The 62,447-nt window shown below is 36.8% G+C and overlaps 2 protein-coding genes and 2 long non-coding RNA genes across 7 annotated transcripts; 2 read left to right on the top strand and 2 right to left on the bottom strand.

The window, feature by feature from the left end:
* The first annotated feature begins 2,519 nt into the window (after positions 1–2,519).
* Positions 2,520–8,420, top strand: LOC113634050. The gene is made up of 4 exons (XR_003438428.2): positions 2,520–2,926; positions 5,233–5,368; positions 5,632–5,750; positions 8,258–8,420. It is a non-coding gene; the product is annotated as an uncharacterized LOC113634050 (long non-coding RNA).
* LOC113634049 (T-cell surface antigen CD2-like) lies at positions 4,499–15,866 on the bottom strand. 3 transcript variants are annotated; one of them, XM_027132730.2, is made up of 8 exons: positions 11,937–12,148; positions 11,649–11,792; positions 10,144–10,334; positions 6,259–6,320; positions 5,874–6,146; positions 5,495–5,725; positions 5,204–5,365; positions 4,499–4,835 (listed from the first exon to the last, which is right to left on the bottom strand). In XM_027132730.2, the coding sequence occupies exons 3-8, from the start codon at positions 10,215–10,217 to the stop codon at positions 4,702–4,704; spliced, it is 936 nt and encodes a 311-aa protein (XP_026988531.1). In that variant the 5' UTR covers positions 10,218–10,334; positions 11,649–11,792; positions 11,937–12,148; the 3' UTR covers positions 4,499–4,701. The 3 variants fall into 3 exon arrangements, with proteins under 3 accessions (XP_026988531.1, XP_026988534.2, XP_026988532.2); XM_027132733.2 differs by lacking the exons at positions 4,499–4,835; positions 5,204–5,365; positions 5,495–5,725; positions 5,874–6,146; positions 6,259–6,320 and adding exons at positions 12,339–12,617; positions 12,927–13,027; positions 13,851–14,029; positions 15,852–15,866 and having other exon boundaries at positions 9,292–10,334; positions 11,937–12,164; XM_027132731.2 differs by lacking the exons at positions 4,499–4,835; positions 5,204–5,365; positions 5,495–5,725; positions 5,874–6,146; positions 6,259–6,320 and adding exons at positions 12,339–12,617; positions 12,927–13,027; positions 13,851–14,056 and having other exon boundaries at positions 9,292–10,334; positions 11,937–12,164.
* A 3,704-nt stretch (positions 15,867–19,570) lies between these two features.
* Positions 19,571–25,530, top strand: si:ch211-132g1.1 (T-cell surface antigen CD2). 2 transcript variants are annotated; one of them, XM_027132805.2, is made up of 6 exons: positions 19,571–19,722; positions 20,112–20,399; positions 20,598–20,825; positions 20,970–21,113; positions 23,598–23,888; positions 24,986–25,530. In XM_027132805.2, exons 1-5 carry the CDS (start codon positions 19,659–19,661, stop codon positions 23,867–23,869), a joined length of 996 nt encoding a protein of 331 aa, XP_026988606.1. In that variant the 5' UTR covers positions 19,571–19,658; the 3' UTR covers positions 23,870–23,888; positions 24,986–25,530. The 2 variants fall into 2 exon arrangements, with proteins under 2 accessions (XP_026988606.1, XP_026988604.1); XM_027132803.2 differs by having other exon boundaries at positions 23,598–25,530.
* Positions 25,531–29,457: 3,927 nt separating this feature from the next.
* On the bottom strand, positions 29,458–32,300 carry LOC125145359. Its single transcript, XR_007143736.1, has 3 exons — positions 32,243–32,300; positions 31,976–32,139; positions 29,458–30,580 (listed from the first exon to the last, which is right to left on the bottom strand). It is a non-coding gene; the product is annotated as an uncharacterized LOC125145359 (long non-coding RNA).
* Positions 32,301–62,447: the final 30,147 nt, after the last annotated feature.

Below are 62,447 nucleotides of genomic sequence, written 5' to 3'. Positions count from 1 at the left end.
TTATCTCTTTCCCCTTTTTGCACAATCTCTCTCTCTCTTTTGTTCAGTCTATTCACCCCCCTCTTTCATTTACTCTCTGTATCTCTTATGTTCTTTCTCCATCACTTTCCCACTCTCTTGCACAGTTCACTTTATTCATCTTTTTCCACTTTCTGTTGTTCACTCTCTTCATCTCGCTCTCTATTTAATTCACTCTCTTAATCAATTTCACTCTTTCTTGCACAATCTCTCTTTCTTTTGTTTATTCTTTTCCCATTCTCTCTCTCTCTCTCTCTCTCTCTCTCTCTCTCTCTCTCTCTCTCTCTCTCTCTCTCTCTCTCTCTCTCTCTCTCTCATGCGCATGAAGCGTGGGAAGTGTGTCACAGTGTGGTTGTGTGTGGCATATGTATATAGGCTATATCGTTGTATATATCACTAGAATAGTGGTTTTCTTCTAGGCGAGGGCTGTTTCGGACTTAATTGATAAGTTTAATCTAGTTGTAGAGCATGGGATCATACTTAGAAATGAGCAAACAATTGTTTTCCTTTTAGTTAGTTTGGCAAAAAAAAAACCTTGTCTAATTTACCCCATTAATTGTAGTTAATTAAAAGTACTAGAGAGAGAATTGTCTAGACATGGACAGATTGTGTCAGCTACGGTATTAAACCGATCCCTTCAGGATGCAAATCTCCAAAGCCGAAACATGTAGTCTCCTTCAGAAGGCAGTTATACAGTACATGATTCTGAAAAACATTCAGGAAGAGCTAAATATTACGATAAAGTTCAAAGTAGACAATTTTGAATATTTGTAACATCCGAGACAATTAAATGTTTGCATTGTGGACAGAAGGGACAGGTCGTGCGCAACTGCCCAGAGAGGACAACCACAGGGAATAAGGGGACCACTGAGAAGCCAAGAACAGCAAGACAGTCAGTACAAATGGGAGCAGTGTTTTGTGTTTTGAGACAGCAGGTCAGGCTAAGGCTGAAATTCAGGAAGACGCAGTGGTTCAGGTTAGAGCTGCAAATACAGAATTCTATAGCAACTGAGGTCAGAGCGGAAACTGAGAGATGAGTGTTGATGGCTTACCGCTACCAGTTATAATAAATTATGACGTTAGTCAGTCCAGTGTAGACATGCAACAATTTGAAAAAGAAATCCACGCACTGTGCGACGATAGTATCAGGGTGCAGCAAGATGGCACTTTGTTTAAAATGCCAAGACCAAAAGAAAATCAGAACGAGACACAAAATCTGGAAAAATCAATAAAAATGTCTGCAAAATCGTTTGGAAAGGAAAGTTGCACTGAAGGTCAGAGAAAAACGGCTATACTCTAGAGCAGGTCCGCAGGTTTCTTGAAACAACAAAAGTCAAAAAAGACCTAATTGTAAATGATTACTTTCCAAATCGGCTGCTATTTATATAATCAGCAAAATATTTGATGAGACAAAGAGGAGTGGATGGACTTTATGGTCCGAAGTCACGTGATGGCAATGACATTGCGAAATAATAAGCACACTAAGTGTGATATACCAGGGTTTAAATTTTTTTTATTCCTTATGTCTACTAATATTTTCAAGAGCATCTTTGGAATGGCACATTTAAATCTTGGTGCAAGTGATATGAAAAAGGGAGTATTTTTTTTAAATTTTTTTTTTATGAAACCATAGAAACTAAGGGTATTGGCATTGCTTTTGTTCAGGAAACACACTTGAACAAAGACATGCAGGAGTAGCAATTCTGTTCTCAAATATTTTTAGTGCAAAATATGAAAAAACAAATGTAGTTCTGCTCAATGTTTATGCACCAGTTCTACCAAGAGAAATGTGTATTTTTAAAAAATTTTTTTAATTAGCTAATGAGTTCTCAGGATGTGCTTAATCAGATTTTTTAATAATGGTTCGAGACTTTAATTGTACTGTAGAAAACATTGATAGAAATGATCTCAAGCTTCATATCCATTCAAGAAAACTAATTATTATTATTATTATTGAAACTTATGAATTAGCGGATGTCTGGCAATCCTCATGGGAACATAGTAAAGATAGCTACATGTCATTAGCTAGCCTATTTAGTTTTTACTGTTTTACTGCATGTAGCATGTCCCCAGTGGGTTTTTCTGATCATTCCTTGTTTACTGGCATGTTTTTATAAACTGAATAAACAAAAAAGTGCATATTGGCATTAAAATGCTTTTTAAACTGAATGCTTTTTAGCAAATCATGGCCATTGGAGAAAGAACATTTTAGCTTGTTTAGGATGTTAGGAAATTCAAATCCAGCAATTCTGTAATCAGTACACCCATAATGTGACCAAAGACCTCAATTGATCAATCAATGCTAGAGATTCGCTCCAGGCTTTGTGTGAATCCACAGGAGATTGAGGCCACATTCAGGCACACAAAAACAAAAAAGGTTTATTGGACGATCTGCTGGGTAGTAGAGCACAGGAGGCTTTGATTGGGTTAAAGTTTCAATGCACAACAGAAATGGACAAATCCTCCAAGTTCTCCTTCAGCTTGGAAAAGATGAGCAGCTAGAGCAGGTTCATCCATTTTCTTCACAGCACTGATGGACAGGAGTGGACATCAGTGGACTTCTTTTCAGAACTCTGTGTATGTGTCTGTGTACATCAGAGTCCTGTCAGTCAAACAACAATTCTCAGTGAACTAACACAAGTTTCACAGGAAACAACTGAGGAAATACATCACCAACTGACTTCACAAGAGCTGGAGGCAGCACTGCAAGAAATGATGAATGGAAAGTCTCCAGGCATCGATGGTCTTCTAGCGGAGTTTTATAAGGCATTCTGGTCCATTCTAGGAGAGGATCTTCTAACTGTGATCAATGACAGCATGACCAGCGGGACATTCCCTGTAAGCTGCAGGAGGGCGGTGCTGACTCTTCTACCAAAAAAGGGGATCTGTGCAATGGAACTGGAGACCAGTAAGTCTGCTGTGTACTGATTATAAACTCTTGTCAAAGGCAAATAGACTAAGAAAAGTAATTAACCAAGTGGTGCATAATTATAATCATACTGTGTTCCTAGCAGATTATTTATGCATGATATTTGATTTATTTGAAACTGTTTGGACATCTCTAGTTCACTAGCCATAGAGTATGGTCTGATTTCTCTAGACCAAGAAAAGGCATTTGATCAGGTGGTGCACCAACACCTGTGGAATGTTCTTCTGGCTTTTGGGTTCTCTCGAGGTTTCATTGCCATGATCAAGGTGCTTAATTGAGATAACTGTGGCTTAAGTGCCCCCTTTTCTGTAAAATGTGAAATAAGGCAAGGCTGTGCGATGTCTGGAATGCTGTACTCTTTGGCATTTGAACCTATGCTATGTAAACTAAGAAAACAGTTACAGTAACAGGTGTGAAGCTAGCTGTAAATATTTTACCCTTACACCTCTTAGCGATGACATCATGGTGTCAATAGATGGAAACTGATGAACAAAAGCTTGAAAACCTTGTGTATTGTTTCAGAAAAAAATCAGCTTCAGAATAAAATGGGCAAAAAGCATCAGATGGGATGTGGGAGAACCAAGTTTACCTGGTGGTCTTAACTGAACTAGAGATGGCATCAAGTATCTAGGAGTCTTCCTAGGGTAAGACTTGACTGTTAACAAAAATTGAGAAGGAATAATGGAAAGAAACTGAAGGAAGTATAGATGAAAAATCGAAAATAGAGATGGCTTTGACCATGAGTCATATAGAGGGCAAACAATTACTATTAATAACTTGGTAGCATCAGTTCTATGGCATCATCTTGTGGCTCTAGAACCTCCAGTAGGTATTTTACAAAAGTTACAAAGCGTTATACTAAAGACGTCTTTTGATGAAACCAGTTTTAAATGGTGCACAAATAGTTTTCTTTACCAATGAACGTCTTACTGGATAAGAAAATGATCAAGGTTCAAAACCTAGTAGAACTGGCGTGGAGCAAAATAGACAATTTTTTTGTCTATTCTTTCTTTTTTGTTCTCTCTCCTTGTTTACTCAATTCATCTTTTTCCCCCTCTCTCTCGTTAACACTCTTCACTTATCTTTACTCTCCATCTCTTTCTGTCTCTCTTACAAAGTCTCTCTTTCTCTTTCTTTGTTCACTCTATTTATCTTTTCTCACCCCTCTGACTTTCACCTCTCTCTCTCATTTCCTACACCAAACCATTGCATCAACCACTTCAGCTACTGCTTACTTTTCACCCCACTTCATAACAGGACATGAAACCAGACAGTTTGCTTAAAAAAGTTATGTGGAAGGATTATTGTGCTCATTTTATAAAAGAAAAACTTTCTAAGATTTCCACAGGCATGCATTTTAAAAACGGGCTAATAATTAATTAGTGTAAAATAATACACAGGTAAATTATTTTGCACATAAATTTCACAGATTTACTTTCGTTGTTGACTCTATAGCCTAAAATATGTTAAAGTAATGAAGCCTGTGTCTGTTAACTGAAATGTGTTTTTTTTTGCGATCTACATAAATAATACAGCCATAAAAGCGTCAAAGTCTTCAAACAGTTTTTATTTAACAACAGATGACAAGTAAAGTCAAAAAATGTAAGTACAGTTCAGTTTCTAGTCATGTGAACAATAAATAAAATTCAAGGAGTAACTCCATACACACATCTATACAATAAGGACTGGATATCACACCTGACTTTTATTTACTAATCCATCTTCTGGTATCTGGGTCTAGATTTTGTCTTAAATTAGACTTGAGCTACTTCTCTGGCAGAAACATTATCATAGATTTCCACAGCTGCAGACTGACCTTGTGTTGTTTGGTCCACATTTTGATCACTAGGAGATTGAACGGTGTTGATGTACAGTACATTTTGTTTATCTGGGAAAAGTCACAGGATTTATCATTACAAATATTTATCCTTTGTTAAATAATATGGTAATGCAATTATAAAAAAGAAAAAAAAATCATTTGTGCAACAGTAGCTCTTCTGTGGGATTGGACCAGACGGGCTAGCCTTCACTCTCTACATGCATCTATGAGCTTTGGGCACTCTTGACACTGTCACTAGTTTACTGGTTGTAATTCTTTGGACAATGATTGTCAGCTACTACATTTTACTGCATTTTAGAGCAATTTACTGAAGTCTTTATCAATAAATACATCGTTACTGGTTTACTAGGTCAAAGACTGAGAATAAAATCAGTCTAAAGAATGCCTACTAATCATTTAAGAAAAAGTGAACATACCTCGCATTTGTCTCGCTCTGCATTTACAGAAACAGCAGACAACAGTCACCATCACAATCACAAACAGTGCAAAAGATCCTCCAGCAGCTAAGATGTTGTCCATAAACCAACGGTCAAAGCTAAACAACGTATCACTTGAATTTTTCGCATTGGACTTTAAACCTGGTAAAAAAATCAACCATTATCTTTCGTCAACGAGGTTCTGATCATATTCACAGATCATGCCAAGAGATTAATATTTAAGTTCCTTATAGAACGTGCTTGAAATAAAAGTTCATGAAAAATACTTACATGATGCTTCTACTGAATCACTTGTATTATTATGAACTGGATTGTGGGCAGTACATGTATACCTTGTAACATTGTCTGCCTCAACATTTGTTAAAACTTTTGCATTCATCTTGAAATCTTCCCCATTTTTCTCCCAGGTGAAAGATAGATCTTTACTGTCTTCAACATCACATATGAAGTCAATCTTCCCATCATGACATGTAACATTCAATCTTGGCTTTGGGACTTTTGCTGTTAAATAAGGACAGACAGCGTCGTGAGTATATTAGAGGCTGTATTCTGTATTTTTAATAGGAACTATTGAGAATTGTTTTCAAATTAAATACTGTTACATGTAGATATGAGTGAAAAATAGCATATTTAATTCCAAATGTCTTACCATAAACACAGACGGTTTGTGTGTATGAGTTTAAGTTCTTGCCTTGTCCATCAAAAACCTCAACAGTGTATGATCCAGCATAATTCAGATCTGGTAACTTTAAGAAGTTATTTTCCACGGTCCCTGGTCCGTGTTGTTTCCTATTCCTTTTGGGGACTAACACTCGATTGTCTTTTTTAATAGTGAATCGATCATCATCCTTTAGCGATCTGTCAGTCAGTTTAAAGCTGAGACTCTGTCCTTGTAATTTATTAATGTCACATGTGCTACAGTCTGCGGATAAAAATTGTACAGACATTTTAATTCATGAATAAAATACAATTGACATTAAATTGAAATTCAGTTCAAATGGCAAAAAAACACTACTTGGAAAGCAAAGACTTACGTGATAATGTAAAGAAACAAAGGAACAGGACAGCAACACTGCCATCGGTGTACATCTTTCTTCTGAAAAAGATTTCAAATGGATGAAAGAGTTTCAGGTTTCTGTTTCGAGCTAGAGGTCTACTAATGCAAACGGCATGACAGGAAGTGTAACTTAAACGTAACATGGCAGAACGTCTCCACCTTTAGACGAGCTTTGCTTTCGGTAAAAGTAGATGATATGGAAACGATAGGGAGATACTTCTGTGTCTGAATGTGTCACTTGTGTGTACAGTAGTTGAAAAGGTAGCTTAAATATCTGAGAAGTGTGAAACAGTAGCATACCCAAAGGTGCTTCCTTTCTACAAAGAAACTTACGTATAAATGGATTTTACTTCATGAGGGTAACACCTAAAGATACTGAAATATACAGTAGAGTCTAATTTTTTTTTTAATATATATAGAACTCTGAGTTATTTTTTCTTGACTTCTTTACCAGCCCTACTTTACTTGCCTACTGTATTGCTCATGTATGTGTTTATACTCTTATACGTCTGCTGCATTTTACTGCTTATCAGAAATTGTTGTCCAGCCTTAAATGATTGCAGATGCGACATTACTCATGTAGAGGGCGATTATCAATCTTTATATCATTGTAAATTTTTTGCTGATTTTTCATTATGACATCCGTGATCAATATTCAAAGTATACCAAAAAAACACAGACTTTTTTGTCTTCGATCAGACTTATTTGTTCAGCACATCTCGATTCTTGATTTGATTGACATCTAGAGAAATTGGTGCCAATTCAACAGCTTTTATCACGTTCCTCAAACCATTTCTGACGATGTTTTGGCAGCTTTTTTTGTAGATACTCTGGTCAGTTATTTAGCTATCACAATTAGGCTCTTGTGAAAATCACTCATATATTTATGCTTGCTCGTTTTTCAAACTTTAAGAACTGAATGTTGAACTTTACAGAACTTTACAGAATACACCATAATAAGATAATCAATGTTATTCACTTAACCTGTCAGTGGTTTTTATGTTATGGCTGATCGGTGTATGTGAGCAGGATTACCTCCACCAACAAGAAATGGTTGTTCTACCTTCAATAATTGCAGGTGTGGCGTTGCTCCTCTATAGGGCGCTGATTAGTCTCGTTAAAGCCGTGCGTTGTTTTGTAAATGTATATATCTCAGCTCAGTGACTAATAACTTTGTTAAGTTGTAATAATAATGTAACATAGCAGCCTTGCTTTCCTGATGTTGTAATTACAGGGAATTTTCTATAAAGTTTACAGGCATAACAATTCTTCAAACCCAGGAGACTCCACCAGCCTTAAAGTCCACCATTGACCCACTGGGTTTCTGTCATGGTTATTATAGTTAATATATAAAATTAGAGAACAATATTATTCTAAATTGTCTTGCTCACTATATTGACTTTCACCATAATTTAATTATTACTTCAGTAATTCTACACATTCCAAAACTGGAGATTTGGCTAATTACACTAAAACCTCTCATGTGTTTACCAGTCTAATAGTTATGATCATAGATTTGAAGCATAGCTTACTGAATTAGATACAAATTAAAGTATGTGTTAAGGGGTTAAGTGAAACAGATCTTTTTATTTGTAGAACTGTGAGTGGTTCTTGAAAAACTGACCACAGCAGGCTGCTCAAAATATTTTTAGTACCAGATAAGCTGTAGTAACACACACACACACACACACACACCCACACACACACACACACACACACACACACAAAGAGAGAGAGAGACTGGCATATTACAGATTAAAACACTGATTAAATCCCTGATACGATCAGTAGATACTCCTGTAGTAATCTGCAGTTTCTGTGCTCGTCGTACTCAACATAAACTTCATTTAAGATTTCTACTTGAATTTAATTATTAAAGTATTTACATTTAACTGTACTTTATGTGCTAAAAGAAAACCTACTGACTTGTACATTAATTTGATAATAAGTTTATAGGAACCCCTCTGATCTCACAGGATCCCACATGGTCCTGACACATCAACACCATGGTGCAGAAGGAGGCCTGGCAGCATCTTTACCATTTCAGATGCTTAAAAGACTTTAAACTGGTCTCCAAAGTGCTAATGACCTTCTACACCTGCATCATTGAGAGCATCCTGATGGGAAGCATCACAGAATAGTTTGGGAACAGCATCAATCAGGACTGATGAGTTCTCCAGAGGGTGGTGCAATCAGCTGAGTGTACTGAGCGTCCGCACCGAGCTCCCTGAGCTGGAGTCTATCTACTGTAAATCAAGCAGTGCTGGACTGAGGAAGATCGCGAAAGACCTCAGACATACCAAAAGGAAGCACTTTTGTTCCCTGAAGTCAAATGCTGAGAAAATGAAGAGGAGCATCTTCACACAGGTCATATGGGCTAGGACAACACTTGGATCTTGGACTTATGTCATACCCACTACCTCAGCTGGACATTTCAGTCTGAATTGCACTACAATGAACATTTGCACTTTATAGCAGCAATAAATCATTATAGATTCATACTCATTATATTTATACCAACACAGCATGTATTTAGATGCTACTTCTTTATATTTTGGCTATTTATTTTTACAGCAAATCCCACTGTCTCTCGATATCCCCCTATATTTTTATACATATTCGTGCTATATTATTGTATCTTATTTTTATTTCTTGTCTTCTGTCAATGCCATTATTTGAATTTTTATCTATTTTAATTATTTAACTACCGTTTGTACTTAACTTTTGGAATTTGGAACTTGACTGCGGACGACGAAACTTTCACTTTTATTAAACATGGTCAAAGCTTTCCTCAAATTAGATTGTGATTCTTTGTCAACTAACCTATGTTCATTCGATCTACCAGACAGAATATAATGTGTAAAAATCCCAGATCAGCAGTGTCTGAAATCCCCACACAGGCCATCTGGCATCAGAAGCCATGCCTCGGCCACAGTCATGGACATCAGTCATGTTGTTGTCTTAATGTATAACTGTATGATGGAGCTTTGTCCTGAATAAAGTAGATATTATGTTGTATAATGCACTGAGAAGAGTGTATACTGTGTTGCTTGAAGTTTTACATGTCAGTCATAGTTAGGGGTCTGTACTGATAAAAACGGTCCTGTGTTTGAAACCTTTATTTAACTTATACACAAATACACACAACTTTATATCTACAAAGGAACAGAGATGTCAAAAGAGCAGAATATGATGAGAACATAATAAGAATATAAAAGTAAGAAAAAAGAGTCAAAATGTCAACTCAATGTTTTCATCTTAATGTGTGTCTGTTTTTGCTGTTTGTAATACCCAGTGTAATCAGTGTAAACAGTGTTACTTTTCTGCTGATTTTTTTTTTCTTTGACAGCCACAATCTATGATTTAGCCTTAAAAACACCATCTGTGACACAAAAATGTTCATCCACAGCTGCAATTTTTTACCATTTTGGCACGAAAACCACAGACCTGGTAACATTGACTGCAGGTTTCTCACAGGATTATAGGCGCTAATATTTTGTCATCGACACTTGTAAGTGGCTGCGTGAATTTTATGTATTTCAACATATAAGACAAAATGGAGTTTCCACAGAAGAGTGGACTAATTCTGCTGTATTTTTTGGGGGCGAAACAGAGATGAAATTGCAAACTGTACTGAAAACTAGAATTGCACTGGCACTTCCTTACAAAGTAAAGCATAGAAATCAAATGAACAGAATACACAAGATTATGAGAGAAAATATGAAAAATACTGTTAAATATCTCAAACATTAGAAGCATCTGCTTTTTAAAATAAATAATGGTAAGCATCTGCTGTATAATGATGCTATTCTACATAGTAAACACACATCACATCACAGGAGTATTGCTTAAGATAAATTACCCAGAGGTGTGAATGTGTTTGCGTGCATGTGATGAACTGGAGTCCAACCGAGGGTGTGTTCCTGCCTCATCCATCTTCCCATGGGCCTATGGATTACAGCGGCAAACTGATGAGTATAGAGCCGTTACAGAACATAGGCGATCAAGAGCTCTCGGTTGGAAGTGGGTCCGTTAAGACGTGTTGATCTGGAACTGGGAAAGATACAAGATTTATTTATTATTTAGATACATTATTTATTTATTATTTAGATACAAGATTCTTTTATAAAAAGCAACCTTTTCCTACTCACTAATACAGTCCCAGCCATCTACAGTATAGGTGACTGTTAACCAACATCTGATTCAATGGCCTTCATATTTTTTGCTTCTGACTTTTTATTTTGATAATTACCAATAAATCATCATTGGTAGCATGGTCCAATTATTAAAAAAAAATCTTACTTACGCAGAAATTAGTTAATGATGCTAGCTAGCTAACACTGATAGTACAGGCACCTGAAAATCTCATGAAACCTAATTACTAAGTACAGCAAAGGCACTCTTGACCATTCTCATAAATCAGCATAAGCCATTTTCCTTATTAATATTAGAACTTTGAGAAGGATTACATGTATAACATATTACATACTGTATATAACACCAGTAGGCTATGGCATACAGATATTTGAACAGAAAAACCAGAAGTGATTTTCTTGACCTTTTTCCATCAACAAGCTGTTTTCACCTGCAGAACTGTATCACACTGGAAGCTTCATATTATTCTGTGTAAACTCTTGCATGCATGATGATCTGCAACAACGACCATGCCACAGTCAACGTCCCCAAGATCAGTATTCTCATGCTGGATGTGAACATTAACTAAAAGTTCTTGACCTGTATAATGTTGTACAATGAACTCTGCAACATTATCTTGGTCTTCTGATTGGATAAATAATCAGTAGTTCAACATAATATATGCTTAATATTTAATGCCACTACATTTGAATTGTTTGACTTTTGACTTTTAATTGTTTTGATTTACGGTATTTGGGTTAATATATTAATATATTTCTACATAGCTCAACAAGGATAAATCCATTATTAATTAAAAAAGCATAGACTATCAGTGACAGGAATGTCATGACAATCCTCGCTGATGCTGACTCTATTTGAACTCGACTGACCACCAGAGGTAATGTGGGTGGAGCTTTGTGCACACGGGTGAGAATAGCTGTTTAAAAGATTAAAGATTTTCGAATGTAAACGTAAATGCAAAGAGACCTAATCCAAATTTGGATGAAGCTCCTTTTAAAAAGGATGTTGTGAAGAGACATTGACATTGACATGACAGTTTTACTCTTAAAACAGCCCTTTTGCAAAAACTGTAAAGAGAAATCTGATTTAATACTTAAAGACTTGCATGACTTAAACAGAAGAGCTGGAAATATTTTTCTAAATATTTACTATATTTTCTAATATTTAGAAAATTTTCACTGATCATTTCACAAAATATAAGAGTGAATTTACCTCGATGATGTTTATCTTTGCGGCTCCATGAACGGCAGGAAAATGTCACGAGCACAATAATCAATAGCAGGACGAGAGTTCCTCCACCAGCTAAGATGCTCACCATGATCCGAAGGTCAAATCCAAAGAGTGTTACCTTGTTACCTGAGCAACATTACAATCATTATATATAATATATTTATTATATTCCATCAATAAGATTGTATAGCAAACTCACTGATTTTAGTAGAATCAAATCAAGAGATAAGTATTTACGTTCCACAATGAAAGTTCATAAAAAATACTTACATGATGCTTCCACTGAATCACTTGTATTGTTATCAACTGGATTCTGGGCAGTACATGAATAATTTGATTTGTCCGACTCAACATTTCTTAAAACTTTTGCATTTGTCTTGAAATCTTCCCCATTTTTTTCCCAGGAGAAAGATAGATCTTTACTGTCTTCAACATCACATATTATGTCAATCTTCCCATCCTGACATGTAATATTCACTCTTGGCTTTGGGACTTTTGCTGGTAAATAAGGACAGACATCATGAGTATATTAGAGGCTGTATTCTGTATTTTTAATATTGAGAACTATTGAGAATTGTTTTCAAATTAAATACTATTACATGTAGATATGTTGTAAGATATCAACTTCTGTTATGAGTAAAAAAAAAGCATGTTTAATTCCAAATGTCTTACCATAAACACAGACGGATTGTGTGTATGAGTTTAAGTTCCTGCCTTGTCCATCAAAAACCTCAACAGTGTATGATCCAGAACTATTCAGTTTCACATCTGGGAACTTCATGAAGCTATTGTCCATGATCCCTGGTCCATCTTGTTTCCTATTCCTTTTGGGGACTAACACTTGATTGTCTTTTTTAATAGTGAATCGATCATTATCCTTAAGTGAACTGTCAGTCAGTTTAAAGCTGAGGGTCTCACCTTCTAATGTATTAATGTCACATGTGCTACAGTCTGCAGATAAAAAAGTCATTTTAAAGGCATAATAAAATATAAAAAATAAATAAAAAACAATATGAAATTCTGATGAATGGTTTCCAAAAACCATTAGTACAGTTTGAAACAATAATCACAACCTCAGGGACAAACCTACATGAAAATATTCAGTTTATATAATATTATTGAAGTGTCAGATTTAATTACTTAACATTCTAACATCTAGAAATAAAAATAAATCTAGAAATTAGAGCACAAAGAGCAGTGTGATAAAATGACATTAAAAACATTACAGTGATTATTGAAACACAGAAAATCTTAACTTACCCGTTAATGAAAACAGAGTCAGGAAACACAGGGATAAAGCTGTGACAGTGACGTTGGTGTTCATCTTGATTTTAAAGAGATCCAGTGACAAATGCGTTATTCTGAAATTAAAAAAAACAAATGGTGCCACTTGCTCTCGAAATTAATCTTATTAACATGTCAAGTCAAGAAGCTTTTATTGTCATTACAACCATATATAGCTGTTGCAGTACACAGTGAAATGAGACAACGTTTCTCCAGGATCTTGGTGCTACATAAAACAAAGACAGGGCTAAGGACTTAGTAAGTAGTCCTAGCCACATAAAGTGCAACTGTGCAACCTGGTGCAAACAGTGCAGGACAAAACAAACAAGACAGACAAGACGGTGCAGGACAAAAGACAGTGTTGACAAAAAGTTACAAGACAATACAAAAGGTACAAAAAATACAATACACAAAGGGCCATAAAATATACTGTATATAATTTTACAAGGGAAAAAAAAAAAAAAAAAAAGTCATCATAGCCATAAAGCACCTCCTAGTGGTGCTTTACACTTTATTTATTTATTTATTTATTTATTTATTTATTTATTTATTTATCAAATTGCTCACTACAAGATTAGTAAAATCCATGGCTTGAGCCAAAAAAAACATGTATAGCTTGCATACGAAATTATTCTGCACATGAAAAGAAATACATCTAAAAAGCAGTACGTGTGTTTTCCACGTCACGTGTAAGTGCAGTACATCACCTACCTTTCCATTAGTAAATACGTAATGCTGGCTGAATATGTTTAGAGATTAATCTGTGAAATGTCCTCAAAAACAATCACGCAAGATTGCATCAAAATAGCAACCTGACAACACAGAACACTTCATTTCGACAATAAAACAGAGGTGTGAATGTGACTGTTAATTCTGTTTAGTCTCGACGTCATTACCTACCTTTCGGTACTGATGCTTGGGCTTCTCTTCTATGTTTACAGCTTTAGGTCATTTCACCTCCACCCACTGCATCATCTCAGTGTTTTCTGCTTTTATTGTTAGATCCGTTATATTTTACTAGATTTTTTTTATTAGAATTTTTCATGCTGGAAAATGCATCACTGATCCTGTAGGATACTCTGCAAGCAGAAGCGGTTTTAGTTATGATTCATTCCAGGGATTCGATTCCTTTCACCTACAAGATTCCTTTAGATTCTTTTACTGACTCGCTTGCACCAGTAGTCGGCGCCATTGGTTTTCTTTTTTTTAAATATTATGAATACGTTGTTTTACTCAGTCAGGGCGTTTATTTAAAATGAAATAAAATAAAAATACAAGTTTTCAAAAGAAAAGTTTTATTATTATTATTATTATTATTATTATTATTATTATTATTATTATTATTATTATTATTATTATTATTATTATTTATTAAAATTGGCATGTCCAATCCACAAAGTGACAATTATATATAAACAACATCAACAACAACAGCCATCAGTCATAGACCTTGTACTAGTGCAACATCCTAATCATGTTGCATCCTGATCATGATGCATTTATGCAAAAAATTAAAAATGTTATATTGTTGTTATATCCATAAAACATCCACATCTGTATGCACTTAATATTTGGGTGATACATTATAGGTGATACGTTTTAGCAGAGAGCCTTCTGTAGTCTTGTTCAGGCTCAAAGTTATCCATTCACTATGTCCAAACATTGATATGCTCTTTCACATCCCACACTCTAAACTGAAATTAAGTGTCATGCACAGATATAAAAATTATCCTAAGTGCTAGATTCTCTTCATAGAGTATCTCCTGTCCTGAATGAATGACAGGCCTTGTTTTTTTTGTTTCCTTCACCATTGACAAACTCGTTCACAAACTCGTATTGATCCACATGTCCCAGGTCATACAAAATAAGTCCACTCTCATTCATCCATCCGTCCAACCAATGACATGTTCCTTCACAGCCCACACTCTACTGCAGTCAGGAAAAAACATCATGTGTTTTACATGAGTTGGACTTAATATAGTGAGAAAGATGATACAGTGTGTTCACTTCAAATATCTGTCTAAAAACAGATACTACCTAATTAATTAGCTTTAGTCTGTTTTGTGATCTAAAACTCTTGCTTTTTGCCTGGTTGCATCTGGTGTAGATAAATGTCATTGGTTTATTGTAGGGCTTAGGGCCCCAACAATTATTCAATCTCAGGGGCCCCAACTTTCCTTACAGTCCACCTCTGACTGGCATAATTAGAGTTATTTAGGCGGTATGTGCTTGTACAGGTATACTAAGAACACTGTATGCATGGTCTACATAATTATACATTATTATATTTTGTATATATATATTGCACATATGTATATGCTCAGTAATTGCAGAAGGAAGCTTAATATTTTGTTGATTTTTGTATGTATGAGGGACATATGGAGCACATTTTGCTCTTTGGCAAGATTATCTGTTTTGTATATATTTCTCCAATTTAAAAAATAAAGAAAAAGAAAACAGCACCGTATTTCTGTGTTAAATATATAAATACCTTTTCACCAGATGATATTTACTATCTTTTACTTTTACCCAAGTGCACTATTACTTTTCAAGTCAATGTTTTTGAAACTTATTCTTTTCCAAAACTGATGATTAGGCTACTAAAAACGTTAGACTTTAAATCTGAAATTCCATCTAATCTATAATTAAATTATATATCATTGATTATATATATATATATATATATATATATATATATATATATATATATATATATATATATATATATATATATACACACACACACACACATGTATATATCCTGATATTTTTTTCTTTTTTTTTCGAGTTGGTCACACTTTTCAGATAGCAAACAAATTTTAATTTTAGTCAAAGATAACAAATAAACACAACATGCAGTTTTTAAATGAAGGCTTGAAAACAAAATCCAATCCCACATACCCCTGTGTGAAAATTCCCAAGAGCAGAGTGACGACTCATCCAAGAGGCCACAAAAGACCCCACAACAACATCCAAAGAACTGCAGTTCAGTCAGTGTTCATGACTCCACCATGGCAGAGTTCTGCTGAGCAAAAAGAACATAAAGGCTTGTCTCAGATTTGCCAGAAAACACACCAACAAGTCCACCTCTGAATCGCTAAAGAAAAGCAAAATGGAAACTTTCCACAAGATGACCACAAGAGGGCGCCAACGATGTGTTTTTTGCAGCAGAGAATTTGATTTCTATCGGAGAATTTGATTTCTACGTGTTCATGCCCGAGTGCTATAGACCCTATAATAAAACATATTCATTAAAACATAATTTCACTAACATTCTTTCAGTTCCTCAACATGACGCCCCTGTTACTGACTGGCATTTTTCTTCTTCTTCTTATTATTTTTTTAATATTTCATACAAACTCTACACATCACGACAACTCTACACAAAATCTCAAAAATCACAACCGTTCATCAGTTTCAGAGAAACTGAAACCAATTTCCTCCACCAACAACCACGTGACACATAAAGTCACAGAGATCACAAATTTTCTTCATTCTGAGATTTAACGTGAACCAACTGAAGCACTTGCCCTGTCACCTACTGTACAGTAAATAACTGATCAGATATAAATAATCAGGTGTTCCTAATAAAGTTCACGGAGAGTTTATTTATTACTGACATGCTACACTGAGAAGAGTACATGCTGTGTTGATGGATAATTTAAGTGACGGTAGATGGTTTGTATCACAGAAGAAAACGTCTCAAAATGGTCTGTACAAATAATAAGCATTACTAAGAATACATTTTAATTAAAACATATGATGAGTCCTATACAATGATGTTGATATATTAAATGACTAAAATACTAAAATCATGGATCTATCAGATTTAAGAAGGAAATTTGGGACACCAGTTTATTTTTCTGGTTACCTAGACAATGAATGCTGTTTCTATCTATCTATCTATCTATCTATCTATCTATCTATCTATCTATCTATCTATCTATCTATCTATATATATATCTATCTATCTATAAATCTATCTATCAATATATATATATTTCTATATGTCTATATATATATCTATATATATATATATATATATATCCAGGGCTCTTAAGTTTTGAAGACAGGAAAGCGTGACATCTTCACCCCCCCCCCCCCCCACCCGACACAACAATAGGCCCACCCTTTTTACCACCTTCTCCGTGCCTGCAACCTGCAACCTGGCCTTTTTAGGGGCTTTTTTCTCATTGCGAATGAGAGAATGCTTTGTTGCCTTTTAGTTGACATCCTTGAAAGACAGATGCAATGATTAATGCATCCATGGCCAGGATATCAAATATGACAACATTTTAAAAGTGACCTATAACATCGACGATGCAATATACTTTAATTTATTTAGTGCCAATAAAATGATTGAGCCTATTTGGAGAGAGATTAATGTGACAAAATGTCAGTCATCATGTGATAACGAAAATATGACTAGGCCTAGACCAGTGGTTCTTGTTTGCCGTGTGGCCCCCCTTGAATATAGTGCATCCCTACTTGCCCCCCATGGAATTTATGACATAAAACATTCCAAAACTTAATATTTGAATTAAACAAAACATATTAAATTATACAATGTAGTGCTGATGGTTAGTTTATAGAATGTCATTATGTTATAGAATGTCATAAAACACTGACCTAGACTACTTGTTCTGAGCAGGTGTCAGTGAAAAGGCTGTAAAACTGTTGGCTAAGTTACAGACACTCATGAAAAACTCATGCTGATTATCTGGGAAACGTCTCTAGCAGCAGTCACAATGTCATTGTTTGTGTCAAACAAGTTGTGAATTTGTTGTAACATTAAAACAGGAGATCATGACTTCCTCTGTGCTCAAAGTGATGCTTGCAGCTCCAGTGGTTTTCTCTGTGGGTGAACAAGGATGATGCTGAACAATTCCAGGATTTGCTTTTTTTTCATTGGTTGTTGCATTAAATGTTACCCTGGTACAATAGTGCTATTCTCTGATTGGCAGCCTTTCTGTAGCCTTTTTTTTTTTTTTTTTTGATTGGCTGATAAGTAGCAAACTCTTCTAAGAACTCCAGGGGAGACGCGCTTGGTTCCTGCATAGTTCCATAGAGACAGCGGTGTGGACAGATACATTTTGTTTGCTGCGGCATATTAAATATATGATAAACAGTAAAATTTTCTGCGTGAGGAATACGATTTGTGGAGGGAGAGTCCGAACAGAAGACAAAAGACCGAAATAAGTGACCGTCGCTCTCAATGCATGACACTTGAGAGCCCTCTATCTATGTATCTATCTATGTATCTATGTATCTATGTATCTATGTATCTATGTATCTATCTATCTATCTATCTATCTATCTATCTATCTATCTATCTATCTATCTATCTATAGTTAAGTCGTGTGTCTAACATTAATACTGTAGTTGTTCATGATTCAGTTTTATTTGTATAACACTTTTAACAATTAACAGGTTTACAGAAAAAAAAATGAATAAAAATGAAAAAGTTTATGACCAAATTAATCTAGGTTTATGTTACGGTAATAGGCAGTCCACTAAGTCAGCAGTTCCTAGGAAAAAGAAAAACTCTCTTAGAGGAAATGAAGAGGAAACCTTAAGAGGATCTAGACTCAAAATAGAGTATAAATTACAAAATCACTTCCTTACTTTTATAAATATTAGTTTGGTTGTGACGATGTAGTTAATTTTATTTTTAGTGCTATACAGTAAAAGTGTTAGGAAGCAGCAGCATAAGTGAACAGACTAAACCTCTGGGGAACTCTTTGGCTTGGTTTTATATTATTTGTCTTCAAAAGAGAATTTGGGTCAGGTAACTTAAAGGGTTAATAAATATTCCGATCGGATGATCCACTGTGGTGAATCCAAACCTGTATCAGCCGAAAGACAAGAACAACAACAATTCAAAGGGTTAATGTTTTAGTAGTGCTGCTTCACCTTACCATTCTTGACTAGCTTCAAACTTGACACACTTCTCTGTTTATACACTCAGTGTTAATCTTCAACTTTCATTTATTTATTTATTTATTTATTTATTTATTTATTTATTTATTTATTTATTTGTTTGTTTGTTTATTTATTTGCTTATTTATTTTTTTGCAACAAGCTATGTTGTCAATCAATGTACTCATCAGACGAGAAGATAAAAAATAATTAAAAAAAATAAATTAAATTTAAAAAAAATCTTGAAAGAAAGAACCCTTTCTGATTGACGTTAGCACATAATTTGAGATAATGTTTTGCCGAGTCTGAACCTTGAGCCTGATCATGAATCCCCTCTAGACCTTTGCTTCATTGAAGAAATGATTTGTTTTGTCAGTGTGATAACAACCACATTGGCTGTGTTTTGATGACCAGTTATTGATTAATCATTTCTGACCTCTCACATTCGGTAATTTAATACCAATCTAACACAACATATTTCCTAATGAGAGTGCCATTTTGCTTTGCAAATGAAGAAACGTTTTTATTTTTTCTTTGTTTCCATGTCGTATACATTTATTTGTAAGCTGAAGCAACCTTAAAGCTTCAACTCACAGTTACTCTTGCAACACATTGACATTTTTATGCCTATTTGTTACATAAGGCAGGTTTATTGGAGACATTTTTCTAAGTTCTAAAACTGTGACAAAAATACATAACCTGTGCCTGTCTCTGTATTAACACACCCACAGCTTGACAGGAAATAGAAACCGTTTCCTCCATTTGTCAGTGAAATATTTTAGACGAACAATGAATACCAAAGGCAGTGTTGTAGTCTTATTTCTCTGTTTTCTGTCTATATTTCCCTTAACAAGTAAGTCAAGATTTTCTGTTTTAATAATCAATTTAATGTTTTACAGTAGTTCATTGCCTCACCTGATGGTATTTGTGCTCTAATTTAGGACTACAGTATTTTTAGTTTAGCAAATTTTTATTGTGACACTTACTGAATTGTTTTTATCAGTTATTAAGCATTAGTGATATTTAAGTTATGTAATTTCATCATAAACTGTGATTGAGATTTAAATTGTGTGTTTTATTGGTTCCATAAGATACTAAGGGTTTCTAGTTAATAGAAGTAATCAGAAATATTTTTGTGTTTGCCTTGTTTAAGATATTAAACAATACTGTATATTGGGTTTGTCAGTTTGAAGTGAATTTTTTATTATGTCTTTAAAATGTCTATACAATTTTTATCTGCAGACTGCAGCACATGTGACATTAATATATATGAAGGACAGAGTGTCAGCTTTGAACTGGCTCAACCACTTTTGCCTGATTACCGATTCACTATTAAAAAAAGCAAAACAGTGTTAGTCTCCAAAAGGACTAGGATCCAAGAAGGAAAAGGGAAAGTGGTAAATGACTCCTTAAAGTTAGAGTTCCATGAACTGAAACTGAATGTGTCTGATAAGGAATCATACACTGTTGAGGTTTTTGATGCACAAGGCAAGAACAAAAAATCATACACAAAAACCGTCTGTGTTTATGGTAAGACATTTGGAATTAAAAATGCTTTTTTTTTACTCTACTCATAACGGAAGTTGATTTCTTATAACATATCTACATGTAACAGTATTTAATTTGAACACAATTCAATAGTTTCCTATTAAAAATACTTAAATATGATTTCAAATACAGAATACAGCCTCTAATGTACTCATGATTCTGTCTGTCCTTATTTACCAGCAAAAGTCCCAAAGCCAAGGGTGAATGTTACATGTCAGGATGGGAAGATTACCTTTATATGTGATGTTGAATACAATAAAGAGCTATCTTTCACCTGGAAAAAAAATGGGAATGATTTGAAGAATGAAGCAAAAGATTTATCAAATGTTGAGGCGGACAATTCGAAGTATACATGTACTGCCAAGAATCCAGTTGATAACAATACAAGTGATTCAGTAGAAGCATCATGTAAGTAATTTTCATGAACTTTCATTGTGGAACGTAAATACTTATCTCTTGATTTGATTCTACAAAAATCAGTGAGTCTGCTATACGATCTTATTGATGGAATACAATAAATATATTATATATAATGAATGTAATGTTGCTCAGGTTACCAGATCACACTCTTTGGCTTTGACCTTTGGATCATGGTGAGCATCTTAGCTGGTGGAGGAACTCTCGTCCTGCTATTGATTATTGTGCTGGTGACACTTTCCTGCCGTTCCTGTAAACGCAAAGAGAAACATCAGCGAGGTAAATTCACTCTTAGTTTTTGTTAATTGATCAGTGATTTTAGTGATCAGTGAACAATTTCCAGTTATTCTCTTCAGGTATTCTAAAGCAAGCTTTCAAATATTACATTTGGATTTCTCTTTAGCTTTTTAGCTGTATCGAGAATAAAACTCTGTTGTGTCTCTTCCAAACATCGTGTTTTAAAGCTTCATCCATACTTTTTAATATTAGGTCTCTAGCAGCTACGTAGGTGAAATACAACAACATTACTCTTTGAACCCACACACAGTTCTCACCTGTGTACACAAAGCTCCGTCCCCAATGACTATGGTGGCCAGTGGAGTTCAAGTATGAGTTAGCATTAGCAAGGATTGTCAAGATGTCCCTGTCAATCATAAGTTTTTTATTTAGTAAAATAATTATTTTTATTTTATTATTTAGAATTAGAATTGTTTAGTTTAGTAAAAAAAATACCTATACACCTGCTTTTTTGTGTAATTATCAATTATTCCCATATATTATTGTGGTAGCTTAGTGGTTAAGGCTTTGGATCACTGACTGATTGATTGGTTGACTGATTGCTTGTTGATTGATTGGTTGATTGTTTGGTTGTGAGTTCGAATAGCAGGTCCACCAATCTGCCCCTCTTGGGCCCCTGAGCAAGGCCCTTAACCCTCAAAGTTGCTCTTGATAAGGGCGTATGCCATAAAAATGTAAAATGTTATTCAATCAGAAGATAACTTAGCAGCAATGCACTGTGTAAAATTACAAATACAGGACAAGAACTTTAGTTAATATTTGTGTGTTTTGTGTGTTTTCTGAGGTGCTTGTAAAGAGTGGTCTGCCCATTCCCCTCTGATCTCTCTCATCTACATGGCATTAACAACCTCAACCTAACAGTCATTATACTGATTAAAAGCCGTTGTAGCTACCGGCTTTCAACAGCTACGATGAGAAATGCTCTGATGACATTTGAAATCATATATTTTATACATATACATATAAAAACTATTAGTGACTAGTTATAGACACACTAGAATCATAGCAATATATAGATATAGAGATATGGAGATTTTCTGCAGTCAGAGGTAAGAAAACCAGAAGATTTAGAAGATAAGCTTTTTATTTTCTCCTGTCACTAATGTGATAATTTTTCAGGGATCTCTAATTTTTCAAATCTCTAACCATTAGCATGTTACACTTAGCAATTTAACTATACAATTACAAAAAACAATCACAATCTTATTTAGTATATCCCTTCCCTTCTGGGTTGTGCCGCTTCTAAAATGTTTCTAAATTGTTTTTGGACATGATTAAGCAAACGCAGCACACAGGCATTGATTTTATCTGACATTGCAGAACTGTGAGATAGGAACTTCTGCTTCTTGTACACTATGCTACCGATCTGATATTCTAGACTGTGTAAACATACTGAGAAGCATAAACGACAGTCTAGTCTACTCTAGTCCTTTTTTCACAGTCTATAGTCTAGTTTTGTCTTTCTTCATAGACCACATGAAATGATTCAGTCGGCTATATTTGCCTCATGGGCCTTGACGTATGGACACGTGGAACATAAAATGACTAACAGGAGGACAGTGTTAAGTCAGAACTGTAACATAATTTTTCAAACAGGTCTTCAGCCACATAATTTACTTTGCATTAAGGCCATGTCGTAAGCTTCTACTACTATTATAAATTATAATTATTTCAGCACATTTTACAAATGTACCAGGTTCCAACAACAATAACTACAGTACTGTACAACTTGTATCTTTTGTCAGACAAAATGTTGCTGTCCTACTTTATACCAAACACTCTGTACTACTTTTTGGAAGCATTTCCTCTAAAAAAGAAGGTTACTTGTTTTTTCTTTCTTTTTTTTAAATATCAGATCAGCAGGTGTTTGAAGAATGTGAGGGTTGCCAAAGCAAACAGTTTTAAGTGTTGATGTAAAAACTGTGCTAGTTTCCATTTTCATGCCGAACATGTAAAACATTCAGATTTGTATTACTCAAAAAAAAAAAAAAAAAAAAAAAGATTACTGCTTGGAAATTCTTGCACAATTTTGAGCCTAAATTATTATATTTAATATTAAAAAATTACTGTAATGTATAAAAGTAATAGACATATTATGATCTGTTTTTCGTAGATACACAGGAAAACATAAAAATCCTGTTAACGGTGTATACACTGGTGTAGTTCATCTTATACTGTGCATTCAAATCATATTTATAATTTATAGTGTGGACACCATACATGGTAAAGTTAAGTAATTATATAGACACATAATTAGTTATCTAGGTTAAAGGATCTAGATTAAATTAGACAGTATGTAGACTTATGTGGCATGTATAACTTCCATATCTATATTACTGTGACTTTATTCATTCATGAAGGATGTATATGTTTTGTAATAATAATAATAATAATAATAATAATAATAATAATAATAATAATAATAATAATAATAATAATAATAATAAATCCTGTATTATTTCCCAGATGAAGAAGAGTTCAGACTGAACTACCTCAGCTCTAGTCAACCTCCTCAAAAAGGAAAGCAAACAGCAAGAGGTCAGCCGGCGCCTCCGGAGCCTATCAACAACGGTTTTGCAGATGACGAATCTCAAGCCCCATGTCAGGCTGTACCACGACCCAGGAACCAGCAACGGGGTCGACCTCCACCGCCTCCAATTGATGATGGTGAGGAACCCCCTCCACCATTACCCCAACCAAGGAAAAAGGCACACGTCAAAAAGCAAGCTCCAATGTGATGAAGAAGCGAGTACACCGGTCAGTGAAATAATCAAATGAAGCTGATATCTGTACAGTATGTATGTATGAATGAGAGGACATGCATACATACATGCATAATTGTATTTTATAGAATATTGTTAGTGCATTTACATGTATAAATATTTAAATTAGAAATCTGTCTATCCGGTACTTTTTAGTGAATAAAAAAAACCCTTTGTAAGATAATGAAGAAAAAAACTCAACAACAAAAAAAAAAAAAAAAAAAAAAAAAAAAAGAAAAGAAATCCTTACTAGTAATGAGAAAGTTTATAGTAAGATAAAGATTTTTCTAGAAGGATTTGGCACTTCTAAATAGAAAATAGTCCTGAGTCTGAATAGTCCTGAAGATTTATGTGTAATTCTTGATTTAACACGAACATAAAGCAAGCAAAACTAAAAATAAACTCAAAATCACTTTTTTTTAATTTAAGAAACCACAAGCCTTTGTGTTGTCCTCACACTGCAGTGCCTAAAGAAACCACCCCATGATGTTGTTTTTTTAACAGCTTGACTATTCTGCTGCTTTCCTTTTAAAGTACTCAAAACCACAGTCCATGAAATGCAAGTAGACAAAATGCTGCAAGAGTTTCAAGAGTGTCAATACAGAGCAACTTTCACGTCACTCCTTCAGACTCAATGATTGGCTATTTCATTTTAGAGCTTATTTAAAAATTTGATTTAGTTTACAGAATGCATATAAAGCAGTCAGTAGATTTGTACCTCCATACATGGCTAGTTAACTTTATTCCAATTTGGTTTAAACTTTTAAGGTCAAACGTTTGCTTTGTTGCCACACGCGGGCTTTGTTGCTTGCTCAAGTAAAAACCTCCGAAGCAGCTTTCTGTCACTCTGTAACTAATGTGTATATAACTTACTGTAAATGATCGATATCCAGCCGAAGAATATCTTTAATCGTTTTCAAAGTGAACTTAATATCATTAGCATTTTAATATCATTGTTCAGTCTTCGTTTTTTTTTCTTTTTATTTATAATGTTATATTTCTTTATTTTCCTTAATTGTTTTTTTTTATTGTTTTTGTTTGATATGCTTTTTTTTTATTAATATGTTTATATACAACCCTCATATTTTACAGAGATCGTCTAATTTTTGTGGATTTACTCATCTTACTTGAACCGAGCTGTTTCCTGATTCATTAACTGTTTCATTATGGAACAAATGACTGATAGTGAGTTGACAGATTTTTACAGAAATGCAACTAACATGTTTACTTGGTTTTTGCACGTCCCACATGCTACATCTTTCTTAAAAGCATAAAGCACCAAAAACCATTGCTTGACGCCTACTCAGCCGTTCTCATCATTGCCTGCATATTTCCTGTGTGTAGAAGCTATATGAAAATGAAGGAGGATTTTTTTAAGCAGCAGTAGTGATATCTCCTTAAAGCCATATTTACTGACTGTTAGAGCGTTGTATGTTGTGGTTGTGTATTTCTAAATTTTCTGCTTTTATTTTGTTATGTTGTACATTGATTCTGAATGATATACTGTATAACTTTGTTTCCCTGTAGTTATCATAGCTCAGTGAGTCGTTTTTATTAAAAGTTATAGAACAACTGTATAGGCCATCATCGCCCATACCTGGTAATTATAAATAAATTAAAAAATAGCGTGAAATCTATGTTGTGGCACGTCTTTCATTTAATTGATTTAAAATTCTTTTCTTGTAATGTGTTGCATGCTAAAAGGAAGAAAGCTTCAGCTGGTACAGATGAAATGTCCACACTCTTATCGAGAATAGTGTCTACTTTAAGCTCCTGGATAACTGCATCGACTATACTATAACATCCTGCTGGTTTATTTAAAGCTTTTGCTTATCTCTGATGTATTTCCTGAAATATCACCTTTCCTATGCGCTTCTTTCTGCTGAAACAGGCTGACCGATCACTCCATGCTGACGATCACTCGTCTACGTATTTTATTCTTAGTTAAAAAAAGATGTGAAAAGTGAGAAATTGGATGACAAAAAAAACCCATCAAGTGTCTGGTAAGGTGTTGTGCCACCAAAAAAAAATCACAACAGCAGCCATGTGCTTTATATATACAGTAGAGTCCACAAGTCACTGGAACTGTACTGAAGACATTATTCTAAAGTTAAAAAAAAGGAAAGTTTTTGAATTTAAACAACTTTGTATTGATTAGGAGTAATATATCACATTAATGGGCAAATAATCCTCCACAGCATGCTTTATCTAATAATTTGTCACAAATCTGTAGTTCATTCATTACAGGTTTTGGAAAGCATTTTGAGATTTTGTATCCAGATTGATTGAAGTGCTATATCTTCTTCTTCTTCTTCTTCTTCTTCTTCTTCTTCTTCTTCTTATTATTATTATTATTATTATTATTAGTAGTAGTAGTAGTAGTAGTACAGTAGTAGGAGGAGGAGTAGCAGGAGGAAATGCTCTAATGGTTTGGTTATGTGGTAACAGCTAATAAATTATCATAAATAAAAAGTAATCATTCTTCATAGTTTATTTTATTCAATGGAAACGATTTCATTTGAAACGTCAGATATATCATTTTGGTCTAGTTTGTATCAGGTTCAATTGTAGTGTCAGCAAACTGTATTTAAAAAGAGTATTTATTTGAAGGTTCTTTTTTACTTTGACAAAGAACTTCCGTTGGCCACCCACACAGGATGTGCTTAACACTAGCATGAATTTCAATGATACAAAACAAGCGAGGCTTTACGTCGATTTTTTCCATTACTTCATCATGTCATGTAAATTAACTGATGTCTGTATTGCTATACCTTTGGCACACCTGTATCTGAGTTTTATCAGCTATTTAATTGATTTATATGTCACTATAGGTGTTCAGTCTCCCACCACTACCTACAGTAACCCACCACTACCTACAGCAAAAAGACAAACTCAACTTTTTACACAGCTCCACGCTGGATTCAAAACACACCACTTCTGGGCTTGAAAACAGTGATAATTTGGAACAAATAAAGACAAATAATCCATAATAAATGCCTGGCCAAAACCTTTAGTACAACATTTTTGTCTGGAAAACCCACCACTTTTTGTGTCTATTAAACCCAACTGTTTTCAGTCAGTGCCTTGCTCAAGGGCACCTCAGTCATGGCCAGCCCAAGACTAGAACCCACAACCTTAGGGTTACGAGTCAGACTCTCTAACCATTAGGCCTTCCCTATCAAAAGGTCTAAGACTAAAGCCACAAATTTGCATATTTTTAAGCATGATCCAATAGTTAAGCAGTAATGAATAATGATCCATAATTGATGGCCAATGGACTTCTTGTTGGTGTACTGTAATGGATATTTATAGGAGTTTTTGTATGCACAAAATGTTTACGAAGTTTTTCAGTCTGTCCATTTAACTGTTTGCCCTGCTAAAAAACCAGCATTGCTGGTGCAGCATAAGGTATGTTTTGCATCCTGGGACCAGCTTGGGATGGTGGTATGCTGGTCCAGCATTAGGTGCTGGTTGCTGGTGTGCTGGCCGACCAGCCTGGGATGCTGGTGTGCTGGCCAACCAGCCTGGGATGCTGGTGTGTATAATCCCAGCAAGACCACAACAAAACCCATTTGTTACATATCACATTTCTTAGTGCATATTCATAGTTAAATAAAGACCAAGACAATTTTCTAGAGAATTGCAATTTACTTTTTAATAAAGAAAAACATTCTGGATATTCCTATCATTTACATGGCTTTCTCTCTCTCTCTCTCTCTCTCTCTCTCTCTCTCTCTCTATCTCTCTCTCTCTCTCTCTCTCTATATATATATATATATATATATATATATATATATATATATATATATATATATATAAATATATATATATTAGGGGTGGAGCCGAACCAGAATACGGTATACGCAAAGGCACAAATAGCGTGTTTTTTACGAATACTTATTTCGAACAAATACTTAAAAAAATATTTGTATTCGGGAACAAGAAAAACTTTATATCAAAAAGCTGCGTTTTCTCATGAGACCGCAGTGCAGCCCGCATGAGCGAGTGAGTGACGTTCAGGAGTCGGGGGGTGGGGGGTAAAAGAGGTAACTGACACAGGCTGCTCACACAGCAACAGAGATGGCTCGGCAGAGCGAAAAAAGACTTCACTGCATCACTATTTTTGTTGAATAGATTTTTGTACCTTATCTGGGTTCCGGAGGCAGTTTAAACCTTTCGGGAAGCGGAGTTTGATCGGGAGTTTATTTCATTACGCTGCATTATTGACGTCTGCAGTCGGGTGCTCTTATGTTCGCTCTGTTTACGTACAGTAGCTCTGTTAGCTCGGTAATTTAGACAATAGGCTGTTGACAGAGTAACGTTAACGTTCGGTTAAAAAGGATAAACAATGCTTGTGTAGTTGTGTCGAATTGTATGCACTTGTGGGAGTTATATGGTACATTTAAGTTACTCTGTCTTTTGCAGGCAGCGAGATGTAGGCTATAGGCTACATCTTGAAAAGATGAACAGAGTGTGGCTGCTGCTGAGCCATCTATTGGTCCTCCACCAGCCAAAAAAAACTTGCTCAAGTTCTGTGTGGAAGCATTTATCTTCTTCCAAGTGAAATATAGTTAAGTTATGGTTAACATAAAACATTTAAAAAAAATTCAAAACATAAAAAAAAAAAAAAAAAAAAAAAAAAAAGAATTAAAAACATCCTCCAACAAGGACGGGTGGTGGTGGGGTTCATAATGTTCACAATGGTATTTATTAGTTGTTGGTTTAACCATGGATGAGGTAATGGCTGTTATGTTATTTTCTTTTCAATGACGTTCCTTGTTACATGTTCTAAAAATATCAACCAATATTGCATATACATAATTATTATAATGAATATAATTAAAGAATACTTACACTATTACATATTTTGAATTTTACTCGAATACAAATACAAATACTTCTACCATCATTTAAATACAAATACAGATACAAATACCGGCTGCTTTGCACACCCCTAATATATATATATATATACACACACACACACACTCACACACACATGTGTATAAGTTTGTTTAAAATATTTATTGGACAAGGACATTTGCCATCACACTGTAATATACACACATGCACAAATAACGTTACACAATATAACCTTTACAACACATATTTTTGGTCTTAGCTTCACCAGTGTGAAAGTTGGCCCCCCACCCAACGCAAAACGTCAGCAAAATAGTCTTGTTTGTTTGTGCTACGTTTGTGCTGGTTTGTGCTGAAAATGTTTTCGTTTGTGCTGCTTTGTTTTTTTTTAGATATTAAAAGAATAATTATAGTAAAATCTAGGTCACTCACCCCCCCCCCCCACCTGCTCCAAATGTAACCAAAATAGTCTCATTCATTTGTGCTTCAGTTGTGCTGGTTTGTGCTGCTAAAAGTTTCGTTTGTGCTGTTTTTGTTTTTATAATATTAAACACTGAATTATTGGCCGATGACGCCATCAGCCCCCCCCCATGCTCCATATTTACCCAAAATAGTCTCATTCGTTTGTGCTTCGTTTGTGCTGGTTTGTGCTGCTAAAAGTTTCATTTGTGCTGTTTCTGTTTATTAAATAATAAACACTGAATTATTGGCCGATGACGTCATCAGCCCCCCCACCTCCAAATTCAACAAAATGGCTTCATTCGTTTGTGCTTTGTTTGTGCTGTTTTGTGCTGACACAAATGACGTCATCGGCTATAATAAAATGTTTAATGACGTCATCATCCCGTTTTTGTTGAATTTGGCAGGTGGGGGGCCGAGTGACCTTAGAATGACCACCTAATAAAATGTTTACTATTTAATAAACCGAAGCAGCACAAACGAAACTTTTAGCAGCACAAACGGAGCACAAACGAATGAGACTATTTTGGGCAGTGGTGTCAAAAGTATTTACATTCATTACTCAGTTAGAAGTATAGATAATAGGGTTTAAAATACTTCTGTAGAAGTTGAAGTATCACCTCAAGCTTTTTACTCAAGTAAAAGTACCGGTTTCAAAACTACTTTAAGTATAAAAGTAAAAGTTAAGTATTTAAGTATAAAAGGAAAAGTAATGCAAGGATAAAATGGCATTAAGGACAAACGCTTAGGCTGTGCCACAGGGGCCTATTGTGCACTACCCCACCTCCTCAAAAAACATATTTCTAAAGACCATAATGACTATAATGTTATATTAATATGATAATGTTGAAAAATTTGGGATGCACTAGGTTACCTGTTTCAGCCACATACTGTATATGCCCACTGAAAAAGAACGCATTTTAGTACAATGCAAATACATTAAAAAACTATGTATGTGTACTACTGAGCTGTGTTTCATGGAGCGGAAGATATGACTAGTTGGCTATAAGTATTGCAATGATGCAAAAAGTCAAACTTCATAGGCATGTCATCAATAACTTTTATTGAAACAAACACATTGGACTTAAACAACAGTAATCAACATCCAAAGCGTTACTAATAGGCTTTGTTCATCCACAAAAGCAGCTGGTTCTCAAAGTTCTTTGAACCAATGCATGCTCTTCTTGGCCTGAAGATCAGCCTTGTAACACTTAACAGTCTTTCACAGTCTGCTGAGGCTGGCAGAGCCGTATTAAGCTTAAGTGATAGCTGGCACACAGCTGGGAAGGACTTCAGTGCCTCTACTGTGTCTCCTGGGCACCCCAGGTACGCATCCATCTGCTTGGTCATTTCAAGAAGGCTGGTCTTCTTCACAGAGGAAAAGAAGTTTATTAGAATAAAGAAATTCATACAGATTTAAAACAACATGAGGATGAGAAAATGATGACATAATTTTTCTTTTTGGGTGAGCTATCCCTTTAAAGCTGTTTTAGGACCACAAGCAGCTGATGGCATGACTGAAAATTAGCAGTAAAATCATTTTAAACAGCATTTGGCTAATAGTTGGGCCTATTACCTCTTTAAAAGGACCCATAGGGCCCCATACAGGCACGTGCACTCTCATACACAGCCAGGATCATGACTATCTTTAGTACATAGCTTCAACCAGCTGTAGATTATAGCTTTGCACAATTAACTTACAAATATTGCATATAGTAACATCAGATAACATTTGGTTAAAGTTGAATTTCAAATCTCACACTGAGCCACCAAACTAGTTTGCAATGTTGAATCATAGCCTACTGGTAGAAGCAAACCATTGGCATGTACCCAAGTTTGCCATAGCAAACATCGCAAATTTATCATTATTAGTACGTTACTAGGTCACTACAATATTGTCAATATTCGACTGATAATAACAAAAACTATAGCTTTGCACAATTAACTTACAAATATAGCAATTATTTAAGCTCAGATAACATTTGGCTAAAGTCGAATTTCAAATTTGTTAATAATTGACTGATAACAAAATTTCAGCTTACCGCAATATGCTTTTTTAAATTAGACGGCAAGTTCATGAAAGCCATTAGCTTGTGGTATTTGAGTGCGTGTAGCTTACAGCGCATGCGCAATGACTTATTTGTCCATCTTGGTCATTGAGACATTGAGTTCGAGTTTTGAGCCTTTGCCACGGACATCTTCGTACTTGGCTCCGTCTGCTATGTCAAGCCGAAATGAAAACAAGCCGAAATGAAATAGGAGTAACAAGGCTATTTTTAAAAAGTAAGGAGTAGAAAGTACAGTTAATTGCGTGAAAATGTAAGGAGTAGAAAGTAAAAGCATGCTAAAAAATAATTACTCTATTAAAGTATAGATATTCAAAAGATAGATTTCTGATTAAGTAAAGTAACGAAGTATTTGTACTTCGTTACTTCGTTACTTGACACCTCTGATTTTGGGTAAATTTGGTGCATGTGGGGGGGGGGGCTGATGACATCATTGGCCAATAATTCAGTGTTTAATATTTAATAAACTGAAACAGCACAAACGAAGCTTTTAGCAGCACAAACCAACACAAATGAATGAGAGTATTTTGGTTAAATTTGGAGCAGTTGGGGGGGGGGGGGGCTGAGTGGCCTAGATTTTATTATTCTATTTTATTTATTATTATCCTAGAATTATTCTTTTAATATCTAAAAAAAAACCCAAACACAAGAAATACAGCACAAACGGAGCACAAACAAACAAGACTATTTTGCTGACGTTTTGCGTTGGGTCGGGGCCAACTTCACACTGGTCTTAGCTTTGCTCTCTCTTTTAGGAAGTAACAAGTACAGTAGTATGAGGTGGCGATGATCATGTTAATTTAAGAGGTGCTACCCGGAGTCGTTTGCCTTTAAACTCCTGCTCTATGTCTTCTTTATTCTCTGAAAAATTATAGAAACAAAATAAGAAACAAAATATATCACTCATTTGTTTATATTGTGCAGTGAACAAGTTACGAAACAGACAACTGCTTAAGTTACATACCTTTAAGCATCAGTATTTGTGCCCTGAAGAAGTCTTGCTTCCATCATACCCACCTGAGTTTGGTCAAACATGTCATAGTTAAAGTCCTTAATTTCGCTAGTTGAAACAACTGCAGTGCAGCCGTCATCCAGGTACAGTACCTCACGTATGAAAACATTCTGATTCCCAGTGATAAGCAGATTCGTCGTGTAGAAGCGGAAGCTTTTTATTTACCCCAAAACAAAATCCTAATTACAAAAAACATGATGGCAAAAACATGATGATCTGGAACACGTGCACTTATACAAATTTCGATAAACACTGTAAGGTATATAATGTAATCGAAAATATTGCGAGATTTATTTTTGGAAAGAGCAGGAACTACATTTAGCTTCGTGAACATAGTTGCTTCAAAGGATGCTGGGTGATATCTCTTCACATTACCACTTAACTAAAAAAACAGACAAACAACTTAACTACCTCTTAATTGAGACAAATGGATTATATATATATATACAGTATTTTCTGCACTATAAGTATGGAATAAAAACACTGTCAACAATAATCGTACGTAATTCAAAGCATTTGTGTGTAAATTTTAATTTTGCGGAGTTGGATCCCAAAATTTACGGCAACGACAGTTTACAGATACTAGATTTTGTGTGTTTGTTCAAATACAACTCCAAAATGTACGACTATGACAGTTTATACACACAACGCTTGTTTTCACAACACCTCTTTTTCACACACGAAAACGGTCTGCGAAACAACTGTCAAAAATACGTCATCACGTTCACAGGCATTACTATCCGAGGGAAGATGAATCGATTCCACAAAGTGCGCATGCGCCGCGCCCTCTTTTAAACCAGTGGCGCCGGAATGGCAGATCAGCAGCCAAGCGCTCACTCATCATCAGTGTTGTATAAAGTAGTAGAAAGCAAAAGTATCATACTAGAAAAAGACTTTGGTAGAAGTGAAAGTCACCTTTTAGAATACTACTCAAGTAAAAGTCTTAAAGTATCTGATATTTACTGTACTTAAGTGTCAAAAGTCATTTTCTGATATTTAATGTACTTAAGTATTTGACGTAGAAGTAAAAAGTAAAATTTCAGTGATTTTCGGTAGGCATAAGAGCAGGGGCGGTTCTAGGGTTTCATCTTTAGGGGTTTTATCCCTCAGTGAGAATTTAAAACAAGAAGAGTTTTATATTATACAGTGTTGTATAAAGTACTAGAAAGCAATACTTGGGTAAAAGTACAAGTATCGTACTAGAAAAGGACTTTGGTAGAAGTGAAAGTCCCCTTTTAGAATATTACTCAAGTAAAAGTCTTAAAGTATCTGATATTTTCTGTACTTAAGTATCAAAAGTAATTTTCTGATATTTAATGTACTTAAGTATTTGAAATAAAAGTAAAAAGTACAATTTCAGTGATTTTCGGAGCAGGGGCGGTTCTAGGATTTCATCTTTAGTGGTTTTAGCCTTCAGTGAGAATTTAAAACAAGAAGAGTTTTATATTATATGACTACATAAGCCAAAAGTTATGGTATTATATTAAATGGCAAAAGTGGACACCAAAATTTTATGCTTGATGTAATGATGCCAGTCTTGAATCAAATCAGTTCATGTCTGTGTCCATTCTCTACAAACAGTGTGTCCAATGAATGCAGTCATTAATAAACACATATTCACAAGACAAAGAACAAATCAATAAATATTATTTTTATTTAGTATTGATATTGCATTAATATTTTGTTTGTGCTATCAACTCTGGTAATAAGAATAGTGAAATTTCACTGCTTTTTGTTGCCGTCTTTGTGGCTTTCCACCGATTAACATTATAGATAAACGCCTCCAGCTCTGACTGCCTGAGCTTCTCCGTAGAACGCGCGGACGGGCGTAATGCAAGGAGCAGTGATCCAAACCTCCCTTATTACAGTCACACACATTTCTTCTGATTTTATTTTGTAGTAACGAAGATGCTTAGTGGAAAATAACAGAGTAAAAGTATACATTTTATCTAGGAAATGTAGTGGAGTAAAAGTGAAAGGCCTATCTCATCACGCTACAGACTGCAGTGATGACCTCCTAAACAGCTGTATTCTTTAAGCACCTAATGTAACCTTACTCTGAGAGCTAATCTTACTTACTATAGTTAACCTATATCTGTAATATTACTCCTCTCTGTTATTAGTGATAACTAACCCTTAAACATGTCTGAATTTGGAAGGAAAAACCAACTTACCTGAGAAGATGAGTGAGCGCTTGGCTGCTGATCCGCCATTTCGGCGCCAGTGGTTTAAAAGAGGGCGGGGCGCATGCGCACTTCGTGGAATCGATTCATCTTCCCTCGGATAGTAATGCCTGTGAACGTGATGACGTTTTTTTTGACAGTTGTTTCGCAGACCGTTTTCGTGTGTGAAAAAGAGGTGTTGTGAAAACAAGCGTTGTGTGTATAAACTGTCATAGTCGTACATTTTGGAGTTGTATTTGAACAAACACACAAAATCTCGTATCTGTAAACTGTCGTTGCCGTAAATTTTGGGATCCAACTCCGCAAAATTTAAATTTACACACAAATGCTTTGAATTACGTACGATTATTATTAACAGTGTTTTTATTCCATACGGTGCGCCTTATAATACGGTGTGCCTTATGTATGGGTTAAGTACAGAAATAGACCCGTAATTGAGACCGCACGTTATAATCCGGTACGCCTTATATATGGAATAAAAAAAAACTGACAATAATAATAGCCTGTAGTTTGTATTGTGCCTCGTAAGCATCTGAATTTTATTGGCGGATGGCAAACCAACTTAAGGTGCATTTACCACCACCTACTGGACTGGAGTGTGGAGCGAAAAATGGTTAGGAAGAAACAAATGTTGTTTTGCAACCTACCGGTAGTATACCTACCGGAGGCGTGGCGGATTGGTTTATCGCTGCTAGCGTACGTAGTGTATGTATTACGTCCCTGTGTCAGCGGGAAATGGTCCGACAGTCAACCAAGCGGAGCGCTTACCGAAGTCGCACAACAACATTTGTACAGATTTTTGGGTCTCAGTGCACATATAAGGCGCACCGGATTATTAGGCGCACGGCCGATTTTTGAGAAAAATTTAAGGCTTTTAGGTGCACCTTATAGAGCGGAAAGTACTGTGTATATAATATGTCATCTTTCAAAAAACATCATTCTGAATGATTTATTTGCTGCTTTCCTCATGGAGCCCGGGAAGTCAACATTTGTTGGTATTACTATATTTAATTTGTGGAGACACTTTTAATCCCTAACGAACAAATTTTAAATGTTTCTATTCTTTGTTATTCAAAGCTTTTTGAGTTTTGTTATTTCAGTTCTTTATCCAAAAGAGGGAGCAAAAGAAATAACACACTTATAATTAAATATATTCCAATATATTGGGTTTTAATCTTATATTATAATGTGTTACATAGAAACATACACAAGCTAAAATATAGGTTGTTTCCATAAAGCTCATTCCAGCAAGATCATACTGGTTAACCAGCTACACCAGCCCCGTTTTGCTTGATAACACCATGACTATGCTGGCCACCCATCTATACCAGCACTATACCAGCACTGACCAGCATGAACCAGTAAAAACCAGCCTGGACCAGCAGGGAATTCATGCTGGTTTATGCTGGATTTTTCAGCAGGGTGGTGTTTGTGTTCAGGTTAATTCCAGTGAAAATAGTATTTCTAATCGAATAGTTGAGTTGTTTCCTAGTATGTTGCATGTGTAGATACATTCAAGATTATATGTTTAGGAACCTGTTTTACATATTAAGCTCCTCCTCGAAGAAGAGTTAAAAATACCAGGAACCAATGAGTAAAGCTACTACTAATAATTTTTTTATTTATGATTTAAAGGATATATCCTGCAAGTTCACCCTTATGTTATTTCCCCATTATATTCAGATTGTTCTCTTTGTTTCCTGACTTCCTGACATTCATCTCTAAATTCTATATTATATACAGTATATCAGGTGATAGTTTCACAACATTAGACTTCAAAACTCTATTGAATTCAGAAATGACTCCGATGATTCATACTCTAAGTTGCTTATATGCTCATAAGCTCCTGCTTAAACAATAATATTTTTTTTACAATTATAGTCCGGTGTCACCCACGTGAGGATGATGACCCTTTTGAATCTGGATCCTCTAGGTTTTTTCCTCCTCAGGTTCCCTTCTTTAAAGTTTAACCTTATTTTTTTTTGTATGATGTTTCTATACTTCTGTAAAGCTGCTTTGAAACAATGTAAATTGAATAATTAGTCTGTATTCTTTTTCATTGCACACAGATCTTTGTCTTTCTAATCTCTGATTCAGTTTCTGTGCATTAGTCACTTTCCATGTGTGTTCACAGTTGCAGATATATTTATATATTTATTTCCATTACACGTCATGTATTTTCCATTACACATCATATACAGTGGTGTGAAAAAGTGTTGGCCCCCTTCTTGGTTTTTTGTTTTTTTTTTGCACGTTTGTCACACTTTAATGTTTTAGATCATCAAACAAATTTACATTGTCCTGCTGCAGAACCCATGTTCGCTTCAGCTTGAGGTCACAAACAGATGGCTGCACATTTTCCTTCAGGATTTTTTCGAAGACAGCAGAATTCATGGTTCCATTTATCACAGCAAGTCTTCTAGGTTTTGACGCAGCAAAAAAAAACAACAAAAAAAAAAAACACACTACCACCACCTTATTTAACTGTTGGTATGATGTTCTTTTTCTGAAATGCAGTGTCACATTTACGCCAGATTTATTGGGACACACACCTTCCAAAAAGTTTTGGAACTTTTGTCTTGTTGTTTTCCCAAAAGTCTTGGGGATCATCAATATGTTTTCTGGCAAATCTGAGACGAGCCTTTATGTTCATTTTGCTCAGCAACGGTTTTCATCTTGAAACTCTGCCAGTTTTGCCCAGTTTCTTTCTTACAGTATGGTGGAATCATGAACACTGAACTTAACTGAGGCACGTGAGGCCTGCAGTACTCTGGATGTTGTTGCAGTCTTTTGTGACATCTTGGATGAGTCATCGCTGCACTCTTGGGGTAATTTTGGTCAGCCGGCCACTCCTGGGAAGGTTTACCACTGTTTCATGTTTTCACCATTTGTGGATAATGGCTCTCACTGTGGTTCGCTGGAGTCCCAAAGCTTTAGAAATGACTTTGTTACCTTTACCAGATTGATAATTATCAATTACTTTCTTTATCATTTGTTCCTGAATTTCTTTGGATCTGCATGATGGGTAGCTTTTGAGAATCTTTTAGTCTACTTCACATTGTCAGTCAGGTCTTATTTCAGTGATTTCTTGATTGCGAACAAGTTTGGCAGTAATCAGGCCTGCACTGGTAAAAATGATGTGTTGGATATGCTTAAAATATGTATGCACCATTTTTGCATCACACTTTTTAAGTAAACCCAACTTGGAAAAAAAATACTTAAAATTAACCAGAAAACCGTTGTTATACTTAAATTTTTGGGTACACACAACATTGTTTATTTAAAAATATATGTAACATGATAGAATCTACTAAGTAATTGCAAGTTAAGTTAACTTAAAATTTAAGCTCATTTATGTTAAAAAAAAAGACAATTAATTGAGTTGAACCAATGTAAAATTTTAACTTATTGTAGATTATTAGCTATTGGTCTGCATATTGCACTGCTGCTTTAATGGGTTAAACACAGAGCACAAATTCCTAGTATGGGTCACCATATGTCACTTCACTAAAATAAATTTCACATGCATTCATTCATTCATTCATTTTCTACCGCTTTATCCGAACTTCTCGGGTCACGGGGAGCCTGTGCCTATCTCAGGCGTCATCGGGCATCAAGGCAGGATACACCCTGGACGGAGTGCCAACCCATCGCAGGGCACACACACACTCTCATTCACTCACGCATTCACACACTACAGACAATTTTCCAGAGATGCCAATTAACCTACCATGCATGTCTTTGGACTGGGGGAGGAAACCGGAGTACCCGGAGGAAACCCCCGAGGCACGGGGAGAACATGCAAACTCCGCACACACAAGGCGGAGGCGGGAATCGAACCCTGACCCTGGAGGTGTGAGGCGAACGTGCTACCCACTAAGCCATCGTGCCCCCCTTTCACATGCAAATCACACAAAATAAAGCATTTCACTTTATTTTTTGAAACAGGCTGCAATGCAATGGTGAAGCCTAAAACCACACATCATGAATGTACAACAATTGTGTCACATTAACAAATGAAAGTTCACTTCTAACAGGACACTTCCTTTATGCTACCCCCTTTGCAACACTTTCTTGCTCTGAACTAGAAGGAGAAAAAAACAGTTTTATATTTAGTATGAATAGGCAAGACATTGCAGTGTCTTACTAACACAGACCTTTTCAGTAAAAGATTGTATATACTAAAATAATATTACACGGACCAGGGCAGGAACAGAATTATCTTAATGCAAATGTGCCAACGCGATGCATGGTCATATTCCTCTGAAATAAACAAATTAACCACTAGAACATTCATTTGATGGAGTCTGCTTTAGCGTGCACACTCGTTCCTCCTGTCATATAATAACTTACTTGTACAAACTAGACTTTCAAAAGTATTTAAGTAACACATTTCTAATTGCTGAAGCTAAATTCATAGCAATTCAGAAATTCAATTTAAAAAAGTTTCTTTCTTGACCACAAACGCATTAACACAAATAAACGAATGCACCTTAAACCCCTTTAAGCATTGCCCCCCTTTTGCAGCTTTTTCGCCTACATGACCTACCCAACAAAAAGTGGTACAGCTCCCACATACTTTGACAAACAGGGGAGAGCCTGGTCTCATTTGAAAGAAGAGATTCTCTAGTTTCAGATTGATTCTAGGCCTTACTGGCACAAAGTTACAGGGGTTTGAATGCAGGTTTTCATTTCCGCCTGGGTTGTTTACCTGATAAACTGATTAATCTTATTTTTCTGGAACATGTTAGGGACCAAATAACAACTGAGGGTCATAGCCACATGTCTTGGCTTTCACCAAAAAAAATTTCAAGTCAAAAGACGCAAAAATGGCTTCAATAAAAATATTTTTCTACGGCCCTGGTCGTCTGGTGCAGCGTTTTTGTGTACTTGTTTACTATATAACTTTGAAATAAAAGGCTGCAGGCTCAGTCTGACAAGCCATAAATAAGCCTAGACTCTCTCTCTATCACTCTGGTGTGAAAACAGGCCTGTAACTTGACACCCTGAGCTGTGAGAGGGACAAAAGGTCAGGGATTACGCAAGAATTCTTCTGCGCATCCAGTTCACGCAGACACAGTCAAAGAACATACGGCATGTCGTATACCGTTGGAATCGTCTGCTTATTGGCTAAACAGCTGTATAGGTCCCGGCCCATTTCATTGCTATTGGAAGGAGTAATTGTCAGTCAAAGGCGGGTTCCCAAAAATGAGGTCATGCCACCATTGGCTTCCCAGCCGTCTATCTCTGCCATACAAGCACCGATTGGCTCAAATGAGGGCTTATTTGATTCGTTAGGACCTGGGCTATAAATATGACGTAAACTTTGAATTTTCGAATATCCCAATTAGGAGTTAGAGCGGCAAAACGAGATGATGGCGCACTTCTGTTTCCAGTTTTCAGAACACTAACGGAATATTTCCGCGCGACCAGAGCGTTTTGGATTAAAAGGCTTACAGATTTCAATTCCTTGGACCTGTGTGGATTTTTGTGGATTATTTGTGTTGGAATATATTACCCCAGTGAAGAAAGAGACGCGTCTAAAGGTAAGGGAAAAACCGGTCTAGCGCCACCTAGGTCAGTTTTGTCAAATTTTTTTCTAATTGTATGAAGGCTGTGAATCATATTGTGCTTTGTGTGTGGGCTTAAAAAATTATTGAGAGTATAAACTTTACTAGGTAAATAGGTTTGTTCGTGTTTTTGGAGGATTTGATGCTTTGAAGCTTGTTTCTGGGTCATCCCCTAGTGGTCACTTCTACCCGTAAAAACGACAAATCTTACCTCTTTTCAGCGTCTTCGCCTCTTTGCATTTCAGAAAATATCTTCACCTAACACTACAAACAAGTGGTTATTAATGTCAAAACCTCAAAATCAAATATTTTGCTTAGTTTATAGAAAGTTAAGCTTACCTCTTTCCACCTTCTTCACATGTGCATCACCAGATGGATCCAGTGTTTTCCAGATTTGCATATCACGTGGCTCAGTCATATACTTAAAATATTGTTATAATTACTTAGTTTTTATGCAATTTTAATACTAGTTGACGTGACTTATGTCTTTTCATTATATTTAGGCATACACTTAGGTTCACCTTGTAACTTATATATTTATGTTACAGACACTATATATGCTAAGTAGAGGATGGAAAGTTAAAATTACTTTATTTGTGTTTAGTTTGTTTATTTATTTTTGTAAGTAATGGTTGTTCAGCCAACGAATCTTTTTTTAGAGTGTGGGTGTGTTAGAGAAATTGAACACCACTGTATTCTTGTCTGCCCATGTCTTATCAATTGTACACATTTGTGAAAACCACACAACTCACACCCAGTGTGTAATTTTTCTCACCACTCATCAAAAAAGTAGCAGAATTCAGATCCAGCACACAGTGTTTTTATTTCTATATCTTAATCGAAATATATTATCGCTATTTAATTTTTTTCTCTGTCAACCTTGATCCATGTTCTGTAACAAAAACTGTAAAGTGTGCAGATATACAGTATTTGATAGGTGGTTGCATGTTAAATCAAAAGAGTGCATGGACTTTTATGTTCAAGAGGTGCTGGTGAAGGGCAGCAGTGGTTCAGCAGAATGGGTTAAGGCTTTGGAATATTTTGTAAAACCTTGAAGTTCAGGCTCCAGCACTGCCAAAGGCTTGAGCCTTTGGCAGCCTTTCTGGGCTTGAGAAACCCAAAGGAAGTGCGTGCGACACACAAGCGCGAGCCACGTTTGAAAGTGATTTAACGGCTGATTCGTTTATTTCTTAATTCGGATGCGAGTAAACAATCAGTCGTTTCCGGGTGTAACGAGAAAGTATTGACTCGTGTGTCTGTATCGGCTCCTGTGTCTGCTGTTTTGCTGAAGTAAAATCTTTTTTTTTTGGGATAGTACATGAATGACCAAGCTTACGGATGCTAGCTAAGTTGGTTAGCTGGTTCGCTAACATTTAACGACTTTTGGATTGGCATGGAGTTCTACTGTAGGTTTGAAAAAGCCCAATTCTCACCTTCCGTAACCCCCGAATCAGTCACCTTCAATCCAGTTCAGTGAAGATGATGTGTGTCAGGTCTTCAGGAAGACCAAGAGAAGAAAGGCTCCAGGCCCAGACCGTGTTCCACCAGCCTGCCTGAAAGCCTGTGCTGATCAGCTGGATCTTCACGCGGATATTCAACATGTCACTGGAGCTGTGTGAAGTACCCTCATGCTTCAAAAGCTCCACCATCATCCCCGTCCCAAAGAAACCCAAAATCACCGGACTTAATGACTACAGACCTGTGGCTCTAACATCTGTGGTCATTAAATCATTTGAAAGACTGGTTCTGGCTTATCTGAGGGACATCACGGGACCCTTACTGGACCCCCTGCAGTTTGCCTACAGAGCAAACAGGTCTGTGAATGATGCAGTCAGTATGGGACTGCATTATGTTCTGCAGCATCTAGACAGACCAGGGACTTATGTGAGGATCCTGTTTGTGGACTTCAGCTCTGCCTTTAACACCATCATCCCATCACTCCTACAGCACGAATTAACCCAGCTCTCCATGCCCTCCTCTGTCTGACAGACAGGCAGCAGCTAGTGCGACTGGGTAAACTCAAATCTAGCACCCGCACCGTCAGCACTGGCGCCCCCCAGGGCTGTGTTCTCTCCCCACTACTCTTCTCCCTGTACACGAATGACTGCACCTCTAATGACCCATCTGTCAAGCTCCGGAAGTTTGCAGACGACACCACACTGATCGGCCTCATCCAGGATGGTGACGAGTCTGCTTACAGACTGGAGGTTGAGCGGCTGGCTGTCTGGTGCAGCCTTAACAACCTGGAGCTGAACACGCTCAAGACAGTGGAGTTGATACTGGACTTAAGGAGAAACCCCCCTGCTCTTCCCCCACTAACCATCATGGACAGCATTGTCACAGCAGTGGAGTCATTCAGATTCCTGGGAACCACAATCTCCCAGGACCTGAAGTGGGACATTCACATTGACTCCATTGTGAAAAAGGCTCAGCAGAGGTTGTACTTCCTTCGTCAGCTGAAGTTCAACCTGCCACAGGATTTGCTGAAACAGTTTTACACTGCCATGATCGAATCCATCCTCTGCACTTCAGTAACTGTTTGGTTCAGCTCAGCCACCAAATTCGATCTCAGAAGACTACAGAGGGTAGTCCGGACTGCTGAGCGAATCATTGGCACAACTCTCCCCACCCTCCAAGACCTGTACTCCTCCAGAGTGAGCAAAAGAGCAAAGAAAATCACTCTGGACCCCTCACATCCAGTACACTCCCTCTTTGAACTGTTGCCATCTGGTCGGCGCTACAGAGCCCTGAGCTCCAGAACGACCAGACATAGGAACAGTTTCTTCCCTCAAGCAATCCACCTGATGAACAATTAACACCATGAAACACACAACTCCTAATATTTGCACTATGTATACCTCAATTGCACATTTCATACTTGCACTCTGTACATACATGCATACATATTGTCTGTACTGTTTACTTCAACTGCACATTTCACAATTGCACATGTGTACATACAAATTGTATATATTGTATACTTATTTGCATATGTATTTCATATGTCTATTTAAACTGCACATTTCACACCTGTATATGTGTACATACAATTTCTTCTATATTGCATATGACATCCTGTTACACTGTGGAGATTATGTCACTAAAACAAATTCCTCGCATGTGTAAACATGCCTGGCAATAAAGCTGATTCTGATTCTGCAAGAGTTTGTGAAGATATTTGAGAATGTCACTTCAGATTTAAGGCGTTAAGCACCGCCCCCTGGTGGTGACTTGAAGTTTTATTATAATTAAATGTTAGGATGAATTCACTGTTGCTTAAAAAATATTATATGTAAATTAGACAGTCTGAACATGTATTTAAATAATTACGTACATTTATATTGTGTAATCATGTCAAATGGAATAAAGACCCCAATTAACACACACAGCACTTTGATTTGTGAATTAATTACGGGAGGTTATGGGAAACTATCCCTGTTTACTTCTTCAAATCTGAGAGTATTTTAGTTTGTATTGTATTGGCGGTATTCAGCTGGGGCGTGAGGTGTGTTTAGTCACCCACATAAGACCATGGTGCACCTTCTAATCTGTCACATTTAGATTTAAAGCTTACTCTTATTATTATAGAGTGAAGTAGGAACTCAAGTAAACATGTGTACACACATCTCATTCACAATTCCCAAACAGATGGTCTTGAGCTATAGTTAGTGTTGTGGTGGTGTTTTAGCAGAGCCTGGACACAAACCTTGAAGACATTATTAAGTTATATTTATAAATTTGTCCAGGCTTTAGCGTTCTTATGTTTACATCGGGTGTCAACAAGTGCATAAAGTGGTGAAAATGATCTGATCCATCCATCCATTCATTAACCTGTCCATCTATCCATCAATCCACCTATATATGCCTATTGGTGTAAAATTATATAATATACAACTCAATTTTGAACAAAACAAATCAATGAGTCTTTCCAGGATTTTGACATTTCAAAATCGAAGAAATTAATGCAAAATTAATCACTTACAACAAGTTTCATCACATTATGCAATCATCCCAAATCTGAAAGTAATCGCTATTACTTAAAGTTCAAGTAGTTTTCTGCAACAGCAAAATCAATATATTTTGCCAACAACAATCACAAAAAAACTCTACAAATCCCTGGAGGGGCTGATCAATGTAAAGACATTAATATATTGTTAAAAAACAAAGAAAGAAATGAAAGAAAAAGACAGCAACACCTCATTGTGTTCAGTCCATAAGCTGCACATCTGTTTATTTCAGCTCTTGTCAAATGTTTGTTCCAGATTCCTCACAGTGCTTTCAAATAAACTCAACACTTTGGAGTAAAACACGCCTCTGCTACCATATACCTTCATGTACAGAACAAAAAATACAACACAAGAATGCAATACAATGAGTGATGAAACGTTAGTCAAAAGAAAGTTATTAGTTAGATTTTGTAATGTCTATTACAAATAGTGCCAACACTTTAGGCATACTGTATTCATCCCTGCAGTACCTTGACGAACCCCTAGAGTTCATCAGAATTCCCAGACCTTCAATATAGTTAATGAACAGCAAATGACTACAGTACTCTCTAATTAATTTATTAACTTAACACTAATTTTGCTTTGCCCTGAATGACACATACTTTTTCAACTTTAAGCCATTTATATTTGACTATTTCACCAAAAAATAAATCACAAGTTCCAACTCTTTCAGGAACACTTATGCCCAATACAAACACAAACAAACAAAGAAACAAATAGTATTTATTTATCATTAGCTCTTACACCTTCAGTCACTCAATTAAAACCTTGTATAGAAGATCGTTCTCTGCTTGATATATTTGCATATTAGCTCAATTATATTGTCATTTGCTTGTATTTCCTGATTTGTGAGACTCTTTGGATAAAAAGCATCTTCTAAATAAATCAGTGTAAACGTAACTGTAAGTGAATAAAGTTGTACTGCACTGCCATCTTATGGATATTAACAAATGTATAGTTCATTTATTTCACACCAATTCACTTTTAATCAAAACTAGGTTTTGATTACAGGTCGCGATGGCTAACTGGTTGCTATGTTCATCTTCGTGAGGTTGGGGTTTAATTAACGCCTCCAATCTGTGTATGTGGAGTAGATCATGTCCTCCATGTGTTTCAGGGGTTTCTTCCAGGTTCTCCAGTTTAATTCCTCAGTCTAAAGACATTAACATTTCTAAAGTGTGTGAATGGGTGTGTGAGTGTGTGTGTAATTGTACCCACCCTGGGATACGTTGGCACCCCGTCCAGGGTGTCCACAGCCTTGTGCACCGTGTCCCCTGGGATAAACTTCATGTTCCCTGTGACCCTGTGTGGGATAAGAGCTATAAAAATGGATGAACAGATTTTGTCTAACTCTATGTAACTGCTCGTTGTTGCCTCAAGTTATGCTTTCTCAGTTGGAATGCATTGTATATTCATGGGTGAGTTTATAAACCTGTGGTTTACATCCGTTTCTGCAGACACAGCAAATTTTTTTTTTGTGTGTGTGTGTGTTAAACATCTGGTTCAACTTATCAGGTAATTGTCAAGCATTTTATTAGCTGAATAAATGGGCTGGCAGGAAGAAACACATGGGTTAAAATGTTTGTTTTGGTTTACAATCTCATATCCATGGACTAGCTACTGTACTTCAGGACACGGATACAACCAGACCTCCAGTCAGCAATATTTGATTATTTTTATCATATCCGAAAGGTACAGTATCTTAGCAGCTAATTAGCAGCTTACAACAGAATTATTTTGATTATAAACACCACAGGTAAACTGGTGAGATCCTAAAACAGCATCTGCTTCTAATTTAGCTGGCTTTTGGGATTCACAAATCAGCTGAGGACATTACTGCCATGTAATAACAAACAAAATAAATAAAAAAATAAGTGTATTAAACAGTGTGAATGAGAGAGAGAGAGAGAGTGTGTGTGTGTGTGTGCCCTGCGATGGGTTGGCACTCCATCCAGGGTGTATCCTGCCTTGATGCCCGATGACGCCTGAGATAGGCACAGGCTCCCCGTGACCCGAGGTAGTTCGGATAAGCGGTAGGAAATGAGTGAGAGTGAGTGAGTGTATTAAAATTAATACAATGCAAAAAAATTGTGCTGGAAATTTATTCAATTGATTTTATTTTATATATTTTATTTTTCTAAAATTAGTGCACCATAGCCCATTGTCACTTTATTGTTTTGTACTTTTTTTGTAAAAAAGATAAAATATCTCACATTTTATTAGTATCAAACAAAATTGAAAAAAAAATTTAAACAAGATATAAAACATTTTAAACATCATTGTGAAAAAATTAAGTATGGAAGTGCTTTCAGTAAATAGATAGATAGATAGATAGATAGATAGATAGATAGATAGATAGATAGATAGATAGAACTAACTATCTATCAGATATCAGGGGCTAATCCATGCACTACCTCTGGCCGTGACCCATATGGGGAGGAGAACGTAACCTTCCTTCCTGAGAAGGCACAAAAACAGACACGGGGACATTGAGTGATGGTGTGTACAGCTAAAGAGGAAAACATGTTTATAGAAGTCAGAGGTGTGGTAGTGATTTTCCTTCCATCTCTCCTCAGAGTTAAGTGAGATAACAGGGAGGAAACAGAATCACATGGAAAGTTATCATCTTACAAACAGGGAATGAGAGACACATTTTAGAAATGCACTGTTAGAGCTGCTGTTATGTATTCAGTGGACATTGCATAGTCAAATGCATATGAAGAAGAGCTTTAATGTATTTGTTTTATATTTAATAAGATGAATATGTTAACTTGGTTCACAGACAATTTAATGGTCAATGAGTGAATCCAGGTATTTCAACATTGATAATAAAACAGTACACTAAGAGCAAATGCCGTTATTTATGTCTGTATACGTGAACAGCTTGATGCTAAGCAGCATCTGCTTTGTTATGATAATGTTGGATGTTACACAGATGTAAACAGCACTGCTGGCCATAACAGGACTACTAGGTTACTGAATGTTTATGACAAGTGAAAGGTGTGGGAGTGAATACATTATGTGGCAAGGCAATGTGAGTAATAATAAGTCAACGCTGATGCTTGCACAGGGAGCTGTTTGTGACATTTCCACCAGTGAGCAGGAAAAAATCGGAAGATAATAAAATCCGTCTGTACATCATATCTGCTCATCATGTGTTCTTCTTAATGCTGTATGGTTCATTAGTAGTTATATTTACTTTTTATTCTAATTCAATTCAAATCAGATTGGTAGGAAGTTTACAGGAAAACACTTTACAGCAGTATAGAAACAGAATAAAAATTGTAAATTTTAAAATTAAGTTACTATTTATCTCTAGCATCTATCCATATTGAACAAACCTGGGGCAACATTGGCGAGGAAAAACTCCCTGAGATGAAATGAGACGGTAACCTTGAGAGGAACCAGACTCAGAGGGGAACCTCATCCTCATTTGGGTGACACTGGACAGTATACTGTACATAATGTAAATATAAATAATGTCCTTTTTATAACAGTTTAAAATTGAGTGGAATTGTGCAACCAAGAGCTCCTGAGGAAATTTTAGTCAGTATAATTTCTGACTTAATTACAGACTTAACACTAATTAATTCTTGCCAAAGTTTTCAAATGTTCACATTTGAAGACCCAAGCACAAAGCTGACTGACACAATGGCAGTTCAAAGACGGTGTGATCGTCTCCAAGTAGTTCTATCTACAATAATGTTTCTGCCAGTTCCAAAAAATGTTTCACTCTAAATTTTTATATTCCTATAATGTTGCTTGTGCAAAATGTTCATTGTTGTGTTATTTAAAAAAAAACCCCAAAAAACTCCCTCCATGGAAACAGAATCCAGACCCAAATGCTGGGACAGAAAGCAGACAGGGGTTTATTAATTAAATAAACAAACCAACAGATACAGGAAAATTATAGGCATGTTTATCATTTTTTTTATAACAAAAAATCCCCCAAAAACTGGACACAATAAAAAGAGGACACAAGAACCCAGGAGTCGGAAAAAAAACAACAACATATAAGACAGCAGGTATAAATAGAGAAGGTAATTAGCGAATGTGTGTAGAAGAGGAATTGATGGAATGGAATGTCCAAACCAATGGAAAAAAAAATGGAATTGTCCAAACCATGAAGGACAGAAAACCTCCCAAGTTTTGCTGTTATAACAAACTACACACCTTAAATTCACGACTTGACGGTGAACCCGATTTGTTACCACCTTAAAGTTGATTATTTTCCGAAAATATCAAGCATTTTATTCCTCTTATACCACATCTGTCTCCTGTTACATTTTTTATCAACTTAACTTGAAAATTTGTTACATCTTTTTTTTCCATCTATCACTTAAAATTCACTTTTTTCTTCTATCACTTAAAATAGGGGAAAAAACTACCAAAATCCCTTCACCTTGAAGAATGTCAGAAACATTTAAAGTAAAGCTTTTATCCTTACAGTAAATGTTGAGTAAAGGTAAACATTTGAGAAAACCTCATGAAATCAAATTACACACTTTGCTTAAATCAAAATTTCAAATGTACACATTTTTATGTTTTTATTATATAATGTGGTAGACTTGTGGAAATAATTATTTTCAGAACTGCTTTCATAGAAAACTAATCAACAACTCGAGCATTTAGCAGTCATGAGGTATAAAATCTTTCATGCTGAAAACTGAAAACCAAACATGTGGAAGTCATTTTTTTTGTGGTTTGTGGTATTTGGATGAGGTTCGTTATGTTCCTACCTACAGTATTATGACTGTGAGAGTGGCTCAGCGAATAAACCTGTGATTTCAGAGCTTGCGTATATTTTACCCACAGCAGATTGGTGACTATTTTTCCTGGCTGATTCATGGCAGATGTAATAGTCAAGGAAGACAATGAGGGACCACACACAGAATAACCGCATCAGCTACACTTGAGTCTTTGTAGCACTTTATGTAACAGAATGGTCTGAGCATGTTTCTGATGTAGCAAAGATTCTTGTGGGAATGTGATTCTTTCATGTGCTAATTCTATGAAAGAGGGTGGTGTAAATGTACCGAGGCAAATTTTTGTATTTTTGCTTTATGCCTTAATTTATTTTGTATTATTTTTATTCTCTTCTAATTGACTATTTTGATATCAAGAAGAGACATAAAAAGCATTTCATTACATGTTGTACTGTGTTTGCATGTAACAAATAAAATTCAAGTATGTGACAAACATTTGGAATTTGAATTTGATTCAAATGCAAAAAACATTTTTATTTTTTATTAACAGGTGAGTGGGAGCAAGTGATTTGATGTGAAGCTTACATAAAATATAATAATAATAATAATAATAATAATAATAATAATAATATAATAAATAAATTATATATAAATAATATATATAAACAGTTCATCATGGTGGATAAATGTCTGCAATATTCCTTTAGCCTTATTATGTGTCAGGGTGCTGATGCTGGAAGCAGGGAGCGTTGCTGCCTCACAACACTACGGTTTGATCTTAAGCTCAGGTTACATTAAGAGTTTTGCATGATTTCTCCAGCTTCTCCTGTTTCCTCCCATTTTCCATAAACTTGCTGATCAAATTACCGCTCATCTCAGTCCACCTCAGAATCAGTGCACATTGATCTTGCCTCATTTAACCCTGAGATCTTGCCCCATATAACCCTTTCAGACTGCAAGCTCAGTGATAAACGATGAGCTGTGACCAGACACTTGATAAATGATATACAGTAACAATCAGATTATTTTTCTCTTTAACTATTAATTTACACACGCGCACACACACACACACACATGCGCACACACACACAGTGGTGAATTAAGGCCATGTCTAGTGGGAGTATTTATAAGTAACGAAGGCCGCCTAGCCTTACATGCCGCAGATGCTTCGGGTATTACCAGAACAGAGACCAAAGGCCAAGCGCATTCCTGAATCCCTCCATATCACTCTCTCTCTCTCTCTCTCTCTCTCTCTCTCTCTCTCTCTCTCACACACACTCACACACACACGCACACACACACACACACTCACACACACACACATATCTTTCTATCCACTTGAGGATGTTCCATTATCATAATCATACATGAAGCAAATGAACTTTATTCTATATCATTTTTATCCCAATAAACCCTCATGGAGATTTCTCCACATGGTTGAAAATGTCAGGTCTCCTTGTGAAGACAATCAGTCTCCACTAAGACATAAAAACACGCCTACACACTCGCACACACAAGGTCCAATTGGCTATTTGTCTTTCTCACACTCACAAACACACACACATACATTCCCACATAGTGTGTTTGACTTTCCAATCTGAACTGTGTCTAAAATCAAACCAGGTTCATTGTGGTTATTCTTAGTGGTGGCATTCAGTGAGAAGTATCCATCTTTCAGGAATTTCTGCAGAGACAGGAACTTCCTGGAAACATGACTTGAGGAAAACCTGAGACTGCTTTTGTAAAAGCAAACGGGAAGGAGGTAAGGAGTGAGTGCCAAGCCACAGACGATGTTATACTGTGAGACTTCCCCTTGTAGTATCAATTCAAAAATACAATGAGAGCAGTTAAACATCCATCCTCTCACTGTACTGTAATATAGCGTCAGAGGCAGGAGTTATCCAATCAATACATTTATTAAGCACAGAGTCCACAAATCCAAAACATAGGCAAAGCCACAGTGGGGAGAAACAGACAATGTCTGAAAGTACAATGAAGGCTATTTGCAGGGCAATCAAATAAAATAAACACTAGGTAGACTGACGGACAAGTCTGCGAGGCTGGAGAAGACTTCACATATAGTAGCTCTTGGAAAACAAGGCAAGCAAACAACTAGACATTGTTACATTAGGCTGATTATAATAAGTCAGGATCATATAATTTTTTTAATAATGACCTATCCCTCATGTGCAGAAGCACTTTTGACCTTTTTAGTTTTTAACGAAGGACAACCCGAAGGACAACTCATACATAATCTGTCTCTATCTATTGATTGGGTATATTTTTGTGTATTTGTAAATGAATCGATTTTTGTGTATATTTTGTGTAGTTTTACTGCATCCACTTTAATTATATTTAATTAATTTTTTTTGTATTGTATGGATATGTTCGGCTGCTCATGCAAACCAATTTCCCTGGTGGGGATTTATAAAGTGTCTGTCTGTCTGTCTGTCTGTCTGTCTGTCTGTCTGTTATTAGGCTGAAGTAGGTGTTTAGTTGATAAATTCACCTCTCTATTATAGTAATTGAAGATTAAAAAGACATTTTATACATAAATTATGGTTTAACAATGTAATAATAAAGAAATGTTAGTTTTTTCAAATTGATATGTGTAGGTCATTAATCACATGGGGGCATGCTAGGAAAAATCATAATTATTGTTATCACCTGAAGTTATATTTTTTAATATAAGAAGGTTCTAAGAGATTATTGTTTTTATATGCAGTTTTTATTTTTGCACTTTTTTTTTAAACTTGTCATTTAAAATGACATTTTTACATGTATAGTTGTAAAAATCCAATAAACAAGTTTGGTCCTGTTATTACTTATAGCAGCTATAAACCTTCTCTCACCAGCCTCAATGTTATATTCTGTCAAAAGAGAAAAAAATGCATCTTGTCATGTTAACAAGAGGCAACAATGACAAGGCAAGATCCTGAAGACAGAAGTCAGGTTACAGCTTTACCTCTGACTTTTACAAAGCATTGATACTGGATACTTCCTCCAAAAAGGCTAATTAAGCATGTGTTGTTATAAAGTTGCTGCAAATGACAAATTAAATTCCATTAATTCTAGAATAAATTTAAAGTCAATTCAGAGTCAGTTCCCTGCAATCGAATCCTTTGAAAGTTTGTTTGAAACCTATCTAAGATCACCTCACTCAGACCCTCACAAAGCACTCTGTTTGGTCTTAACCTGTACGTGACTCATGTTTTCTCAAACAAACCACACTGAGGTAAAATATACACCATTTTTTCATTTAAACAAATTTAAGCACCATTTAAGAATATCAAGAAGAGTTTAAGTATTTTTTCTTCTCATTTATTCACCAAGCTTGACATTTTGTGGTGTAACAAATAATATCCCCAACTGATGTCTTGCTTTGTCCTTTTTCATGTTTAAATTGGATTTAAACAAGTCACATCACAATTAAACTGCTTTCTTTAATCACACTGTGTTGAATTTTGAAGTTCTGATCATTTGGCACAATTTCTGAAACATTAACTGTCTCAATCGCTCACTTTCAGTCTCACACACAAACACTAACATTTTTAAGTGGGACGATGGTATGATGTCAATGCAAGTAGGAAGAGAAACAATGTCTTTTCCATTTATAACGTCTATTTCCATTAAATCGCTGAAGCGGGAAAGTGTTACAGACAGTAGGCTGAGGTGATTAAACGTAGCATGTGTGAGATTCAAAAAAGATTTAAGCGAAAGTGAAGTTGATTAAATTCCCTGCCGTGTAAACATACAGTACATGCACAACATCTCACTACAGTGTGTTAGTATCCTAATGAATGGGGTCATTCGAGTCTATCCACCCAGCTGAAGTATGCTGACGTTTGTTAGCGTGGGTACGTGAGCTCATGAATACGCTCCAGCCGCTATAGCCGTGTCTTTCTACTCTGCACAAAATTAAAACTGACTTATGGTAAATACGTTAAAGGCAAAAATCTGATGCAACAAGAAAAGGTTATTTCAATATCCAAAGGAATATCCAAAACTAATATCTCTGTGGTCAGGTCCATGTTTTAATACTGGCCGTAAGACTATTATCATCATTAGCTATGTTTACTGGAGTAAGTATTGTTCTAAAAGTGCTCATACTGAATATTCTGTTGTGTATAGGTGAGTACATAAGGTTTTGAGCACCTGTACAATATCCATCTCAGTCAACGTCCTTGCGTTCACCCAAAGATACATTATTAAACCTGTTTAATTTTCATTTTCAGAAAAAAGATCCATTTTAATCTATTCTTTGCAGCAGTTTTCATCAGTTTTGCATTGTGGACTCAATTTTCCTGAATGAAAGACTTCACCAAGCAAAACTTCAATTATGGTGACTTTTGACCTGAAATATCAACTCATAATGTAAAACCACTGGCTATGGTAATGCAGGTACAACCCTAATCTAGACAAATTAGATATTTCTCTCATTTCAATAATGTTAAAAGTTGAAGAAAAATGGTTAATGAGTACTAAAATTATACAAAAGACCAATTCTAGTCACAGTGGTGGCTCGAGCAGTTATTAAGGCTCTGGGTTGTTGATTGGAGGATTGGGGTTCAAGCCCTAGCACTATCAAGCTTCCACAGTTGGGCCCTTGAGCAAGGCCATTAACCAACTCTGCTCCAGGGGCACTCTTTCATGGTTGACCCTGTGCACTGACCCAAACCTTCAAAGTTGGGATATGTGAAGAATGAATTTCACTGTACTGTAATATATGTGACAAAATACTGACCCTAGGCTTCTTCTATTAAATAGTTCTGTATTTTCCTGTTTTCATATTGAAATCAATGATATTTTGAATGTAAGTTTCTGAAAACCAGCACTTGAAGCTCCACATTCCTTGCACAAAACATCGACTACTGTGAGAGATGGGATTGAACAGCACATGACCACATCTGATGTAAACATTACGCTTCAAGATTTGATACAGTAAATTGTATTTCTGTTACATGACTAGAAGATTAAGTAGAGAGATACAGTAGATAAGTGATGGATAAAATAACTGCATAAATGATCAGGTGTAAGTGTGTTCCTAATAAAGTGGACAACGTGTGCATATTAGGCCATATTCAGTGTTTAGTTATGCATGGCTTAGTGAGGATTTAATACTGAAGATGAACATAAGTAGTCAGATCTTGGTTGTTACTAAAGACTCGTAGATTGGCACAAGATTTGCATGTACAGTGTAGAGTTTGTAAAATAGAGGTGTGGCTCAGTTGTACTCTATTCTGAATTAATAGAGTGTAGCATGCAGGAGAAACCGTAAGGGGCGGGTGCAATGTGGATTGGGTGGCAGTCGAAGGCGGGAGCCTCGGCGACCCAATCTCTGGACACGGAATCTGACTCTAGGGACATGGAATCTCACCTCGCTGGGGGGGAAGGAGCCTGAGCTGGTGCGGGAGGTTGAGAGATACCGACTAGAGATAGTTGGGCTCACCTCAACGCACAGCTTGGGCTCTGGAACCCAACTCCTCGAGAGAGGCTGGACTCTCTACTACTCTGGAGTTGCCCACGGTGAGAGGCGGCGGGCTGGTGTGGGTTTGCTCATAGCCCCCCAGCTCAGCAGCTATGTGTTGGAGTTTACCCCGGTGAACGAGAGGGTCGTTTCCCTGTGCCTTCGGGTCAGGGAGAGGTCTCTCACTGTTATTTGTGCTTATGGGCCAAATGGCAGTGTGGAGTACCCGGCCTTCTTGGCGTCTCTGGGAGGGGTGCTTGAAAGTGCCCCGCCCGGGGACTCCGTCGTTCTACTAGGGGACTTCAATGCTCACGTGGGCAGCGCCGTGACACCTGGAGGGGCGTGATTGGGAGGAATGGCCCCCCCCAACCTGAACCCGAGTGGTGTTCTGTTATTGGACTTCTGTGCTAGTCACAGTTTGTCCATAATGAACACCATGTTCAAGCATAAGGGTGTCCATCAGTACACATGGCACCAGGACACCCTAGGTCGGAAGTCAATGATTGACTTTGTGGTTGTTTCATCTGACCTCCGGCCGTATGTCTTGGACACTCGGGTAAAGAGAGGGGCGGAGCTGTCAACTGATCACCACCTGGTGGTGAGTTGGGTCCGATGGCAGGGGAGGAAGTTGGACAGACTTGGCAGACCCAAACGTACTGTGAGGGTCCGCTGGGAACGTTTGGCAGAGTCTCCTGTCAGAGAGATCTTCAACTCTCACCTCCGGCAGAGCTTCAACCAGATCCCGAGGGAGGCTGGAGACATTGAGTCCGAGTGGACCATGTTCTCCACCTCCATTGTCGATGCAGCCGCACGGAGCTGTGGCCGCAAGGTCTCCGGTGCCTGTCGTGGCGGCAATCCCCGAACCCGGTGGTGGACCCCGGAAGTAAGGGATGCCGTCAAGCTGAAGAAGGAGTCCTATCGAGCCTGGTTGGCTCGGGGGACTCCGGAGGCAGCTGATAGGTACCAGAGGGCCAAGCAAGCTTCAGCCCGGGTGGTTGCAGAGGCAAAAACTAGGGCCTGGGAGGAGTTCGGTGAGGCCATGGAGAAGGACTATCGGTTGGCCTCGAAGAAATTCTGGCAAACCGTTCGGCGTCTCAGGAGGGGGAAGCAGTGCCCTGCTCACACTGTTTACAGTAGGAGTGGGAATCTGCTGACTTCGACTGGTGACATTCTCAGACGGTGGAAGGAGTACTTCGAGGATCTCCTCAACCCCACCAACATGTCTTCCAGTGAGGAAGCAGAGGCAGAGGGATCGGTTGTGGACTCGTCGATCCCCCAAGCTGAGGTCACTGAGGTAGTTGAGAAGCTCCTTGGTGGCAAGGCACCGGGGGTGGATGAGATCCGCCCTGAGTACCTCAAGTCTCTGGATGTTGTGGGGCTGTCTTGGCTGACACGACTCTGCAACATCGCGTGGCGGTTGGGGACAGTGCCCCTGGACTGGCAGACTGGGGTGGTGGTCCCTCTGTTTAAGAAGGGGGACCAGAGGGTGTGTTCCAACTACAGGGGGATCACACTCCTCAGCCTCCCCGGAAAAGTCTATGCCAGGGTACTGGAGAGGAGAATTCGGCCGATAGTCGAACCTCGGATTCAGGAGGAACAATGCGGATTTCGTCCTGGTCGTGGAACACTGGACCATCTCTATACCCTCACCAGGTTGCTGGAGGGTTCATGGGAGTTTGCCCAACCAGTCCACATGTGTTATGTGGATCTGGAGAAGGCTTTCGACTGTGTCCCTCGTGGTGACCTGTTGGGGGTGCTCTGGGAGTATGGGGTCCGTGGCCCTCTGCTAAGGGCTGTCCGGTCCCTATATGACCGGAGCAGGAGTTTGGTTCGCATTGCCAGCAGTAAGTCAGACTTGTTCCCAGTGCATATTGGACTCCGACAGGGCTGCCCTTTGTCACCGGTCCTGTTCATTATTTATATGGACAGGATTTCTAGGTGCAGTCTGGGGCCGGAGGGAATCCGGTTTGGGGACCACAGGATTTCGTCTTTGCTTTTTGCAGATGATGTTGTCCTGTTGGCTTCTTCAAACCAGGACCTTCAGTGTGCACTGGGACGGTTTGCAGCTGAGTGTGAAGCGGCGGGGATGAGAATCAGCACCTCCAAGTCCGAGGCCATGGTTCTCAGCCGGAAAAGGGTGGCTTGCCCCCTTCAGGTTGGTGGAGAGTTCCTGCCTCAAGTGGAGGAGTTTAAGTATCTTGGGGTCCTGTTCACGAGTGAGGGAAGGATGGAGCTGGAGATCGACAGGTGGATCGGTGCATCTTCTGCAGTGATGCGGTCGATATACCGATCTGTTGATCTGCGGTCGATATACCGATCTGTTGTGGTGATTTACCAGTCAATCTACGTTCCTACCCTCACCTATGGTCATGAGCTCTGGGTCATGACTGAAAGGACAAGATCCCGGATACAGGCGGCCGAAATGAGTTTCCTCCGTAGGGTGGCTGGGCGCTCCCTTAGAGATAGGGTGAGGAGCTCAGTCACTCGGGAGGAGCTCAGAGTAGAGCCGCTGCTCCTCCACATCAAGAGGGGTCAGCTGAGGTGGCTCGGGCATCTGTTTCGGATGCCTCCTGGACGCCTCCCTGGGGAGGTGTTCCGGGCATGTCCAACCGGGAGGAGGCCCCGGGGAAGACCTAGGACACGCTGGAGGGACTATGTCTCTCGGCTGGCCTGGGAACGCCTCTGTATTCCCCGGAAGAGCTGGAGGAAGTGTCTGGGGAGAGGGGAGTCTGGGTGTCCCTGCTTAGACTGCTGCCCCCGCGACCAGGCCCCGGATAAGCGGTAGAAAATGGATGGATGGATGGAGAGTGTAGCATTATTATCTGACAGTTTAATGCAAGCACAATATGTCTTGAGCACAAAAAACAAGGGACAATTATAGCACATAAATATAAATAAACTAGTATTTATCTAACAGACTTTTTAATACCAGCATTTTGAGGACAAAATGATCTATAGATTAACAAATACACAGTATAACTCAAAGTGAGCTACAAATAGAAATATTGCAGACAGAGCTCTGTTTACATGGATTTTCTAACTAATCCCCACTATTATACAACCTCAGCTCGGGAACTCACATGGCATCAGAAGTCTTGTATAGTGTATTTCAGTCCCTCATACTCATCTTGACTCTGGTATGCTAATCTCTGTTTTTGTTCAGATGACTGCTATTTAGGATCTGCTGTTTTTAACTAGTTGCAACTTTACACCAGTATGCTCATCAGTGTTATGATATTCTACTCCGAGCAGCTGCTCGACCCATTATTACTGATACTGATGAAATGAAGGGCTTGTAATGCCATAGTATAGACATGACAGTACGGTATTCAGGACCATAAAGGGGAAAAGATCTGATGCACCTGAGGGAACCTCTTGGACGAAGACTCTTGGATGACTTTTATCTCACGAGAAGAATGTGATATTACTACTTTGCAGATCCTGTATATCTTAACATGGAGAGATTACATTTGTTTAGTATTAAATAATTAACTCATAGTGGGTGATAACTTCAAACTTGTCAAATTTCTTAATATGATTTTTACTTTTACATCACTTTTATATTTTACTGTTTTTAAGCTTTCAATTATCTTTTTCTATTGGCAGATTTGCTTTTTTCTAGAAATTAATCCTTAAGTGACCAAAATAATGAGAAGTGTTTAAAAAGAAAAGTCTTTAACAAATGTAAAATATGTCTAGAGATAATTTTAATTATCTTGGATTTGTTTTCTTGTAAAAATTTAATACTAAATACCAGCGTCTGAAAAGTACAAGGAAGAAACAAACATCTATCTATCTATCTATCTATCTATCTATCTATCTATCTATCTATCTATCTATCTATCTATCTTCTTGAGCTACCATAATGAACTAGAAGGTAATCAAAGTCTCTCAAAAACATGATGCAATAATTAAACAAACTTAGACAATAAACAACAGCATTAGTTGGTAGTTTTATATGGGTGTGAAGATCATCTGATCCACTTTAATCCTAGTATATGAGATTGTGCGTAATGATAAAATATAATTAAATTTATGACTTTTTCTACATGTAAACAGTCAGGCTCAATACAATTAATTTCTTTATCCGTGTCTGTGTCCTGTTGAATACAAAGCCTTTTCCGGGAACACTGGGAATGATGTAGGAATATGAGATGAGAATGAGAATGCTTTCTGAACTGTTTCACTGTAACATGAAAAGCTGCATTTTTTCTTAAGAGACAAAGAGAAAATTATACTTTTATATATAACTTATATATAACTTTTGGTGTTACTATAAACTTAATTAAAGTATGACGCAATGATTCTTTAATCTTACTTCTCTGTCACACCCAATCAGAGAAAGTTATTATCTATCTCACACACACACACACACACACACACACACACACACACACACACACACACACACACACAAAAAAAACACCTAACAAAGTATCAGTTTTTAACCATTCTCTATTTTTCATACTAACCTGCTCTTGCCATATAAAACAGTTGACTAATGTTTCTGCTATTTTTTTTTAATATTATTATTATTATTTATTTTATTTACTTTTTTAAGTATTTGCAAGTCTAAGTTCAAAATAAAACTATGAAATCATCCATGATGTCGATTCTGGTCCAAGATGGCCACCCTTAAAAAATGACAGCATTAAGCTCCAGATGGAGAAGATTAGTTCATGTTTGTCTCAGTGATCTTACTGATGTACTTGGTATAGTTTGAGGCAAATATTTACACACTCCAATTTCTTGGTATTTAGCTACTTTAGTGTCATAACTCCAGCAGCTCTATTTGTGTACATTACATGTTTTGTCCAAAATTATCATTTTAGGAGTCTTTAAGCAGTGAGACTCAAGTGTGTTTAAACACACTTGATGTTCCAGTGTCTTTGTATGGTGTGAGTGTAGTGTGTTTCTGCAGATGATGTAATGCTGTGTGTTGCAGCTGTCCATATTATTCCCGTCTGCCATCCCGGCTTTACACTCTCACTCTATCTAATTGGGCGTGGCATCGTGGGAAGCCCAGTCCTTTGGGTGGTTCATAAAAAAGTGTTCCTAAGTCGACCAGACAGAGTTTTGATCCTTGAGATCAACTTAGTGAAAGAAAGATATACAGAATAATAATAAAAAAATAAATAAATAAATAAAAAATTCAATTTATTTGTATAGCGCTTTTCAAAAGCACAGACACAGAATGAAATTTGTAAAGTTTATAATTAATTTATTATTTATCTCTAATATCTATCTCTAATGATCAATCCTGAGATGACGGTGGTGAGGAAAACCTACCTGAGACGATAGGAGGAAGAAACCTGACTCCGACGTGAACCTCATCCTCATTTGGGTGACACTGGACAGGAAATAATGTAAATATAAATAATGTCATTTCTACAACAGTTCATGGTCAAGTGGAATTGTGCAACCAAGAGCTCCTGAGGCACTAATAGATGAGCATCATTTCTGAGCTCAATACAGACTTAACACTAATTCCTTCCTGCCTGAAGTCTTCAGATGTTCACAGATGAAGACCCGAGCACAAAGCTGATCGTCACAATGACAGTTCAAAGACAGTGTGAAGCTTAAAAAATAAATGTATCTTATGCTGTATCAGTGTAATTCCATTCATCCCAGTACACAATATAGATGCACAAATATATGCAGAAGCTAGATACAAACCTCTGTTCTGAATTAAGGTTCTCAAAATGGACAATTGCATATTATACTATTGTGTAGGTCTGCTTAAAGGTGTATATATTGATTTAAAATGATATACTCTGAATAACTTGCCACATAAAATTTACAGCATGAAAATTAGATTGTTGTAGCTCCCTGATCTCCTAGGAAATACCTTCCAATAAATAAAAATCAATCAAACAGAAAGCTACTGTATACATTAATGGAATTTGGTGGACACACTTCTCCAGAGGGACATATAGGTTATACAGGTTGGCAATTGAGGGTTGGGGGCCTTGCTCGGGAGCCCAGCGATGGCAGCTTGGTGGCCCTGGGGTTCGAGCTTACAACCTTCCAAGCTATAGGCCAACACCTTGACCACTGAGCTACCACATTTGCTTGAGAAAGTGTCATATATATTTACTATTAGCACGGATCCAAACAAAATTACAGTATGAACAGACAGTAGCACGCTATGTTAGCTGTCACGTGGCTGCACTACATGCCTGGAGTCTAAAAGAGGAGCTTAATGGCAGGGTCTCTCAGGAGGGGGGCTTCTGTTTTCTCCTTAACTCTACACACACATAGCTCAGATCACATTCCCAGCTGTTGGGGCCTGCCTTTCTTCCCACAAAAAAACGATGCTATAAAGGCCAAGGTGGTCATTCTCACGACTCAAACAGAGCCTTCATGTGATATATTACCATTTTAGAACTTATACAGTCAAACAGAATTTAATTTAATGGAAACAAAATGGATTTGATATTCTACACTTTTATTAGACCTACTTTGTTTCAATGAAACTTTTTTTTATATAAGAAAAGCTAGTTGCAAAAAGAACATCTGTTAACATCTGTAGCTGTCTTCAAAGTCTGAGGCTGGGAAATGTATTATTTATTAGAACAAGGCAGGTAAATCTGTATGTGGGCCACACTAAGATTGATGATTTATACAGTCCTGTTTGAAGTTGAAAATGTAAGCAACTCCAGATCGAATTTGCAGATGTTAATCCTGGCTAGTTCTTCAATCCTCAATCACCTACATTAAAAAATTTGCACTACACTTCAAATCCTGACTGATAATTAAGACTGTATAACCGTATGTCAATTTTTCCTTAAAGAAATGTGACTAATGACAGCTCAGCTTGGCTGCCAATGGACATCCGTGTTTTATTCATGTCATCAAGGTTTCATTTTCACTTAAGACACTCAGCATTCGCTCCACACTACAATTTTAATGAAATGCGGAATTAATGTTTCTTATATTTTAAATTGGGGAAGGTGATGATGATGACAGGATATTACACACATGACACCTAGGACTGTGGCAGCTTAAACAGTTAAGGCTATGGGTTGTTGATTGGCAGATCAGGGGTTCCACCATCAGCACTGCCCTTTGACCTGAACTTCCCAACTTGGGATATGCAAGGAATACTTAAAGGCCTTGCTCAGGGGATCATCAGTGACAGCTTGGTGGACCCAGGATTCAAGCTCACAACCTTCCAAATCTGTGAGCCACCAGTAAGTTACCCTTAGGCTACCACTAGGTACTACTAGATACTACTAGTAGGCATTTCCTCTGAACGTTGTAAACGTCTTTTGTGATCATAGTGAGACATATAAAGGAGCCTCAGAATAAGCTTGACTATCATCTTGTGTGGCCCAAGCATAAAACAAACAAAGGTTGGAACAAGAAACAATATTTACACTGTACACTACTTGATGTGTCCATTCTTCTGCTCATACTCAAATACATCTGTTATTTTTCCTAGCTCTCTGACTGACCATTACAGTACAGTCAGATGTCCAATTACAAAAAAGATTATAAAAAAATAAAAATAATAATAATAAATAATAATAATACATATATCAGAGAGCTGGAATTGCAAGTAAGAGTCGCCAAAATAGGCCAAAAAAAAATAATTTGTGCATGTTTTGTGTTCATTTTCAGCATTTAATATCTGTCATGCCTTACTACAGAGTAGTGTTTAATGGCTTGTATGAAAGTAGACACACAGGACTTTAAGAATTTGTAAAAAAAAAAAAAAATAGTTTTTGTAGTTCTTAAGTATTTCTGCTTAACTTGCCTACTGAGGCAATATATTCATAGACTTCCAAAAAAACCCATAAAAAGGTTAATCTTTTTATATCTTTAAAGTAAACAGTGATATCAAAAATATTTCTGTTCTTTGAGATGCCCAAAGTTCTTATTCATAAGAATCTAAAATTTGATAAGATTCCTTGTAAAATTTCAACAGAGAGAAAAACACGTCTCACACTGAAAGCCAGCCTATGAGTCCTGACAATTTATATCAGACTTACAGCCAGAAAATAACTTATTTCGTTGAGCTGATTAAAAATGTGTGATAACTGTTTTATCAGCATGCACTGGTTGAGCATTTGGTTTATTTCCAATGTTTTAGTCATTATTTAGTGAGTATGTGGTTACATGGAATAGTGATCACAACACAAGTAAATAAAGTGTGTCTTTATGTCATTATGTCCAAATTAACATGTAATATCATCTCAATGTTTAGGTTCCTGTGACTGAA

This window comes from Tachysurus fulvidraco, chromosome 8 (genome assembly GCF_022655615.1).
Source record: "Tachysurus fulvidraco isolate hzauxx_2018 chromosome 8, HZAU_PFXX_2.0, whole genome shotgun sequence".
Lineage (NCBI taxonomy): Eukaryota > Metazoa > Chordata > Actinopteri > Siluriformes > Bagridae > Tachysurus > Tachysurus fulvidraco.
The sequence above is the reverse complement of the archived record's forward strand: the minus strand, read 5'-3'. Positions and strand labels throughout refer to the sequence as shown.

Excerpts from the sequence above, each read along its gene's own strand:
- LOC113634049 (XM_027132730.2), bottom strand. The coding sequence starts at position 10,217 with ATGGATGAGGCAGGAACACACCCTCGGTTGGACTCCAGTTCATCACAT. Across the intron at positions 6,321-10,143 it reads AAACACATTCACACCTCTGG|AAGAAAGATGTACACCGATG; the intron begins GTAATTTATCTT and ends AATCTTTTTCAG. Across the intron at positions 5,366-5,494 it reads TGATTCAGTAGAAGCATCAT|GTTTAAAGTCCAATGCGAAA; the intron begins GTAAGTATTTTT and ends TTTTTTTACCAG.
- si:ch211-132g1.1 (XM_027132805.2), top strand. The coding sequence starts at position 19,659 with ATGAATACCAAAGGCAGTGTTGTAGTCTTATTTCTCTGTTTTCTGTCT. Across the intron at positions 20,400-20,597 it reads AAAAACCGTCTGTGTTTATG|CAAAAGTCCCAAAGCCAAGG; the intron begins GTAAGACATTTG and ends CTTATTTACCAG. Across the intron at positions 20,826-20,969 it reads TGATTCAGTAGAAGCATCAT|GTTACCAGATCACACTCTTT; the intron begins GTAAGTAATTTT and ends AATGTTGCTCAG.